The 72,089-nt window shown below is 37.1% G+C and overlaps 2 protein-coding genes across 7 annotated transcripts; one reads left to right on the top strand and one right to left on the bottom strand.

The window, feature by feature from the left end:
• Positions 1–1,081: 1,081 nt before the first annotated feature.
• Positions 1,082–28,433, top strand: vwc2l (von Willebrand factor C domain containing 2 like; the record flags this gene model as incomplete). The annotated part of the gene is made up of 4 exons (XM_081367722.1): positions 1,082–1,113; positions 2,644–3,049; positions 16,228–16,357; positions 28,282–28,433. The coding sequence occupies exons 2-4, from the start codon at positions 2,660–2,662 to the stop codon at positions 28,431–28,433; spliced, it is 672 nt and encodes a 223-aa protein (XP_081223848.1). The 5' UTR covers positions 1,082–1,113; positions 2,644–2,659.
• Positions 28,434–36,848: 8,415 nt separating this feature from the next.
• Positions 36,849–68,863, bottom strand: bard1 (BRCA1 associated RING domain 1). 6 transcript variants are annotated; one of them, XM_081367756.1, is made up of 11 exons: positions 66,931–67,101; positions 63,265–63,413; positions 62,978–63,060; positions 60,875–61,866; positions 59,897–59,977; positions 58,244–58,416; positions 49,539–49,653; positions 49,238–49,373; positions 45,258–45,353; positions 39,547–39,644; positions 36,849–37,358 (listed from the first exon to the last, which is right to left on the bottom strand). In XM_081367756.1, exons 4-11 carry the CDS (start codon positions 61,538–61,540, stop codon positions 37,023–37,025), a joined length of 1,701 nt encoding a protein of 566 aa, XP_081223882.1. In that variant the 5' UTR covers positions 61,541–61,866; positions 62,978–63,060; positions 63,265–63,413; positions 66,931–67,101; the 3' UTR covers positions 36,849–37,022. The 6 variants fall into 6 exon arrangements, with proteins under 6 accessions (XP_081223882.1, XP_081223884.1, XP_081223881.1 ...); XM_081367758.1 differs by lacking the exon at positions 62,978–63,060 and having other exon boundaries at positions 60,875–61,234; positions 61,411–61,866; positions 66,931–67,090; XM_081367755.1 differs by lacking the exons at positions 62,978–63,060; positions 66,931–67,101 and adding an exon at positions 68,803–68,863.
• Positions 68,864–72,089: the final 3,226 nt, after the last annotated feature.

Below are 72,089 nucleotides of genomic sequence, written 5' to 3'. Positions count from 1 at the left end.
TCTGCATTTGAGTTGATGCATTATGAAATATGTGTATAATAGCACAGTAAAAGTTGGTGTCAGCTTTTCATTGTTTACACATATGTTCACAAGGACACAAAATGCACCAATAACAATGCCTGTTTTGCCCACCTTCAGCTCACTATCAAATACAGTAATGCAGTGGCCCCTATGGGTTACCTTCTGCACAACAATTTTGCATATTTCTGTGGATTCAGTTTACAATTTATCAGCGTATGCAATAAAATCTTCAATTGTTGCTTGCTATAAGCTTCACTGTTCATGACCAAACTCGATTTAATGACTTCTTTTCATTTACGAATGAAAACGCTGAGAAGAGTAGCAAAATATGACCAAAGATCCAGAGAGACTGTCCTGTTGCACGTTTCGCAAAATCATGCTTCATGATTAGAGAATTTAGCAAGGAGAAGATTGGAGCAGTGCAGAATCGAGCGCTATCCGTGGTGCTGAACTCTAGATCCGGCACTGTCCGCGGTGCTGAACTCTCTGAGGCGACCTATTGAAGATGAAACGCTCCTCTGTTCTCATTCCTCTCCGCACTCAACTTAGTAGCGCTGTCTCAGACGATGCTTTTCTGTCTGCTCTGGAGGCGCGAGCATCTCCAATGTAGATAAACTTACTTTCGCTCTGGGGAAACGTAATGCTATCGAATCTAATCTCGTTTATTAACTTGACATCAAATTGTTTTCTCGGCGGAGGTGCCGAAGACCAAATGGCGTTATACTGTTCCACCTGCAGTATTTGGGAGTTGATTTAAATGTCGCGGATGACTAGATGATCACGAGAAGGAAGTACATTTGTACATATGTTTTGGATCTTTTTCCCTTCCTTTTCCATATCATGAGAGGTCTCTTAATGATCGGGGAATCATAATTATCATCTGCGTTTCTGGATATGTCATTTCTGAAGTGGACATGATCAGCATTCATTTGTAAATAGCAGAGACATTCGGATTATCTGTTGTCTTGGAGTAAGCACATTTTTGCACCAACCCGAATTGGAATGATTTTTTGGAGTTTATCATCATGAAGGTGCACTTGCTCGTTTGATTACGATTCCAACAAAGTGGAACCAGACATTTCAACGCGGTAAGTCTAGTCCAGCCACTTGGCTAAAGGTGTATTCGTGTTTATTGCAATACTTCAATGCAATATTTAATTAATATTGCATGGCCATGATTATATTACTTTGTCATTACTATATTACTACATTCAAGGCAGACAGTCTCTGCACAGATACATTCGGCATGCATGCCAGAGGCAGTCATTTTATTATAGACTAGACATTGACAATACTAGACTATCTTTCAGTGTAAAAGGGAAACTCTTCCTTTGAAGTGCTTTACTCTGCCAGCTTCTAAGTGCGTGCAAAATCTCGCTATGCTGTGCCGTTTTATGGTTAATTTCTCGTGCTTTCACGAGTGAAGAGGCATTTGGACTGAAGCCCATTACGCACTCGTTAATGACACAGAAACCGTGTCGTTTCTTCAGGGCGCTTGGAGCAGATGAAATTCGGAGCATGGAAATGTACGGACATGGTCAATGCACATCTATCTGCAGTGAGGGATTAGAAGCTGGGGAGCTACCTGTTGTCCCTGAGAAATAGACATCCTGCCTAACTTTGTTGAGCACTGTCTATGATGCCTGTGATTATCTGGGTTTTTGTTTGTGTTGATTTACTTTGCTCTTCGGGGGCTTTTCCCCCGTACACACGTTTTATTTTTGATGCTTCAAAGTAATATTTCCACCACCTCCACCAGAGACAGCATTTAGGAGGAAAACACACCACGTTTATGTGAGCTGACTCTTCATCCATCTATACGTATCTTCGTATGGGAACAAATGACAGATCTTTACCAGAGATTAACCAGTGTGGGAGACCGGGGAGTGCTGTAACACTGGGTGAGTTGTAACACCTTCAGTTTAACAGGGGTGAAACCACTGACATACATGACCCCCATCCTCATGAGGAGACAGTGGAAGTTTTATTTACAGGACAGGCAATTTCACTTTCCTCAAAATAGCTTTTATGTCTGGTTTATAATTTGATTTGCAAATCAGATCAGTCGGAATTTATTTAATTTGATGTAAAACATGTCTTTTCTGATATCTACATGTTTACTTCGTGACTAACGACAAGATTGGGAGGGTTGTAACGCTTCCCAATGTGTGTGTGTGTGTGTATATATGTGTATATATATATATATATATATGATATTTGCAAATAAATTTGACTACCACAACAAATTCATACAAAATAAATTCAGTAGGTGTTGCAACTCATACCAGTATAACAGCACTCTGTACCTGACACTAATTTATACAGTTTAGGTTTAAGTCATATATTTCCAAAACTACTTTGTAGCAGATAAATAGCTACAATAAAAGCATTAAAAAAACCTGATTAAAACATTGTTACAACACTCCCCTTTCATTCGAGGTTACATTTCTCAGTAAACTGTACCATGATCATTGTGACGATCTTTTTATGAGTTAAGATAAAGAAAATGCATGCCCAGTTATCAAGCTACGGGTTGTTGTTTACATTTCTTTCAGTGTCATATTTGCAGCATGGAGACTTACAACTTAAGGGACCTGAGACACTCTCCTTGAATGCGTCAAGACCGCCGCGGCAAAGGATGGGCCCTTTTCTCCCGGCGATTTGCGTCGTGCTGCTCGCCCTGAACGCCGCTGTCTCGCCGGCTTCTGTCGGCCCTGAGGACTATCCCGCCGCGGAAGAGGCCGAGAGAACTGCCAACAATGACATCATTTTCGATGACTACCGAGGGAAAGGCTGCGTGGATGACAGTGGCTTCGTGTACAAGCTCGGGGAACGCTTCTTCCCTGGCCACTCGAACTGCCCGTGCGTGTGCACGGAGGACGGACCTGTCTGTGACCAACCCGAGTGCCCTAAAATTCACCCCAAGTGCACCAAGGTGGAACACAACGGGTGTTGCCCCGAATGCAAGGAGGTCAAAAACTTCTGTGAATACAAAGGGAAGACTTATAAAATCCTGGAGGAGTTCAAGGTAGGATCACGCTGCCTCCCAATTACCAGAATAACTATTGCAAGATTATGAGGTTACTTTATTAATTTAGCATTGCATTGTGTAACCCACAGCCTTTGCATTAATTATTACGTGCGTCTTGCACTACAGCTGAAACTTCAACCACGTACAGTGTAGTATCATGGGGACTTAGTTTAAAAAAGGTCCAGATGGAAAAAAGCCTTTCCATTATTCTTGAATTGTGGGTGGATTGTTCTGTAGAGTTTGAATTGTTTACTCAAGTCTACAAATTTCACATGTCTGGCTCTAAGACAGCATTCATGACAATATGAATCTTGCTTGCTATGTCCTCAAATACAGTATGTTAGTCTGTGTGGGTGGGTCCGTGTATGAGTGCAGTATGAGATATTGTGGGATAGTTTTGTTCTTGTTTTACTCCAGCTCATCATGATAAGTCCTATCCATCACTATCAACTGTAATTTGATTAGAACTGTGCCACAAAAACAATCCACTTGACAGAGCAATCCATTTAAAAGTGGCATGCATTTTCTCTTGACTTTAGATTCTAGTTATTTATATTGATCAGAGGAAGAAAGCAAGCTAATCAATCATACAACAAAGCGCTGAAGCATTCTTAAAAAGACCCATCAGCCATACACAGATACATGTTGTGCTGCATGACGAACCATTCCACTAACTTGAGACTCAGAAGACATAGACTTGACAAATATATGAGGCATTCAGTATGTCATGACCGCTTCATCAGACCTAACATGTTGTTCTAAGCTCTTTGGTGAGGAACAAGAAGTTGCCTCATATTGCCACATCTATTTACCAGATGCATGTACTATATTTCTGTACTACTATATAAAACATAACATTACTAACATCAACAGGGCCCTTGTTTACGTGGACTGATGCATTTCTACATGCAGGGATGCTTTTTTGTTTTTTTTACATACAATGTCAGGAAATTGAAACTTGCAACACCAGGAAAGTGACTGATGAGATCACAACAGATGCCCTTGATCACAGAATTTTTACTTTCATCAACAAAGCTCATTTCCAGGGTTAATATGGTCTGTTTCAGCAACTGCAAACTCTAATACAAGTTTTAGATATCAACAAAGGACAAAGCAATAAATCATCAGACACAAAATTAGTCTTAGGACTTGCAAGTGCACCTCTTAGATTAGAGTTTCCAGCACATGTTAGCACCATTTATGAATTTAATCTCTCTTGAGAACTCTAAATATGTATGTTTAACATGGATTTTAATACACATATTTGATCATTTAACATTTATTTATAATCTAATAACATTCAATATTATAACTTGGATAGTTCTTTGTAATGATTAATCACACTGAGCAAAATCCTATTTCAAAAATGATATTTTAAGATAAACATCATGCATTTATTAAGGAGAAAGAACAGACAGAGCATAAGAAATGTTCTTCGACGTTTCTTATAATTTATACTCCACTGGCCACATTGGTAATTATGCGTTTAATCTTAATTGTGATGCTTTGGATCTTTTTTCGTGGATTTGCACTGCATGTATCCTGAATCTTCTCTCTCCAGAGAACAAGATATCATTAGCATTCATCTCATGCTCACATCTGATTCACTGAGTTTAATCTTGAGATAATGTAAATTCAGGCCTTTTTAGGCAACCTGTCTCCCAACATTAAATGTATTGCAAATAATATTATCTTAGACTATGTTACCAGTAGATAAAAACCAGAACAATGTTTAATATCAGGATTACCGTGGGGTGGAAGGTCTAGTCTCACTCTGGGTGATGAATTTCCCATCCGGCAACATCTGATATATTATCACTCACAGTTCTGTTGTATCAACAAGGGGCTGGCCAGCTTTTGACAAAATCAGCATTTTATTGTAATACCTAGTGTTTTCTTTGAGGTGTCAATCTAAATTCAGTTCCACAAACAGTACCTTGGCCTGTTTCTCTAAACAAAGACTGGGTATTGAGGTTTTGAAGTCAAACTCGTGCCAATCAAATTAAAATCTGTAAAAGCTGGAAAGGTCTAAGAAATCTTTTTGCGGCTAACAAGAAGGTTAAATGACATAAATGGCATTACTAGGGAAAGACTGACAAAGCCAAGCAGTTTCTTTTAATTGGGGTCTCTAAGACTTTTAAATCAAATCCATCTTTGTTAGGCGGCTGATTAGCCCTGTTGTGATGCAAGCATATGGTCCAGCTAGACGTATTTGCCCATGTGAGTCTGTTTGATAAAAAGATCGGGTCCATCACTACAGCGTCTCTCCAACCTTGAGTGGAAGGACCGCTTACAATCTTTTATTACCTTTAAAACCATTTATCGGACTCTATTGATTAACTCCCGTCAGAAGACACCCTGACTGAAAGCCCATAAACAAAGCGATGCAATTCATAATCAGCAGAAATCCATTTTTGACCAGTTTCTGCTCTTAATTTGAGTTGTGCATTAAGCAAACGAGGCACCGTCGCTCAATAGTGTCCAGTGAGATCTCTTTGAATTAAAAAGCAACTACTGAAGTCCAGCTGTGAATGGGAATCAAAGGGCATCACGGCTCTTGATAGCTGATCCAATTAAGAGAAGCCGACAGGGTAACCTTTGGTGTGGGCCACATTGGCATTTCCTCAGCCTTTCTTTAGCGAGGACTGTATTTACTTGTCTCGGCAGGAGTGGGAGGAGCCCCACAGAGATATGAATCTTACACGCGGAGAAGGCTTTTCACTGTAGAATAAGAAAGACCAATCAGTCAGCAGAGGTTTTTGTTGTTTCTAATCACTGCAAATGACAGCTGAGTGACGGATTTTGAACTGAAAGAATCGAAGTGCATCATCAAAGCGATTCACGCTGACCCGTGTGTAACCCAGCTTGACCCGGACAGTTATGGGGTTTATTAAATGTCATGTTTCCCAGGCTGAGGGTGATTAAAAGAGCTATAGGATTTATACCAACTGAGTTGATCACATCATTTCTAAAACATGGCAAAATTGCTCATCCAATACATGTCTTGATTGTTACAATGTTCCAGTTAAAGTTCAGGAAGAGCAAGTTCATACAATTCTGTCAGTCGAAACCCTGAGAGAATAAAGCATAACGGACAATTACTTCACTGCTCTCTTCCTGCACATTTTCTCTCTGTGCTTTGAGGAGGAAGGATGTATTAGGAAGCCTTTTATTTTTATATTTAATATAAAAACACAAGTTTGCAAATACAGTGGCTCCAAAAAGTATTTGGAAATAGATCCTTGGTTTGGATCATTTTAAATAAATAAAAAATGAAATGAAAAAACAAACAAAAAAAAAATACACACAAGCAAATGCATACATGCTCTACTGTAAAAAAATATGGGGTCAGTAAGTCAGTTTTTTTTTTTTTTTTAAGAAATTAATCATTTTAGGATGCACTACATTGATCTAATGTGACAGTAAATACATTTATAATGTTACAGAAGATTTCTATTTCGATTCAAATGCCATTCTTTAGAACTTTCTATTCATCAAAGAAATATTTTCACAAAAAAATCTTAAGCAGCACACTTTATGTATTCTATATTGTTTTCAATATTGATAAGAAATGCATTTGAGCACTAAATAAGCATATTAAAATGATTTCTGAAGGATCATGTGACACTCAACACTGGAGTAAACAGTTTTAAAACATTAAAATAGAAAACAGTTACTTTAAATTGCTAAATTTTACAATGCTAATGCTAATGTTTTTACTGTATTTTTGATCACATGCCTTGGTGCCTTGGTGGACGTTAAAAAAATATTACAGACTTTTAAACGATAGTGGAGAACTGGCCCAGTAGGTTAAGTTGATATAATAATAATTAAAAAAAGAAAATTGTAAAAAAAATTGTTTACAAATATACTACTTGGTTTACTAATGCAAAGAAATTGTCCAAATACATTGTGTGGCCACTTTACACAAGAACAAAATATACTGTACTAGGAGTGTAAGAACATATAAAAACAATATGATTATAACATTAATGCTCAGTTTCACAGACAAGACTTAAGATAGTCCCAGATTAAAAGGCATGTTTGAGCTGTCTTAACTGAAAGCAACTTGACAAATCCTAAAATGTGTCAGTGTCATTGTTTTGTCTCAAAATGCACACCAATAATGTTTTTTCAGGCACATTTATAAAAGCTAATTTAACTAAGGCCTAATCCTGGCTTTATCTAAGCCCTGTCTGTGAAATCAGACCTATATTTGGTGATTTTAGGGGGCAGTGGTTCCTATTCTGCTGTTGTGTTCTATTCACTAAGAGCTCTGAAACTTACCCTCAGTAGGTGTTTCACCTACAGGGTCCCCCAGCAGCCGTGGAAGGGAGCCACTCCACCGCCGCACCCCCAGCCACATCTCAGCTGCAAGCAAGAGACCTGAGCTATATGGTGAGTTCAGATCCCAGGCAGAAAGGCTAGGGCCGGGATGTGAGCTCTGAACGATCCCGTCTGTGTGCCTGGGATCACCAGGAAGGGGAATACCTGTGAGAGGGGGTGAGAAAATTAGGTTTTGAGGGAATGGCCTAAAGATAATGCATGCAAAATAAAATTAGACATATCCTTTCAAAAGCTTATATCTGGGTTCCCTCATTGGATTTTTCTTGCTGAGTCTTCAAGCATTCAGAGAAAAGCATGTTTTGTAAATGAATCAGATAACACTCTCCATTCCTCAAGGTTTGGAATTGTCTTGTCATGAGTATCGCTCAACGCTTCAACAAAAGAACAGTGCGTCCGTTTTGTTCAGCATCTCGAAACAGACGGCTGCGCATTTTTCATGCTGAATATTCAACGAGGAAATGTCAATTTAAATTCCATCAAAACCAAGGCAGTGCCTATCACTGTCAGACTGCAACTTTATTAAAACAGATATGCAGAGAAATCAGTTTAGCGCTTTGAAAAGTTTCAACTATAACGTCTCTCTTTCTCTCTCGCGCGCGCGCGCACACACACACACATACATGCAAAATAAGTTGCCCTCTCATCTGCATATGCTACAGTGAGCAGTAATTAGTGACTGTACTCACTCAAACTCTGACACCTGTGAGAGGAAATAGCTATAAAAAGCACCTGAAATGAATTGCTTAAATTGATTTTCCGATCCAACTGCCTGAGGAACAGCATGGTTTTAATTTAAAACACTGATTAATAGCTAACAAGTAGGCCAGCGGAAACTGGAACTATGAAATGGTTTCAGCAAGTTTAATCTTATAATTCCAAATGCTTCCAGTGGACATTGGTGGTCACCAGCTTCAGTATCTTGATTTTCCCACCATCCTCTCTGTCTTGTATTCCCCGATCCTGGTGTTGTTTTAACATAGCCACATAGGAATGCAACCTTTACAACCCCCCGTGATCTTTAACATATTCTGAAGGCACTTCGCATAAGCCTTTTAGTCACCCTCATGTCTGGAACTACATTTCCCAGAATGCTGTCAGAACGATGTAGCTCAGCATCTATGCTTAAACTCATTAGGATCTGATGACTCAAGCTCTGCATCTGAGCCATCAGTGGCACCATTAGTGAATATAACTGGTTTTAACATATTTTTTTACCACTTTAGAGCCAGCATGCCCACACGATTCAGTGGTGAGTCCCCATTAAGGAAATACTATCATTATTTACTCACCCATATGACCTAGTCCTAATATTACAGGCGTTTCCGAATTCTTTTTAATCACATGAGCCATACAGAAATCAATGTAATCGGACAACAGTATAAAATATCACAGATGCCCTTTTACAAATGTAACCCTTTGCAGTTACAAAATTCTGTTCATACTGTCATCTGCCTTTCAGTAAATGTATTCATAGTATTTATACTACCTGCAGAATGCCAAATATATTGTTCAGCAATCTCTCTTTTCTCCTGCAGTATATATACTTGTATATATATTTATACAGCAGTAGTGAATGCTATAAGATTACATGGGATGCATGACTTCTCATATGTTTTGGACCTTCTCATATAGAAGTGGACCTTCTTCTAGCACTTATACTGTCTCTGGTACAGTTTTTGTCATTAATAATGGATGGCAGTGCTCTTCTTAAGAAAAGCATCATCCCATCATCAGCCACTGATATAGGGGAGCACGGGGCACAACCTAACGCGGGGTTAGTTGTAACACGCTTGTTTTAAATACTTCCGCACATGCTTGGTTGATGAAACTTTGTGTATTTACTAGTTGACATATCAACACTACATAGAAAAAAAAAATCCGCCAAAATTTTTTTTTTTGGAAGATATCCATAGACATTTATTAAACCATAGCAAAAGTAAATTTCTTACTTAAGTTAATTTTTCATCTCTATTTTTTGTGTTTATTTAAAATAAGACAAATCTAATATTATTTTAATCTCCAAGATGTTATTTAACAGTTGAGAGTTATTTAATGCTTTGCTAACTAGCAGAAGACACTAGCAGGGTTTAAATCCCAGTTGTGCAGGCGGGAGCATGTTGTAACACTGCGTTACAGTGTGCCCCTATTAGAAATATGCTATTATATTCTATACTTTTATTAATTTTATTGAGAAAACGTGAGAAAAAGGTGAATAAAGACAGAGTCAATGTTCAGAAATTACTAATTATTTATTTGTTTTGAACTATGTTGTATACCTGTGTTTTCCTGTGTTCGTAGTCAAAACTCAAAAATGAGTTTATATTTAATTATTAAAAATTGCCATTATTTTATATGAAAACGTTTTTTAATTGTATTTTATTTAGAAAATATTTTAGTTTGTTTTGTATATTTTTTTTATTAGATCAGAAAACATTTTAAGCTGTCATATGTCATGTTACAATGTGCCCCACACATGTTACAATGTACCCCACCTATGGGGCATGTTGTCACATTTCACTTCCATTCTTTCGGGGTATATCAAGAAAAAAGTATATACTGTATTAATAAAACAAAAACACATAATTGTACTAGACATGTGGGAAATTAATGTGGGAAAAAATAAATACTCTGAACCATAACTAGATTTACACAAACTGAGAAAGTCAAAAAGCGTTACTTTGTGAGAGCGGGGCACAAAGTAACGCTTTTTGACTTTCTCAGTTTGTGTACATCTACTTATGGTTCAGAGTATTTATTTTTTCCCACATTAATTTTCCACATGTCTAGTACAATTATGTGTTTTTGTATATATATATATATATATATATATATATATATATATATATATATATATATATATATATATATATTCGTATTGAACCGAAACGGTACGGGCGTCACGGTTCGGTGCATAAATTTACACGGAGAATACACGGTATAAAAATAAATAAAACTCGCGGGCCAAATTAATTAATGTAATGCGGAACTACTGTTAGATACGCGGGTTCTTTAGGGACACCTAATCTGTAGCCCCGCCTTAGCTCTGAAGCAAGCTGCGATGTAAAGATTGCAATGCTGGTATATGTTGAATATATGTGTGTGTGTGCGTGTGTGTGAGAGAGAGAGAGAGAGGCGCGGGCACGATCGAAAAGTCGCAGAGTGTTTACTTATATTTGTGTGCGTGCGTGTGTGTGTGAGGCGCGGGCGCGATCGAACAGTGGAAACATAAAAACATACTCCGTTATTTTGTTACAGAACATCATTCAAACTGCAAAGTGTTTTATGTTTCGTGTTTTAATTTTAAGGAAAACAAATATATTAATCTGAAATGAAGCAGGTACACTTACCAAACATATCTCAAGGTCTTCTTGTCTTTTTATTAATTTAATTAAAAACTAATTATATTAGTGCACACCAACTGGTTCTATGCCTTTACTTTATTAATTAAACTTATTTAAAAAATACAAGGCTTAAGTAATTTATTTATTATCCTTTGGTGGTACACCCTGAGACATGCACAAGCCTTCAACATTTTTGCTTTGCTTTTCCCTCCATTGTACCTATAGAAATATATATATATATATATATATATATATATATATATATATGCTGGCTTTGCATGTTAATAAGAGACAAGAGACAAAGTAAATGAAACCACTTTTGGTCACACATCAAAACGAATCGCCAGTTGCCGTGGGAGCAGTGCTATGAACTATGGTCTCTGATGAACGTTTATAGCTTGAATAATTTAAAAGCCCCTGAATGAATGATTGGCTGATCATAGGACAGGCCTACATGCGGACCATGTCGGTCGGGCCTTTCTAAACTAAAAAATCACAATCACAAAAATGAATGCGCTATTTTTGAGAGCCCCCAAAATGCACCTAAGTAACAATAATTCATTTTGAATGAATATATTTACTCTTGACTTTGTTTTTAGAGCATTTCAAACCTTGTTAAAAAAGATCTGCTTAAACCAGCCTGACCTGATTAGGATTAGTAAACCATCTGAACACCATCTTGGCCAGACTGGCTTAAAATCAGAAAACAATATTTTTTTCAGCAGGGAAATTGTGCCCTGAAATTACTCAGTTTTTTTTTTTCTTTCATTTGATTTGCTTACATTTTTGTTGGAACCATGTTGTTGAATAATATCTAATACCATAAGTAGATAATCTTGGAAAGTGTAAAGCCTTTACAATAAGAGTGATACAGGCCTAGTGTCTATTCAGCAGAACATGATATGAACCTCTTATACTGAATGAATGTAATGAATACTTTGTAAGGGTGATTTTTTTTTGTAGTACTGCATGTACACTTTGAATCTCATAATACCCATTTAAGACACTGCTCAAGTGCCCTTTAGCAAAGCAAAATGTTCAAGATCATAGTCTGTTCTTAAGCGCAAATGTTAATCTCAGCATTCTCTACAATAGGCAATGAAAACCACATGCTTGTGCCCACTGCTGCCCATTGTATGCTTTTTTGCCGTGTGTTGGCCCTACGAGGAGTCTGGCACAATAACAAATGATTTGTATGGGCAAGTTCACAAGCCCCTGTCCCACTGGACTGAATGCTGTTATCAATGGAGAACAGAGGATAATTAGTGTACGTGCCACTTACACAGTGTGCAGAGACTAAAGGCCATGACCTCTGCCAGGACAAGGGTTCCAATCTCTGTCTGTCCCCGAAACCTTCAGCCCTGTGTGATCCATGCTAGCATACACACGAGTCAGTGTCACCTCTGTTTAAAATATGAAATTAATTAATGAAACAGGTTGTATCATCCCATAGTTTTCAAAAACGTCCCAGTGCTACAATTTAATACAATGTTAATGTTTTTTAAGCCTGTTATGCTCACTGAATTTATTCTTCATTTCTTCTTGTTATCATGTTGAATACAGTTGTGCTGGAAACCATGATACACCTTTTCAGGATTATTTGATGAATAGAAAGTTCAAAAGATCAACATTTGAAATAGAAATCTTTTGTAACACTTTTAATGTATTTACTGTGACTTTTGATTTAAAAAAAATCTGAAACTGAATGAAAGTTAATTCTGGTAAATTCTTGGTTAGTTTTGTGTCATTTAGAATTAGTTTTTCATCAGAAATGAAAATTCAAATAATGGTGCAGCAATTCCCATGAACAGAAAAAGCAGAAAATGTGTATATTTGTGATAAGAATTCGTGCCATTCCAAAGTAATAAATACTCATTATTTCATATACATATTTCAAAATAAAGTGGAATATACAGAATATACCGCGTTCTTCTCATATTTAGCTAAGATACCTAGTTTGCTTGTTACTAAACATTTAAAACAAACATTTTGATTTAAAAAGATCTGATGGTACTAACCTAACAAATGCTGTCAAATTCAGTCATTATTTCTTCATCAAGCGGTTGCTGAATCAACCCAGTACTTTGGGCTGACTGATGAAAAAAAGAGAGAAAGGGTTTTACAGTTCTGTGTGTAATATACATCAGCAAAGGACTATGGCCTAGGCATTTATATAGAATCCTATATATATCTGACATGTATTTTTAACTGCAGAAACTCAAAATTCAGCTCTCAAAAATAACCCAAAGTGGCTCAAAAAATATTTAGATCTGGTGACTGTGCAGGCCATGAGAGATGTTCAACTTTACATTCATGTTCATAAAACCATTCTGTCACAAGTCTTTCTGTGTGTATTGGTGAAATATCATGCTGATACACAGGGTGCAATGCTTAAACCATTAGGTGCGCATGGTCCTCCAGAATGGTTCGGTAGTCCTTGGCATTGACACAGTATAGTAAATGCCATGATATTGCAGCCCAAACCATCACTCATCCACGCCATGCTTCACTCTGGGCACGCAACAGTTGGGTTAGAAAGCTTCTTTGGGGCTTTTCCACACTATAACTCCCACAGATGTGGGAAAGACAGTGAAGGTGGACTCATCAGAGAACAATACATGTTTCACATTGTCCACAGCCCAAGATTTGCACTGTTGGCATCAATCAAACCGACATTTGGCATTGGCACGAGTGTTTGGCTATAGCAGCCCGACCATGAATATTGACCCTGTGGAGCTCCCGACAAACAGTTTTGGTGGAAACAGGAGAGTCGAGGTGCGCATTTAATTCTGCAGTGAGTTGGGCTGCTGTAGTTTTATGTTTTTTGGATATAATCCTGGTTAGTACTTGGACATACCTTTCAGACAGCTTCTTCTTGCGTCGACAGTTACTACTGTTGGATATGGTTTGTCCTGCGTGGTGGTATAGCTACCGACATTACCCTGGATACAATAGCTCTCGATACACCAAAGACTTGCTGTCCTGGCCACAGATGCACCAGCAAGACGTGCACCAACAATTTGTCCTCTTTTGAACTCTGATATGACTCGCATTGTGTTGTATGTATTGCAATATTTTATGTGAATTTGTGATATTGCTCTGCTAATTCAACCATCACACTCTGCTCTTACTAATGGAATGTCCAATCAGTGAAGATTGCCCACCAGGCCGCACATATATAGGTATGAAACCTCCAACACTAATATAGTGCCAGTGTTTCAGTTTCATTGTCCAACCCCTGTATATATGCTGTTTGCATAAAATTCCAGTCCCCATGTTGCATAATTTCTTGCAAAAAGAAACAATTGCCATAACGATGACAAAGCTGCCTCACAATTGGCCTCTACCTGGGAATCATTCAAATAACTTCCACACTCTCTGGAGAGGAACCCCAGAGATGAGGGTCCATTACTCTAAAGGACTGCTGTGAAAATGAAGACCATTCCAAAATTGCTACTGTGGAAGTTAAAAAAACCACATAAATTAGAATAAGAGTGCAAAATAATATGAGAGTTTGAATGTCCCAGTGGACACTGCTGTTTCAATTATCAGGATGTGGAAGATACATCAAACCACCCAGACACTTCCTTGAAAAGGTCGTACCTCAAAACTCTCTGTGTGAACATAAAGGAGACCTGTGAGAGAAGCCAGAGAGAGCCTATCGATCACTTCGAAGGGGCTACAGAGTTCAAGAGCTGAGAACAGAGTAAAGGTGCACTAGTCAACCAAATCTGCACAATATTGGCCTACATTTTGGCACAAATGGGGAAAATTGGCTTTAAGTGAAAAAAAGATAAATGAAATTTATAAAATTAGTATGTTTATAATTAATTAGTTTATAAAAAATACTGTTGTTAACTCATAATAATGCCAGCACACTTGATTTTGTGATAAGATTTCAGCCCAAATTTTAAGCTATGTGGGAAATGCAATTTTAACACTGCCCACCATCAAACATTACCATAGCAATTGTGAAGTAGCATCATTCGACTTGCCTCAACAGCCAAAATAATGGACTAAAAACATACCTGAACTGTGTGGGAAGCTGGTACACACTCTAAAAGATGGCTCTGTAGAATATTTAAATCTGTCAACTGTTTTTTAATACTGTAATAAAACATAAAACCTGTGGTCGCATTCAAATACTAGGCTACATGTAGAGTTTCTGAAATTATCACAGAAATCCAAATTTCAGTGTAGGACTTTTGGGGTACATGTAATATTCAGCAGTTGGAGGAGTGTTTTTAAAAAATAAAAATAAAAACCCAGACATGCAATGTTGAAACTAATCACCTATTAATTTGGGCTATATTCTCTGACAAGTATGTACGGAATGGTACAGTCTCAACTTGTTGTTCACTGGTTAGATACTGTCTGATGGAATTATTGGTGATACGAGATACGTACATGAGGAAATTCCTCGGTCAGCGCCAGGTCTATCATGCAGTCGTGAATTAGCTGAAGGCAATCGCATAGCTTTATCGCGTCGCGCTCAGTGTGAAAGGGCCTTTACTCTATTTTTTTTTTGTATCAAGTAAAAAAGCATAAGAGTCTTCATAGGGCATGCATAACTGATTTCTTTTAAAAGTAACAAAAAAATCTGTGCAATGGTAGTGTGCAAACAAAGTAGCTAGGAGGTTGGAGGGGTGAGTTGAAAAGGGAGAGGGATGTGTGACACGAAGCAACTTACTGTACTTTCATATACCTTTTTAGGGTGTGTTCACACTTGTAGTTTGGTTCGTTAGGTCCAGAAAAAAAAAACAAGGAAAAAACATTGGTCCTGGTCCGCTTAGCGTTCAGACTGGTATTTTCATCACCGAACCTAAAGATACATAGGGATTCATTCACAACCTGATTGGTTTGCTTTCATGACGTATTGCCTATTTTGAGATGGAACTTACAGAACATGCAAAACAATGGTGTGTTCTGGGCTAAAGGCCTACAGATGATGGTATTTTGATCAGCTGAGAACTTTTTGAAGAGTTTATAAAATGCGTAAAGGAGTCAAAACAGCTGCAGGAATCCCTCCATTACACACACAAACGATCTGCTGTGAGGAGACGAGGTTCTGAGACCTGTGTCGAACTGTGATGGGCAACATCGCGGCCATGATGAGAAAAAACAGGTATGCATGAGCATTCTGTCCTTTTTAGGGTCTCATCTTCCTATTTATGGTTTGTTTACATGTCTTTTGTCCATGTTGTGTTCATATATCATTCGAACCGCAAAAGAGTTTGTTTGGAAGTGGACCGAGGCCCATCTTTTCAGTGGTCTCGGTCCGCTTGTTTGGTGCACACCAGGGTTCAGATGGCAGCTTTCACATTAATTCAAATGAACCGCACTAACATAGCAATCGCAAAAGGGCTCGTTTTAAACCAAACATGCCATAGACTCACAAATAGGGTCAGTTTGGATTTCATGTTGATTTCCACTGTGGTATCTTACTTTAAGAGTCTCTCACAGTATCATATTTCTCTGTCTCTCCAGCCTTCGCCCTGTGAATGGTGTCGCTGCGAGCCAAATAACGAGGTGCACTGTGTGGTCGCTGACTGTGCAGTACCAGAGTGCGTCAACCCAGTGTATGAGCCAGAACAGTGCTGCCCCATCTGTAAAAACGGTAAGAACAGCCTATTTGCTATTATAGGTTTATGGAGAAGATGAAAACACCTGCTAGGTGTACTTTAAAGAATTCCTTAGAGTTCTCTCTCTACTCTTTCCAAAAGGAAAGCAAATTAATCTGCTGACTGGCATGTATCAGATTTCATGAAATAGCCGTTATAGGTGATATAAACAGACAGCTCTATGCACAGGTTGTTTAAAAACCACTCAAACTTTCTATTAGATCTCCGTTTTACCAGCAGGCGAGCTCTGATTACCAATCCTCTGCTCAATTACAGGGGAAATTTGGTTCAGATAAACAGTGTCCCATTGATTAAGACCATGCTAAGAAGGATTAATTGGCCAAAGGGGACTCCTCTATCTCCTGTGACTTGATGCACTATAGTCAGCAAGACCCAATTCTAAAATTACAATTATTGGATTCCAATGGCTCACTGGATGGCCAAGGGCAAGAGATATCCCTGAGTCAGTCCGATACTGTGGCACAAACACAAAATGTAAGCTCAGTGAATCAGTGGGATGGATAAAATGTTGATCGGTACTGTGCTTATAGGCCAGGCAACCTAGAAGCTTGCACGACTGGAATGTTACTGTAGATTAGGCAGCAAAAGGTAAATGCTAACTTTCATTTAAGATTGGGATAATAAATATACAAAATATTACAATTTATAATAAATATAAATAATGTGAATATGGTGCACATGTATTTGTTTAATATGTAAATTATTTAAATCAATTGTAATTAACAAATATTTATATTAAATTAATTATATTAATTATAATTATAAAAATATTAAATTAAATCAGTCAAATTAATAATAATAATAATAATAATAATAATGCATTGAAGTACCAACATACTTGGAATTGTGACTTTTTCCAATGTGATAACATTGTTTTTCTACACTGATAAAATAAAAAAATATATATTATCTTTAAATACTAGTTTTGAAAGAACATCTGCTTTTAGATAAAGCTTTACGGGGGTAAAAATATATGACAGTATCAGACAGCTAACCTTTTTGTTGACGTTATAGATTTTAACAAGCTAAAATGACATCAAGTTTGCAAATTGCAGCCGAGTTGCTGTCTTCAGTTTTAAAGAAATCTTGACGCTCTTTAGAGCGCCTCAGGAGATGTGTTTGAAAATAGATTGGTAAAGAAAAATCATATCTAATCTTCTAAGTGCAACTTTAAAATCTATGAAATTCCCTCCCTTCTGGCACATGTTGACCTAAATTCTCCAGGATCCACATTACAATCAGAAGTGTGGTGTAAGGTATTGTTGCTAAATAGAGACCGGCTGTGACTTTATGCGTTACTAGCGCAGAAAGACAGCCAGAGATACGCACACACAGATACACAAACCTCGCCTACAGCCTGGAAGAGAACTAATCCAGACAGACAGGGCATGGTGACGAGCTTGTGGTGGTGGCATTTTAGGGAGGCTGCGGTCCAAGATCTTTAGAGGGGTCATATCAGGAAGATTCAGATTGTTTCCTTGATACTTTGAGATAAAAGTGTTCAATGTATTATATCAAAAAGCCTTCTGACCCAATACTGCATTTACGTAATGCATTTATCATGCAAAGATGGCATTTACATCAGGGTTGGATATAATGAGTTTAATAAGTGAACTACGAGTACTAAGCAAAGATTATATACAGAATAAAAAAAAGTAAAAAAAAGAGCAAGATTTAACTGATTACCCACAGCCTATGAGAACCATCAAAGAATCAGAATCACCTTTAAAAAGGAGCAACACTTAGAACGCATCTAAAGGCTGCAAAATGGTTACTTGCATTGACTTTGAGTCTAGATGCGGTAGAGTCTGGAGATTCTTGATGATTTCGCTAAGAGTGCGCTGACGCTTGATATCTTCTGGATGGTCTAGGTTGAATCCAACAAAGTTAACTTGAAGGTAATTTGCCGGAAAAATTCAGGAAGTGTGATGTCTCAAAGAGATTGAGCCAAGATGTTTCTAGATAGGGAACTCTTAAAGCAAATCAATCCGTCACACCCATTTTTGGTGAGGTAACCAATCAGAGGTGTGAGTTTTTACCTTATTTGCATGCTTATGGTGGTCTGGAGAATTTGTGTAGTTTTACACCAAAGTATGGTAAAAATAGTATGATGCATTTTATAGTAACATACATTATACACCAATGTTGATATGCTTTAAGACAAACCATTTGCAAATTCATAAGTCAACACCATTGCTGAGTATTTTCTCCTTAAAACTGCAGTGAGCCAAAGACAGTCTCAAAAACACGGTTTGAAATCGCCAGTGTTTCTTACGTCACAAACTACCTTGTAGCCAATCACATCAACGTGCCGGCAGGCTTTAGCATATCACCATTACTATGCCGCGAAGCAGGGGAGTCTCAAGAGAAGGGGTCACCACACCTCTCCTCTCTCCTGTGCTATCTTTGAAGCTTGAGGAGAGCCCCAGACACCGTCTCCGCCAGCATTGTCCAGGGGAGCAGAGGTGATAACGGCCTTTGTAGAGAAGTTGCTTTGTGACTCTTCGGGGCAGGGCCAGTGATTTAGTTTTAACAAAAGGGAGAGGAGGAAGGTTTTTATGATGCCTAAAACCTAGTCTCAGCCTCAGACGTCATGCCCACGGACCATTAGTTGAACGTCTGATGCATATGGCACACAAAATTGGAAACACTAAGACGTCATCTGATTGGTTGAATTCTCCAGGATTTCCGGGAAACTAATGTGTCCCGTTCTTTAAAGATCTGCCGGGAAACAAAGCCACTGTGAAGCCAAACCCCCTCATGAAAGAAGAAAATCTGGTGTGTTTACAACCATGACAATGAGCGCTTATCAGGATCAACTAAACGCTGGATTTTCAAAAGTATGTGAAGTTCAAAGTTCTTGAATGTAGAATGTATATGCATGCCGGTCTTTTATTGTTGGGACATCAACTTTTAATTTTCACCAACCTAAACATGACTCGGAACAAAACAAACTGCGATTGGTTGCTTAACATGTCAGTTAGACTTAGCTCTTTTTGGTTGCAATTTTAGGAGGATGAAAGGCAAAATAATTAGTTCGAGAGACTTTATTTCAGTTCAATCAATTCCAATAGTGTTGGTCAAAGGCTGTTCTAAAAAGCCTGTCATGTAATCTCTCTCAGATTGTTCCACATGGACAAACTGAGACGTTAAATGTCAAGAGACACTTATCCCAGCATTGACAGAGCTGGCAGAGGATCAACAATGACACTGGGAATGCCAAGTCCCAGTCAATCAAAATTCAGACATGACAGCATAAATGTTTTTATAGCACAACTTTAGACTTCCATACACATAAAGCCAGTGTTTGGAATATAACGTGTCCTTTGGGGGAGCCCACTAGTTTGTTTTTGTTTTGTTTGGGGGTTTTTTGGGGTGGGGGGGGGGGGGGGGTCATGCGCTTGTGCGTGCCTCAAAGGAGGACTTACAATGACTTACAAAGATACATAACAGCAACAAGTGTATGCACTACTTGCTTTATGAAAGCTCACTATACAGGATACCTATTATACTTTATCGATACGAATTGATAGGTCAAACAGCTAAGAGCCACCCACAAATAGTCTATAAATAGGCTGTCTTACAGTTCACATGAACAACGGTTAAGGTTAACGGTTACTCGTCAGGCTACAGAAGAATACCATAATTCCTCCATTCAATTAGGCATAAGACATCAAGAGTCACGCAGACCTTTAATAACCCAGCCACAACACATATATGGGAATAACATGCCTTACCTTAACACAGAATCGACCACAGAGGCCTGGGGTCAGCTTCCTTTGCTGTTCGTCCAGAAATCCAAGAAGTGGTGCTATATGCTAACTGCAGCAGAATGGATTTCAAGGACTAGATCAATGGCCTTCAACGTTCATATATTTTTTCTACAAATCTTTGAGTTAACACATGTACTAAACATGAGTGGAATTTGCACCGCAGCGCCACCACACCTTGATGCTCATGACAAGAATAGCATGTATAGTTATCTGTATTGAAGTGAATTAGGTTTAAATCGCCACACATTATAATTCACGATGATCACATTACACAAAACTGAAATTGAACGTCAAAATGACACAGTGTCAATATTTTTTAAGATCCCCAAAATTTCAGAAATTATGTTTCCCCTTATTAAGGGGAGCCGAGCTCCACCTAGCTCCCCTGTAGTTCGCACCCTGCATACAGCTCACATCTGACTCTCTTGCATGTCATGTCAAAATGAAAGATGTGGAAGCCTGGGAAGTTTCACTTCCTTTCTGAACCTCTCTTAACGAACCTCACAGGAATGCAGTACTTTTTTGCTGAAGTAAATATGTACTCAAAAACAGCCTCAAGAAATAGTGATGTGCTTGCTCCTGATTGCTAATTGCCAAATTATGCCTCTAAACCTTGGCACTTGATGCAGCCTTGGATCCAGCCCATGTTAACCAGAACTTTGTCCAGCAATACTTAGCACAGTTTGTGCACTGCTGGAAAGACAACAGGCCATGTTTCTATGTGGGTGAGCCAATCGTGGGCAACCATCTCTCAGTGGCTTCAGTAGTTACCATAGTAATTGCATACTTGTAGGTTGCAAGCTAATCTGAGGGCAATGACGTGGGCATCCACTGCAACAGAGTAACTTCACCTATGATTATAACTATGATCTGAATGTAGAAAGAACATGTGAAGAACAGGGTGAATTTAAAGCTACAAAATTAAATTAAATAAAACAACAAAAAACATACACTGTTTGTCTGTAGTCACATACTATAAGCATGCATTGGACTCATTATTGTGTTTGTAGCAGTTATAATGGTTTACAAATTTCCACTGTGAAACTGTGGAAGCAAAGTGCTCTAGGTTCATTTTATTTTCACAATTTTGCCACTATAAGTTACTAAAAAAAGACAAGGGCTTTGAGATTTTTGACAATTGCAGCTTAAGTGAACCAAAATGACCTTCGAAGTCAGGTACAACCAAGGCCAACTGTCATTTTCACTCAGTTCACTTTTGGGTTTTTTAAAGACAACGCCTGTGTGAAGACCCTTAAGACACTTCACAGGAGACAAAAGTAATCACTTGGTGGTTTTTGCATTCTCTGTACAACATAAGAGCTGAAATGTCAATGTGATTTTATGCCTTCTGTTCTATTTTAGGCTTGATATGTGAGATTGAAGATACACAAGATGTCAAATGTTTATCATATCGTAGTTCAAATTTCAATTACAGTATGTGTCAAAATAAACCAATATGATTTTTTGAATCAAACTGCAACAGAAAGAATATGATTCAGAGATTGCACTTCCTAGGAAGGATAAAATAGAATATAAATATTTGATGAAAAACTTAAACTTTAAAAACTTGTTTTTGTACTAAAGTACTTAAATGACTAAAAACAAAAATTAATAGAAATATTCTAGAAATTATAGAAATAAAAAGCTAAGTAGAATTATTAACTAAAAAACTAATAAAAATGACAAAAGGACATAACATTACTAAAACTTAAATATAAAATGAAAACTAACAATATAATAAACGGTGTTGGAGTAACGCATTACAAGTAATGCGAGTTACGTAATCAGATTACTTTTTTAATGTAACCAGTAAAGTAATACGCTACTTTTAAATTTACAACAAAATATCTGAGTTGTTGTTTTTTCAAATAAATAACTCAAGTTACTTATTTCTTTACATGTTACTTATTTATCTCAAGTAAGACATGTTTTTCTTGTCTGTGAATGGGCACATGCATATTTAATTAATTTTATTATTTTTATTATATTTCATTTTATTATCTTATTTCTATGCGTATGTATGCTTTTTTTCCTGTGAATTTCTTTTATGTAAATCACTTTGTAAACACTGTTTTAAAAAGGTGCTATATAAATCAGCTTTACTGTGTTTTCCCATTTATTTACTCTCCTGTCCCCATGTTGAGAGAAATCAGGAGTAAGATGCAGAAGTGTGTGTACGCTATGTAAACATGATGGTTATTGCAGTATTAGACTAAATGTGAGCCGGCATTTAGTCAATCTCACTTGCACAAAAACAGATTCAGTATTCCTCAAAAATGTATAAAAACAGTGAAACACAAACAGTTTTGTTTTTCATAATTTTCTGCAATCCAGAATGGCACAGCTAAAAGGTTTGTTTGGGCTGCGCCCTCTACTGTACAGGCTTGTTCATTTCACTTCTGGTGTGAAAGGGCCTTTACATTTGCCAAAAATAGAACTTTTATTTTTGTTATTAAAAAACAAACAAGTAAACCCAGCCCAGGTGAGGAAAAAATAATACAAAAGTGACACTGCATTACTTTTCATAAAAATGTCCTGAGGGAATATTTGTTTTAATGACCCTACAAGATCGATTGAATCATCAAAATATGAGGAAAATATTTTGTATATTTTTTAAACATTTTAAATACGAGGGATGAACACAAAATTTGGTGAAGGTATTTTTATGACAAAACTATTTGGCAAAAAAAAAAAAAAGCTACAGGTTTTATTTTACAATGCAAAAAAGAAAATTCATAGGAGTAAAAAAACATTGACCACAACATAATCAGTTATTATTATTAATTATTTTGTTGGTAATCGGATGTCTCCACAATTTTGCGTTTTCACGAATAAAACAATTGACTCCAAGCACAAATACACAATATGCTTTAACAAAAGTTTAATGATTTTTTTAAAAAAGGGTGAGGACGTCAATTTTCCTGGCTGGACATCACTTTTGGCCACTACTGTGATTCAAAATATGAAATATGATAATAGTATATAAATAATACTAAAATACCACAGTATGGGACATAAGCTGTTTTAACTGCCAATTACGAACTAATACAAACTGCATATTATAACCTTATAATGTACAATGTGTGATGATGTAAATTGTAATCAATGGACTTGATCATGATAAAATATAGTCTTAAAACAGATGTCCTGGTCATTAAGGAATGACATCAAGCATGATCCTATCTGTTATCTGTTTGGTTCCTGTCCACCTGGCCAAGGTGTCCTTGCACTAGTGACGCTCTTTTCTATGGGATGATGAATAACTGCTCTTGGCTAGGCTAGTTGTCCCGCATCTCTGTTTCACCCCCCTTGAAAGGCTGCTTTTGTACTTTTGCCAACAGCTCATAATTTTTACTGATGTAAATCAAATATTTGAGTGCATGTAGAACTCCTTCAGGTCTCTTAGGAGCATGCAGAATATTGTAGGCAGTAAAGCAATTTGTGCACCGCTAACCCCGCCACCCTATTGCAAGTCTATTAACATGTCTGTGATGTGGTTAAAAGGCAATCTAGTTGTTTTCTCCCACAGTAAAAGGGAGGTCATGAAGCTTGAACTCTTTTTGAAATGTGTGGCACCACTGACTTTTACTGACATAGAGTGAGGACCATATTTCAGGAAATATTGCCACATCAAACCAGAAGTATTTTTCAAGGACTTGCTTGTCATCCATAATGGCCTTACATATATGCTGAAATGTTACTTCTGTAAATGCTGTTTTTTTTATTGGGCCGAGTATTTTGAAAACACTTCTTAAGAGCTGATGTTTTACTAATTCAGATCTAATTTACAAATAATCATAAATAGCACCACCACAATTTGAAAGAAAATGCTGTCTGGCCCTTATAGATGAAATTGCAGCTGTTTACAAAGAAATGCTCAATGGTGCTCGATTCAAGATCCTCCAGGCACCACAGAGATGTTTTAGAGCAGTGCTTCGTTCAAATTGAGCTGAAAATGTCCACAATGAAGTGTGGGGGGCTTAAACATTCTGTTTCTAGAAGATTTAATATGAAAAATGGCTTTTTTAAATCTTTATCGATGACCAAGATCACAGTCCTTATAATACTATATTCTATCAGTGGCTGGTGCCTGTATAATTTATTTTTTCATAAAGCCATCACACAAATTATGATCACAAATGGTTGAAAATCTAAGCAATTCTTGCTGCTTGCCATTCTCAAGTGAAGGATTTGGACGTTGACTGTTGCTCTTTTATATGTTAATGTCATTAATTGGGCCGCATTTACAAGGCAGAGATCTGAAATGGCACACAATGTCAAGATCATTTAGGGTGTGTTACACTTGTAGTTCGGTTCGTTTGGTCTGGGCAAAAAACATTTAGTCCTAGTCCGCTTAGCATTCACATCGGCATTTTAACACTGAACCTAAAGATAGCGAATCTTAAGGCATAGGGATATGTTCACAACCTGCCTGATTGGCTTTTATTATGTATATTTCACAACGGAACTTACCGAAAATCCGAAACAATGCTGTGTTCTGGGCTAAATGCATTTGTTGAATGTGCTTATCCTACATATGATAGTATTTTGACCAGCTGAGAACTTGTGAAGAGTTTATAAAATGTGTAAAGGAGTCAAATCAGCTGCAGGAATCCCTCCGTCACACACACAAATGAAGATCTGCTGTGAGGAGACACGGTTCTGATTCCTGTACCGAACTGGGATGGGCAACATCGCGACTATGACGAGAAAAAACAGGAATACTTGAGCATTCTGTCCTTATCAGGGTCGCATCTTGACATCATGTCCCGTTTTTGGTTTGTTTGCACGTCTTTGGTCCGTGTTGCATTCATATATTATTTGAACCGCACCAGAGTTCATTTGGAAGCGGACCGAGACCCATCTTTTCAGCGGTCTCGGTCCGCTTGTTTGGTGCGCGCCAGGGTTAGGATGGCAGCGCTCACACTTATTCAAATGAACCACACTAACAGAGCAATTGATTAAATGTAAGATGGTTTCTACAAAACATTTTATAAATGAGGCCCTTGGTCTCTATGAAGCCCCTTCTTCTGAAAGGCACAATGAGCTAGGATTGGTCGGCTGGACCAGTGTGTTGTTATTTTTCAACTGTTTCGAGCGCGATTTGGAAAACGGCCCATGCCATAAACACGAGTTTCAACACTACCAATGCGGCTCAACCAGGCCTCGTCACGCTTTTTTTGCATTTGAAGTGGGAATAATTTAAATGAGGAATATTGTGACTTGTACATTCCCGGAAGAACACTCAAGACTACAATGGCGGCATTTCAGGGAATTCGGAAACAGAGAGAAATATAGGCTGTAGAATAACTCCCTTTGGTGCTTTGTATTTTTGTAGACCTTTTTCATGCTCAAACAGCAACATTACACACTAAAGAAAGTTGTAAAAAAGCGTAAACATAATATACCACTGAATGCAGCATCAGTCCCCCTTGAGGTCACCAAAGGTCAAGTGCTGTAAACAGAGACAGTATATAGAGCTTATTCAGGAATTAATTCTATTGAGCTTTTTGAGCTATTCCACTTTTGATTTGCCATCATTTAGAAATAATCATTGCTAATTTACATGGGTAAATATGGACATAAACGCAAAGATATTTGATAAGCAATTATACCAACCGCTTGGGGTTTAATTCACAGCGGGCCACTAATATTTGCTCATTGGGGAATTGCATATAAAACTCAACTCTTCTTGTAAATGATCATAAAATACCCTTGGAATTGAAAAACAGTGTCTGTGTTATCAGAGTTTTAACATTGCTGTTGACCAAATGAAAATCTGCACTGTTTTATATAATTTCTTATTCAGCTTATGATTCTGACCATCTCACCAAACCAGAGAGCACAAAATAAGTAAAAAGGAGCCGTTCACATGATGCATCCTTGCAGCTTGATTGAGTGCAGGTACGACTTTGGCACACGATCTTAAAAAAAGTGGCACTGAGAGACTAAAGAAACAGTAAGATGGAACAGCCAAAGATGTCCATTTTACACGTTTACATAGCATACGCCAACAATTAAAAATATTAGTATTTAATTTATTCCATTTATCCTTTGGGGGCTTTTCAATGGAAGTTTGTTATCTCACAAACTTTTTTTTTCAGAATTGTGAGATTTAAACTCACAGTTGTGAGTTATAAAGTCAGAATTATGTGATTAAAAACTCGCAATTCCGACTTTTTCTCTAGCAAATCTGACTTTTTCCTCACAACTGCGGGTTTATATCTCGCAATTCTGGCTTGTTTTCTCAGAATTTAGAGATATAAACTCGCAATGAAAATTTTGAATCTGAGGGTGCAAAAAAAAAACGAAATATTGAGAAAATCGCCTTTAAAGTTGTCCACTCAAAAAAATAAATTTACAGGTAGGAAATTTACAAAATATCTTCATGGGTCATGATCTTTATTTAATATCCTAATGATTTTTGACAAAAGAAAAATCGATTATTTTGACCCATACAATGTATTGTTGGCTATTGTCACAAATATACCCGTGCGACTTACGACTGGTTTTGTGGTCCAGGGTCACATATTAAAATATGAATAAATCATAATGCGTATTACAACATGCTTCCAAATAATTTCAGTTATTAATAAATACCAAAATAATACATTAAGAATCCTTTTAAAATTTCAAATTACAAAGACGGATAGCCTCTGGCACAAAAGTAAACTTAGTAATGGTTGGTCATACACTCAATACTTCCGAACGGCCTACCCAAAGGTATTATCTCAAAGTGAGTGTTCAAGGGGTGCGTGTTATCGCCCATAATACTCCAGGCTTTTCTTATCACTTGCTGCTCATAAAACGGAATTAAACTCTGCAGACTAGGGGCACGCCGGTTATTGCGAGTTATAAAGTCCAATTCTGAGTCCAAAACTTTTTTCCTCAGAACTACGCATTTATATCTCACAATTCTGACTTTATAACTTGCTATTGAGAATTTATATCATGCAATTCTGGGAAAAAAAAGTCAAAATTGTGAGATAAAAAGTCACAATTACCTTCTTTTTTTATTCAGTGACAGAAACAATCTTGCATACTTTTTTTTTTTCAGTGAATAGTAAGTGTTTATGTATATAAAAAAAAAAGTTTGTCAAATTTCATTTGGAATAAAGCAATTTTTTTTCAATGCCATTTAAATGCAGTCCTAATGTACACAGAAGCTGCATTTATTTGATCAAAACTACAGTAAAAAAAAATACAGTAATATTGTGAAAAATTATCACAACTTCAAATATTTTTCCTATTTGTATAAATGTAATTTATTCCTGTGATGCGAAGCTGAATTTTCAGTATCATTACTCCAGTCTTCAGTGTCACATGATCCTTCAGAAATCATTCTAATATGCTGATTTAGTACAAAAAAAATAAAAAATCTTATTATCAGTGTTGAAAACAGTTGTGCTGCTTAATATTTTTGTGGAAATGGTGATTCATTTATTTCAAGATTATCTGATGAATAGAAAGTTCAAAAGAGCAGCATTTATTTGAAATATATTTTTCTGTAACAATGTATGTACACTCCAAAAAATGCTTGGTTGTTTCAACCCATGTTTGGGTCAAATATGGACAAACCCAACTGTTGGTTTAAATTAAACAGTTTAAACCTAAGTTAATTTAAACCAACGGTTTGTCCATATTTGACCCAAATATGCGTTGAAACAACCCAGTATTTTTTTTTTTAGTCTGGTTATTTGATTATTATTAATTAGCGTATCATCTAATTCAATATTTTTCGTTTTACTGCATAGCTCTACAATGGTCTTCAAGGCCACAATAGAAGAGAATAATGAGTGGAGCGTGCTCAGATCACACATAGTGCCAGCATGGCTGTTCAGCAGCCCCTGCAGCTTGTGGCGCATTAGAATGCAAAGCATCCCAGTGAGAGGATGTGTGAGGAGGAGAATTAGAGAGAGAAAAAAAGAGAGGAAGAAAGAGGAGCAAAAGAGCTTTAGTGTTACAAAAACAAGCCCATTGGTGCATGCCCGTGAAAAACATCCACACGTCTGTTCCGCTTTCGAAACTCCCGTGAGTCACCCCAGCATTCCCTCCAAAAGAGGCTCCTGTGAGCTCTCGCTCATTCCTCCTTCCTTAAAATCTCCTCCTTTTCCCCCATGTGACAGGTCCAAATTGCTTCGCTGGTACCACAATCATCCCAGCTGGCATTGAAGTGAAGGTGGACGACTGCACCATCTGTCGGTGCCACAGCGGGGACTGGTGGAAGCCTGCGCAGTGCTTGCGGCGGGAGTGCCTCAACGGTCAGCCGTCATCATAGAAACCCTCCGGAGATGAAGAGAGGGACACCGATGCGATGTGCTGTCAGCGGCCCACCTTATGACAGCGAGAGACTGACTGACTGGCAGGAGCACAATTCCTCTGGCAAACTGAGATGGCTGGACAAGCTGAGATACATGGGACATGGACTCGACATAATGTACACTCAAACACACACACACACACACACACACACAAAAAAGTCCTTGGCAGAATCATAACAGTTTGTCTTTCACTGAGAACACATTTTTCTCCTGTGATGAGTTTATACTATGGTGAACCTCATGGAAATATTTCACTCCAAAATCAAAAGAAATAAATTAAGAAATGGTACTTTGCATAAAGAAAATAGTCTATTTTAGGACTTTATGATATTTGCATTTTCCACTTTTATGTTTGAAAAAACATTCAAACCATCTTAAATCGTCACAAATTAAAGTACAACATACTATCATAATATATAAATACTTTATAACAAAGATTAAAAACTTTTATTGCATTACGTTAAGAATTACCGTACAAAACAATTACGAGAATTGCGATTTATGCATTGCCACAAAATGACAATAAGTGCAAAAGTGTTAAAATACCTTAATAGTCCTAAAACAAGCTTGATTTTCTTCGGGCGAAATGCAATTTCTTATTTTGTCCATTAGGTGTGAAATATGATCTGGACATGTTCTTGACAAGTTTCATGAGATTCACCCACTAGTTTTATTAGTTGCTGCTGCTTAAACACAGTGTTTGTATATTTCACGAGACCCTGAGTGCTCAATGAGAACATGTAAACCTAAAATAGCACCTCAGTCCTTTGAAGATAAAGTTGATCATTTTAGTCTGAGCTTACAGTGAGATACAGCATTACATACACAAAACCACACCTCCACTAGTCCTGTACAAGCCTCTGTGTTCCCACATTTGTTGAGTATGAGTAATATTTAGTGGTAGTATTACTAGGGGGTATTAACTAGTTCATTAAGAAACATGATTAATGACAAGTTTGATTTTAATAGTTTAATTAGTGAAACAAGAGGGAATAAGGTAGATCTACTCCACATAATTGGAAAATGGCCCAAGAGAAACAGCTGAGAAGCGAAGATGATTCAGTGATTATTTAGGGAAATTATTTTATTGCTTCATTCATATGAGAAAACTGAAGAATGGAAAAAATATGATAATGGATCCAGCAGTATTGGTTGGAAACAATTTCCATGAATAGGGTACACTCTATACCCTAATGTGCATTAGAGACATAAATATTTATAATACAGAAATGAATACAGCAAGGATGCAACTTTCTATTCATAGAATCAGTTTTCACAAAAACTTTTAAGCAGCACAACTGTTCTCACCATTGATAATAATAATATAATAAATTCTTGAGCCCCAAATCAGCATATTAGAATGATTTCTGAAGGATAGTGTGCCACTGAAGACTGGAGTAATGATGCAGGGAAAAAATCAGCTTTGCATCACAGGAATAAATTACATTTAAAAAAATATTCAAATAGAAAACAGTTATTTTTTATTGTAATAATAATAATTTAGAATATTACTGCATTTTGTTCAATTAAATGCAGCCTTGGTGAGCATAAGAGACCCCACATTTTTTAATGGTATTATATATTTTTATATATATAGGCACATTCCAATCAAACATCATAGAAAATAAATGTTAAATAAAACGGCTCCTCAATATTTAGCTTGACCTCCTCTTTCTGAAGATAAAGCACCTCCTTTCATTCATCATTTGTTAAATAAAACGTAGTTTCAGGCAATATATTGTACCCTATTAATGCAAAGCGTCCTCTAACGTTAAACCGGTGCAACCAACAAATCTCCACCGTAATGCAGTTTTCTCATCTGTTAGCAAAACCCTTGTTTTTCTCTCCCATGCCCAAACAAGCACGCTTTCCTAAAGTCTAGCAGCTTGAACTTGTTATCTAAGCAATTAGCCATCCCACAACAGCCTACTTTAATTTTCCTTAATCAGGCAATATGCAGTGATAAATTACCCGCCTCTGCCCTCTGTGGTGCTGCCCGGCAGACACGCAGCCCAGCATGCAGAGGGCTAAAACAAAGGAAGGAATCTGCATACAGTCTGGCGCTTCAAAGCCACGTTCAAAACCACTTCTTTTGATCTTCCACGCATCCGTAACCTGGGCTCACGGCAATTTCGCTCGCAGCTTAGAAGATGTTGATCAACTGCACTTTGAGAAGCACTTAAACCAATAAGAACCTCTAGACAGACTCTGAGCCGATTTCGGCCCACATTTCCCTGTATCGTAACACATCTGTGCAGAGACCCATTACAGCACAACGTTAGCAACGACCATCATCCGTCGGTTTAACTAACGCATAGCTTATAGACGCCCTTTAAAACAGGCACCCACCTCCAAGATTTCCTTTTTTCTTTCTTTTCGCAATGATGAATACCAGTCATTAATTCAATAGGAACTTCACCAAGCACCTGTGATTTATCATAGGTATTTTTTCCCCCTCCAAGAAAATTCAATGCCTTTAACCTTTTGGACTCGGTTTCTAAGCTCTGATGGATGAGCTACTTAATAACAGATCTGCAGATTTGGTAATGAGACGACAACGAATGCAATAGCGTGACCGCCGAAGTTGCTAAAGATATATATATATATTGTCCTAGATATAAATATATTTATTCGCCCACTGCTTTTTACTTCATCTTTGGGGTCTCTTGTCTCTCTATAGCTCAAGGTAGAAGCCAAGACTTGTCCAATAAATCAGCAAATCATTAGGTCTCAATTGAAATAATGAACCGTAAAAGTCTATAAATGACATATAGCGAATGACAAATGATTATTAAACAGTCCCGAGAGTCTTCTTCACACTGGACATTTATTACAGCTCTGAGCATAAAAAAAAAACAGATGTTGTGTAGCATCATCTAACACAGAGACAGGGTGATACTAAAAGAACAGATGAGTACACAAGCTGTCATGAGCAAGACTGTGAAGCACTAAGCACCAGACATGACCCACAGCTACAAGCAAAGCTCAGGCTTATGCGAGCGGGCGATCTTTTTGTTTCCGTGGCTTCTGTTTTTCTTTTTGTCCTAAGCCTGCCCATCCCAATGGATGCAAGGCGCTTGCCTTTCTAAAATCACAGACTAGAGGAGGATTTCTGAGATAAACCACCCTCTGCTGTAGACTGATACATCTACTGTAGCACCAAAACTAGAACATCAACAAGAGCTTCAAAGCACTGTGGGAAACTCATTCATTTAATTACTACACAATCTCAGATTACGATTTCATGATATATGGCTGTAAAAACTGTCCAGATCACATTTCACCCTAAAGATCAAATATTGCGCAATGAAAATGACTATTTGAGGATCAGTAAGGATCGGTTTTCATTGTGAAATTTTTTTAACATGCACCAAATTCTCTGTAACCAATCTGGACGTATTGGTTTTGAAGTTTTTTGTTTGTTTGTTTTTTTGTATGTACCTGGAATATGAGTCGACTAGAATAAAAAAAAAAAAAAAAAAAAGATTTGGTGTACAAGTCACATTTTATTACTACATTCAGAAATAATGTAAAATATTGGTAAATAAAACTTTTACGAACACTATAAACCCGTATTTTAGTTCCCATCACAAAATCTCACAACAAATCCTTTAAAATTAATGGTAATTTACATTCCATTATTCTCATTGTTGAGAATATGTAATACTACTATTAATTCGGCCATTAAGTATAAATATTGAAAGTAAATATATTTTGTTAAAATCACTATAATTTGGTAATAAGAATTTAGGGAAGGGATTTGCTTAACTGACACAATAATATTGTATAAAATGACAATACAACAAATCTTAATGGTGCTAAAAATTAGATTTGATGTTTGTGTAAAATCTTTCTCTTTATTTTGTTGGTGAAATATGACCTGGACGTGTTCTTTACACAATTTTTGTGAGAGTCACCATAATATAATCAAAGTCTCAGCAGCTACTGAAACAAAATGTGTCCTGGAATTGTTGTACAGGATAAAACTCAGTGTTTCTTTTTTATATATATTAACCCGAAATGTTCATTAAACTGGACAGCGTTCATTGTTTTGGCAGCATATCGCACATCATGGGACTTGATGATGAGAGGTATCAGTGAAACTGTCATTTATTGATTATTAATTGACTGAAAGTCAGCTGTGGCACTTAAAACTCCCACCTGTCCTCATGTATGATTTTTTTCCCCTTACTGTTCTCTTTTGACAATCACATGGAATTCACAATTCACCCTAATGACGTGGAATACATCTCATTTGTACTTTTTCACAGCGTCTTTTTTCCTGATTCATAACAAGCTACAGCAATCCACTGAAGAAAGGACCGGCTTCATCTGTGAAGAAATTGTGTTCTGCATCATGCTTCTAGAAAGACCTGATTCTTTGTGCACATGGCCTTCAATGTCTGTCAATGTCTCTACAATTCACTGTCAGTTTTGTAAAGGTGAACCATTGCTCTTTTTTTGAGACACTGACTAACTGTAGCTGGAAGCTTTGAAAGATTGTTCTTTTTTCTAAACAAAACTGTTATATGAACTTGTGCCTGAAAACAAACAAACTGCATCTCTAATGAAAGAGAGGAAAAAAATACTGTTAAACAATCAGCTTTTCTTACTGACGGCACTGAGGGTCATAACGCTTAGAGAGACCGTTCAACCAAAAAAAAAAGACAATTCTGTCATCATTTACTCACCCTCATGTTGTTGTAAAGTCATATGACTTTGAAGAATTGTATTCATTTTCAAATTGCGCATTTCCACGCAATTGCTATGAATGAGGAGCTGAAGCTTTCAAGCTTCAAAAGAACCCCCAACTAAACCAACCAAAATATGTACGAGAGGTTTCAAGAGAGAAGTAATGTCTGATTTGCGAACAAATTATTGGTTGGTCACGTTGACAATCTTTCTGATTGATAAATTCACAAATCAGACAAATCTCTAGTCAGACTCACCATCTCAAAGGGAAATATAATAAGTGAATAAAAACAGAAGAAACAGTTGTAAACAAGACGAGGGTGAGTAAATGACAGGATTTTTTTTTCTGAGAAATATTCATTTAAAATTCATTTTACTCAATGATTATGTATCATTTAACAGTGCTATTATTTAAGATTAAGAATTATTAATAATATTACTCATTATTTTAATGGGACAGTACAAAGCCCAGGTGCCCTTCCCAATGTATAAACATGTAAATATCTCAAAGCGTTTAATGTGTATTCTGAATTCAGAGTTAGAAAGAGGATTAAAACCGTGTATTATTTATGAAGACAAAACTATTTTGTTAAATAGACTGAAAAAAAAGTGTTATTCAGTAAAAAAAAGAAAGCCGGTGTATGGATTTTTTTCTTCCCATCTTTTGTAAGCATATACAACCAGCTCATCTCCAACCAGATGCACAGGGCATCGCCGACACTGCAGACATGAGCAGTTCCTAAATGCTGACAGGGCAGTATTTTATAACCAGCCATTCATTTACAGTGTGGAAACCTCACATTCCCTCTGTCACAGGGAGTCGGGCACATGCTCACTTTATTCTGCTACTGCTAAGAAAACAGACGCCACACTGAGGTCAGAGAGCAGGAAAGAGAGGAACTCGAACTATTACTGTAACTCCACCACAGGTTTACTCATCCATCATTGTCTAGGAAAGCATTTAAGTGCTGATACAACAGGAAGAAGGGGCACAAAGAATTGCTAGAACCCCCTAAAAGCTTTTGAAGAAGTACAACTTTCATCATCAGTAGCCAGAACTGAATTTGCTTCCAATCCTGACGGACCAACATACATTAACATTCATGGAAAGCACTATTCACACACCATTTGTTCTCTAAACGATGTTTTGAGTTAAGTGTTATTTATACAGGACGTCTGTGAGTTTTACATAAGCTCATGTGCCCACAAGATCATATATAATTAAGGGAAGAAATTAATTAAGGTGAGGAACTTACCGGATGCTTCTACTACTGAGGATCAGACACTCTTTGTTGATTTCATTTTCTTACATCAGATGGGGTATCAGCAGGCAGCACTTGAACCACCAACTGGCAAACAGCCTCAATAATGCAAAGGTTAGCTCCTGGTCTCTGCTTTGACGAAGGAAAAGTTTCCAACACAACGTAAATTTCACACTTCTCACGCAGACATCACACGTCATCAGCGCGTTTCATGCTACGCAGAGGTAGACAGACCTCAGACACCGAACACTGCAAGCGAAACAGCAGCCACCTTTTACAGTTCATTACAGGTCATTATTATTGTAACGGTATGTGCTTTGAGACATGAGGTAGTTTAACGCCGTCTATCGTGACGCTTTTGTTTGCTCCCTGCTGTACGCGTTCATGTGTTTCGAAGGCGCCGTGGTTTTGGAGACGCTCTGAAGGGAGGGTGGGATCACATGCTTTCAAAGCTAGCTCGCTATTGCTAGCCTCTCTGAAAATTAACTACCCTACCTTTAAAATTCCATAATACTACATTTGTCTAAATAAATTAAAATACTGAAATCAATCGTTTAAAAAAGTAAAATAAATTTAGGCAAAACTAATATTTTTTTTATACTGTAGAAATGGACATTCATTTCAAGAGTTTCTAAAGATTATTAAAGTTAAATATTAAATTTAAGGCAGGGCCAAGGCAATGTGAAAATATGGACATGCACAACCGAGTATACGTAGAATGTTAAGAATATACAGCATTTAAAAAATGGATTTCTCTTTATTTTTCTGTTTTATTTAAAAACTAGCTGATATCAGATATAGTGCATAAATATCCCAGTATAATACTGTAACTACAGTATTGTGATAATACATTATCTGCATCATTTGTCAGAGGCACTGCTATTTTAGTATAATTAAGATACCGTTCCATTTTCATTAAAATTTTTGTTAAAGATTTGGCGATTTTGTTGTGTTTTTGTCATTTTTACTAGTGTTAAATCAAGTTTAACTATAAGAAAATTAAAATTAAAGTTTTTTTTATATATTATTATTATTTTCCAAGTTTTGTGTTATGGTTTTAGTTTTATTTGTATAATAATCCTGGTCAGAGGATGCATGAGCTAGTAAAAAAAAAAAAAAAAAACCTGTTGGTAACTTATTTAAATATGAATACAAGGTTATGCAAGATAAATACACGTTTGAATCAGATGAGAACGAACCTCAAAAAGAAAAACTAGGCTTTTCTGAAGACTAGAGTTGAGACATTCTCTAACTGAAATCCAGTTAAGAATCATTAAATTCATATAGTGAAGAAAGCTTGTTTTGCAGCAGAACTTCCCAAACATACAAAGGCAATCATTCTTCAGTAGTTCTGAGATTTATAACAGCCAGTTATTTATCAGTATCTGCTGGGTACTATAAGTCTAGGAGATAATTATAAAGTTAGATCTTTAACCGTTCCCTTTAATATAAAGTCTGGCTAAAAAGATTATCTAGGATGAAGATAAAAGCCAGTGTTCATATTAAAGACATCTTCAGATATACTGTAAAACAAAAGCAACATAAGATCCAGCATTGCAAAAAAACAATGCATAATGAGTAACTTTGCCCTCAGGATTGTATCTGTCTGCATACATTGCTCTGTAAAAGTGCATTTGAAAGCTCTTGACTCTTAGAAGTGAGATGATAAAGTTTGCAAAGTCAGGTGTTTAGAGTTAAGGGTGCATGTTTCCCTCTACCCACAGGACCCTCAATACCCTCCAATTAATCACCCCACGAAACCCTGTCCACACCACTAATTGCCTCCCTCCACGTCCCTGCAGGACGAGGGCGAAGCAATTTAATGCAGCTCACAGCAATCAATAGCAATTAGGAGCATCCCTGACTAATCCCATTGAAAGCCGCGTCTTGGGAGATGGCCAAAGAGGACCAGAAATCTTTCATTTTTAACCCTTGCAGAAACAAGAAGCAAAGAAAACAAAAAACTTGCTTGTTTGAAAGCCCCAAAGGTTTGAGAATTAATTGCCCTTTTTCTCTTCATTCATCTCTATGAGTATTTTTTTTTCCCATCTAATCTAAATGCCACCTCATCATCTGTATAGTCACAGAAAGCCAGAATCCCATTATCTGTCCTGGTCTATATGAATATCATTTGGGTTTTTTAAACAAAAGCCATCTAAGCAATTAGCATAGCATTTTAAAGTCTGATGAAGATGTAAGTTTTGTCTGGGGGAATAATAAAACAAAATCCCATGAGATCTCTGAACGGTTGGCACGAAAGCTTCTCCAAATAGGTCGTATCCCAACAATGGCAAACATTTAAAAAAAATTCTAGCTTTCGGGTGGCATAATTTGACCGAGAAAAAAAGAACAAGCACAATAGCTTCTAAAAAGCGTGCAAATACATTCTGGAGAGATTTGCCACGTGACTTGAATCTTCAGGGGATAGTCAGATCCTTTATTTTGCCTCGCATACAAAGGCTTGATGAAAACAGAGCAATTATGATGTCTCTATCTTCAGATACCAATAAAAACTAATTTCTTTTATACAGATAATAGGTTTTATTGGATGTCATGAAGTTGAAACACAGTTATACAGCAAGGATATGTTGTCTAGGGCTCCGGCACAGGCAGGAGCTGGAAGGCAGCTATGCAGTCCAGAAGCCATGTGGATGGAGCCGACCACACCTTACCTATCCGGACCTTCTGGGGTTTGTAGGAGTTCTGAGGATCATATAAGATATACTGGGTGCAGAGAATCTGGTCTGAACCCGGCTGAGCATGGTAGGCCGCAGCGCTCAGGGTTTGCGTGACATCACTGTCATGCTTGGGCTGGCGATTCAGAAGCTGACCTCCTCCAGCTTTCACTAACTGAAGGAGCTCATGTTTAGGCGGTTTGAGGAAGGAGCCTAGCATGTAGAAGAAGCAGCCATCAAAGAGTGGAGGCAGCTAAAGATGTAGGAGAAAAGGAGAACAATTTAGTACATAAAGCATCAATAAAAAAACCTTAGTAATACTTTAAGACATCCTAAAATGGCCTGCATTGTAATTATTGGCATTTTGTTGAGCCTTTGACATTTTGATAGTGGAAGTGACAGGAAATTATTGGAAAAAAGAGGGAGAAAGCTGACTGGGTCAAAAAACACGCCAGATTTGAACCCACAATTCCCACGAGCAACAAAGCTCAATGTCTCTGAAGTGTGCGAACTGCCAAGTCACAATTCAGACAGAAATATTTGCATTTTTAAAGGGGATGCATGAACACTGGTCTTCATTTTTGACCAATACATTTCCAAGACTTTTCCAGTCCTGATCAGAATTTTTAAAACTTTTAATAGAATAGCTGATTAAAATTTTGATTCAAATTTCGGGGAATTTTATACAAATTTCCCTGATTATTCCATGGCCACAGAAACCTTTGAAATAGAGCACTTCACAACTAAAAGGGTAACTAACTACCTGCCACAAAGAGATAAAAACAGGTGTAAAAAAAAAAAGTGCTACATTATGGTTCAGTGAAAGTCTGAGCCACTTTCTCTGCCATTAATGAAAGTATCTGGCAGGTCATCTGGGGTTAAGTGACAGGCTTCTGCTCTGGTATGGTCTGGATGGTTCTGTGACAATGCCAGCTCAGGGGAGCTGTAAGATGCCTGTAAGATGTGGGTCACTGCCACACACTTGTTGAGAGGTCAACATGCTTGTCTCCTGTCATTACAGTTGCACGATAACCAGGACACACTTGCAATTTCACAGAAAAAAAACTGCACAATTCATCAAATGGAAAACATTCTTTCCATTTGCTTTTTTTTAAAGAAATGAATCATTTTATACAGCAAGGATGAATTAAATTGATCAAAAGTGACACAAAAGACTTCTACACTTAAAAAAAAAAAAAATATATATATATATATATATATATATATATATATATATATATATATACTTGAAATAAATGTATATTTGAAAAAACTTTCTAAAACAACTGTGTCATGGTTTCCACAAACCTGCCAAATCAGCAATTTAGAATGATTTCTGAAGGACCATGTGACACTGAAATTCAGTTTTACCATCACATGGATAAATTACATACTATAACTGGTTCAAATAGAATGTGAGAATTTCTCATATAGAATCTGTATTTTTCAAATAAATGTTAAAATCTAGTGCTTGGTAAACATTCATAAAATCCCAAACTTTTGGTTTGCAGTGTATGTATTATGATATTATATACTACACATTATATTTTCATAAATATATTATATTTTCATATATAATATTGATATATATATATATATATATATATATATATATATATATATATATACCAATTTACAGTAATAAACTTCCATAATTACCCACATATTTGTACCAAAATATTCAATACCTTCTGTGATCATATTCGAGTGATGATGCAAAATCATCAAATCAGAGTTTGAATCTGAATTTAGAGCAGCATTTTTGCTACTGAAGTTTGAATCAGAAGCGCAATTAAAACACCTTAATACGAACGTAATAAATCGCAAGTAATTAGACAAGGAATGCTTCCACAGCTGGCCTTCAGAAACCATCATGGACAAATAGAATGTAAAGCCATTTTGATGTTTACAAATGTTGCTTAATTTTACATAACCATCAAAATAATCAAGAATGTACTGTGAAAATATCACCTCGTCCTACCACGCATCCAAAACCCTGCATTTTTTTATGTTAAATGACTGCAAAGATGCTCCTATTAAACTGCGTCACGAGTCTTCTTAGCCATCGGAGCAGAACAGCAAGCTTGGCTTCTTTGCTGCATTGCATTTAAGCAGTACACAGTGGCCTAGGGAGATCGCCGGTGCCCTATATTGTCTCACAATGCACAGTCCTCTCAGAAAGTCACAAGTGTGCTGACTCCCTTTGAATTCCCTGTCCTCGAGGAAGTGTGTGGCTTTCTAAACAAGCCACAATCCATAGCACAGTCAGTAATAAAAGCCAAGCCAGCCTGAGGAGAACAGATCAACATGGCAGATTGACAATGAGAGACCATTAAAGAACAGGACCAGGAGAGGGTTTCACTCAGCCATTATTCCTCCTCTCTGGAGAGGAAAATGTGTCGATAACTGTTAGACCCTTCACATGTCGGCCTGTCACTCACCAGGCTGCCTCTGTTCGCACGGGCACGCAGGGGGCCGTCACCTGCCTCGTACTCGCTCTCCCCGACCCAGCTGCCTGCCTGAAGGCTACAACACACCCCTAGAAAAGAGAGCGAAACACAACAGATCAACTTAGCAGCAATACATCAGCATTTTAAAAGGATAGTTGACCAACAATGAAAATTCTATCATTATTTACTCACCCTCATTGTCATTTTCTTTTGTGGAATATATAATGAGTTATTTTGAAATAAAAAATCCTCACACAAAGATATTGTATGGCTACATAATGCTTAAAATATAGTGGCTAATACATTTATTATATTTCTTTTACTGTGTTTTTTGTCTGTTTTGAAGAATGACAGTCAAATGGAAAAAAGCTGCTCCCTTTTTTGTTTGACGGGGGAAGAAAAAAAGCACAAGGGCAAGAAAATAAAGACAGATTTTTCATTTTCGGGTGAACTTCTAAGTGTCAAAGTTTCAAGGCAAATATGTACAACAGCAGTGATGCAACGTGCACTTAAATTCTGCAAGTCTTATGCTGTATTTTACAACTTTTACTTGGGAAAAGTAACAGAGCAGGACAAGATCTTCAGGGCAGGAGACGCACAGCTAGAGGGGATGATCTCTCATTTTCTCTCTGATTCATTTCTGTCAGGTAAAATTCTTCACAAAACGTCTTCAGCACAATATACTACAAGTGATCTCTCGGCTGCACAAGGCTGTCCAAAAAAAAAAAAAAACAGCTTCTGCTTCACACATATATAAAAAACAAATCCTCCATCACAAGCCTTTTTCGCCTGCTGAACTTGTTTACAACTATTTGATAGCGTTCTGCTCAGTTTGCCCTAGTTGTACGTCTGGCTGAAATGGCTCTTTCTTGACTGAAGAGCTCTAGTCTAGAGTAACAGGCAGCTATTGTCTGTTGTTCCAATAAGAATGACAGAAAAAGGACAAGGGGAATAAATGAGCACCTTGTAGAGCATCTAAAAATATTTATGAAGCAGTTTAAGAGAAGAGCAAAGACGCTAGCTCGATAACTCATTGGCTTCTCTAACTGAAAGGCTGTCTTTTATGCCTTTATATTGAAACAGGGTTATAAGAGTTTGCCATTTGCCTTTATTTGAATAATATTTATAAATATACTGTGTGTGTGTATTCATATATATTAATATGTATATAAAATTAAAAATAAGCTGTATTTTAAACAAATTAAAATGTATATTAAAAATTATATATGCACACATACACATTTAAAAGATCAGTAAGATTTATTTTTTAAATGTATTTTAACAGTAAAGAAGACATTTATAATGTTACAAAATGTTAATAATGTTTCTGTTTCAGATAAATGCTGTTCTTTTGTACTTTCTATTCATTAAAGACAACAACAATAAGTGGCCAAATCTCCACACCACTAACTGACAAACACATATTAACAGCAAACACACACACTCTCCCCATCCTTTTCTCTGCTCTCGGGGGAAGTCGTCTCCAAACTCATCCTTTCCAATCACCCTACTTTCTGTCTGCTTGATCCTATCCCCACTCATCTCCTTCAAGCCATTTCTCCTTCTGTTGTACCAGCACTTCACACTGGTACCTTTCCCACAACATTTAAGCAGGCTCAGATAACCCCACTGCTTAACCCCTAAACAGGCAACAGGATACATATTCTTTAATCTCTTGTAGGATGCATGAGAAAGAATTTTTCATCCAGTTCTGTTATCATTATCATAGATGAGTCTGTTTGTAGTACGTGGGTCACATGACTTGGTTCATTTTTTGGATCATCTTGTTCCAGGACCGGGGCCCTATAGGGAAGATCCTTATAGGCCCCCTGTACACAGTCCCCCTTCTCAATCTATGTATTTTTTTTGAGTTAAACAATTGTGCAAAATGTTAATATTCACAGATAACACTGACATTATTAAGCTCAGTTAACTCCATCTTTGCATTTTTACTACAGGGTTTCACATGGCTAATTGTATTGTAGAACAGGGGTGATCAACCCTGCAGGACAGTGGACCTCAAGGGCTAGAGTTGCCCTGAGCTTGAAGACAAAGCAATTCAGCTCAGTAAAAATACAAGAAATGTGTATGCCTTAATTTTAGGACACTTAGAAATATCATACATGCAATATATTTAGCATATTACATTTTTTTTGCAACAAATAAATCATAGAAATATTGATGACTGACTTTTTTTATACCATAATAGGCCAATGTAACCTAGGAGATACAACTCATAAAATCCAAACTACATCAAAAATTAAAAAAATTCCTTTGGATATGTTTTACTTAAGTTCAGATGATAAAGTGACATTACTTTTTGTTGATCATTTTCCACTCTTGCCTGTTTAAGGGTTAAGAAACCCACTCTAAATCCAGCACTTTTAGAAAACTACAGACCAATATGCCTTCTTCCATTCATTGCTAAGACAATTGAGCAAGTCGCGTTCAAGCAAGTCTCTACCTTTCTCACACAGAACTAACTCCTGGACAACAACCAGTCTGGTTTCAAAAGTGGCCACTCAACCGAGACTGCCTTGCTCTCGGTTACTGAAGCTCTGCGACTGGCAAAAGCAGCTTCCAAATCATTAGTACTCATCTTGCTGGATCTGTCTGCTTCTTTTGACATGGTTAACCACCAGATCCTCCTGTCAACCCTCATGACGATGGGAATCTCACTCCAGTGGTTCAAGTCTTACCTCTCAAGTAGGTCCTTCAGGTTGTCTTTGAAGGGTGAGTGGTCCAAGTTGCATCTAGCAAGTTGGTCCAGTGCTTGGACCACTTCTCTTCTCCATCTATATCTACCAATTGTTTTCTTGTTTTATAAATAAATTGGTTTAATGTTTGAAGAACTTGTTGTTTGCCTCTTTTATGTTGTGGTACATGAGACAGCCGTAACAGACATCACTAGGATCTGTCATTCAGAAACCTGGCTTTTCCTATGCTAAGGACATACAACTCTACCGTTCATTTCAGCAAGATGATCCGATGGTAGCTGCCCGCATCTCAGTCTGCATGGCAGACATTTCTTGCTGAATGACGGACCACCACCTTCAACTCACCCTTGCAAAGACAGAACAGCATGTGATCTCAGCCATCCCAACACTTCATTACAACTTCTCCATTCAGCTAGGTTCGTCAATCCCTTCCAGGACAAGCCTGGAGCCTCGGAATTGTAAAATTATTTATAGAATTTTTTAACATTATTAACATAAAATAAGCATGACCTTAAGTTTCCTTTTCAACCCTTTTCATTTTAATTCAGTTTATCAAAATGTTGTTCATTAAATATTTTCATACTATTTTAGTACACAATAATACTAATATAGAATAATAAAAATAAAAAATAAAAAAAACGCAATACCAAGTGGAAACGGGCCAGGAACGAAAATCAAATTGGAGGGGTAACCAACCATTTTTGTCCACATCCCACTATAGTCTCTTATCGTAATGGAATAACCCATTTTAGATTAAAACTTTGCATTCCGTTGTGGAAGTGTGCCACTGAGCCATTAGCAGGATTAGTATTCCTGCATCCAAAGAGTCAATGTGTATCGCTATCTCTATAACCAGCCAAGCCCATAGTCTCAAAACACCTATAGGAACGAGTGCAGGCACACTCAGAAACCTCCATAGTAATCATAAGCTGTAATTGCACTTCCTCTGCCTCTTTAATTATGGTGTTCATTTCCCGGGTCCCTGTGAGGGCGGTGGCGGTGAGAATGTTACATCCCAGGGTTAATCCGACTCTCTCTCTGGACGATAGGGCCAGGTTGTTAGCCGAGCACCAAGAGCCATTAGCATATTAGCTAATTAGATTCACAATGATGGGAGACATCGAAGCTCAGCATGCGTGTGTGCGGTGGGTGGCTGTGGATCATGGCGCTGGCAGCTCACACACTCATGGGCACTGAACCGTGATACAGTGAGCCATGGAGACCCATACAGAAAAGCTCAGGCAGAACATCAAGAGCTCATACAGTGTGGCACAGACAGAGAGCTAAACTGAATGATGTACACTCACTCATTCCTCCATTTAAGACATTAATTAATGTCGTACAAAAATCGCATTGCGATGTCATTTATGGCGATATAATAAAAATGCAACATCTCATGGTTCTGCTGCAAAGATTGAAGGGTAAAAAAACAAAGTCTCCAATTTCAAGGAGCTATATGTAGAATTCAGAAACCCTTGTTATTAAATCCTTGTTATTAGCGACACCGGTGGCCGTTAAATGAATTGCAACCAGCAACTTATTGCTGATGCTTGCACTCCAGCACATGTAATATACAAGAGAACTCAATGCCTGACATACTCAAGGTGAAGTTCTTTTCAGTGCAAAGTTGAAAATATTGTAATATTTATATTAATAATAATAATTATATTAAACTATTATATGAAAACATTGATTAAACAACAGTATTATTTAAATTAATACTGAATTATATAATAATATAATGATTATTATTATTTGAAAGTATTGTTATGCAAAATGGAACAAATAAGCTTTTTTCTGTAATGCATTACCATTATTATTCTTATTCAGATTTGTATTCTTATCACTTCAGTAATGTTATAATTAATATATTATGAATAGTTATGAAATGATAATAGCAATACAATTATATGAAAATATTGTTATATAAAAAAGCTTTTCCATTCTTACAACATTTCCATTCTTATTCTAAATATGATTCTTATTATATCACTACTATTAAATATTATAAGTAATATTTATAATTAATAATAATGATAATAAAGCTTTAGAGTTTTAGTGTGTAGCTGACAATAGTTTTTACATATGTAATGCATTCAGTCATGTCCCTTTCGTTAACCCAGTCTTACCTTATTAGAGATTTGCATAATAACTAGAGCATTTGCTTTGAAATGCTTTAAATTAGGTGAATGTGAAAAAGTGAATCTGGAGCACTTGAAACACACTATAGATTTAAATCATGATACATCAAGCATTTCTAATATCCAGCAAGTAACATTTCCACCACAAGGCTTTTACAAATGTTCGTATCTATAGGGAGAACTGATAGATAATGCCGTAAAACTGCCCTCAAAAGGTGTTGTCTATTGTGGGCTGGATATTAAAAATGGATAGCAAATATGTTAACAATAACCAAAATCAAAAAATAGATAGCTTGGAGAACAAACACCTCACCAGCAATGATCCCTCTAGGCAGCATGCAAGAACGGCCGTGCACTACTGATGTTGCTCACACATAGAGCGAAATGAATTCAGCACAGAAGGCAGACTCAAAAAAGGAAGGGATTACTTGAATCAGAACTAAATGAATGGGCATGGCTTCAACCTATTCAACCCAGTCTATTGATTTTCACTATTAAACTGAAGATGTGAGAAATCGTATGGAAATATCCATCGCTGATTAATTCACGAGAAAAGGACCACATGCTAAATTTATAGCTGCATTAAATGGAATAGAAAACCATTTCCAAACATATGGTTTGTCCAATCGAAATAGACTTTGCTCATCAAGAACAACACGGAGTAAATGCTCACCAAAACGCATGTTTGCAAATCTGGACGTTAGCAGGCGCAAGTAACCCTATTACTTTGGGGACTGTATTATAAGTTATATTAGAGACATTTGAATAGTACTAATATTCATACAAACTTATACTGAGCATAAACTATCTTATCTAAAGCTTTGACTCGTTATTGTGCACTTACAGCTGAAACGGAGCATCCAGCAGCCGTTGAGGACTCCCTGCAGTGTGGTCAGGGTAGAGGGCATGATGGGAACATCTGGTACAACCACATGGGTGACTGGAGAGACATTTAATCAAAGAGTGAAGCAATTAATCACAAGAAATAAACAAAAATATGACTAGCAATATGGTAATATATTACATCTGTATTCATTTCTATTGAGAACTAAGCATTGTAATCATTAAATATTCACTGGTTATGTCTAAAGCTCACTTGAATTCATTCATGATCATCAGATGTGGCATTATGATTATTTGAAAAGCAGTGTGAAATTAAAATACTGCCAGTTAAGTTGTTGATTAACCAGGTAGTTGTCTTTGTTACTCTCAGTGTTATTTTAGTAGTATCTATTATATATACACTATTATAGTATTCATATTTTGAAATAGCTTTTATTTTTAAAGTTTCAGTTTTTAGTAATTTTATGTGCCGTTATCATTTGTATTAGTTTTTTATTTCCATTTATCTTCAATTTATTTATTTCAGTTTTAGTACTTCAACTCAAACTTATTTCTGTTACACACAAATTTTTTTTATTGTTGTTCATGCTGCCTTAAAAAAAGTTCAATCAAAGGGAAACGGTGATTAAAATTTCAATGCTTTTGCGTTCTCTAGCAAATGTTTTGCTTCCCGAGAAACTTTTGAGTTCTTTGTGAACGAACGCAAAGTTTCTCAAGGGAACGGAAAAGTTTTGCAAGGGAAAGCAAAAGCATTGGCATCTCCCATCTCATATTTTTTATTCCATCACCATGTTCCTTTAAGGGCTTCGTAAATATTTTAATTTTGAGTTTTATTTAACTTACCAAACTGTTTTTCATATAGTTATAGTTTTAACACTGCACATAATATATGTATCAGATTCAGAATCAGATTGTTTTATTTAGTGCCATGTCAGCATTCAAAGCTATTTTCATGGCAAAAATTCAATTACAAAAATACAAATATCATATAAATACAATAAAAACCAAACAAACAAAAACAGCAAGTCATATTATACAAGAGTTTTTTAAATGAACATATGATAAAAAAAAATCCAAAACCTTTTCATGCATAATCTTACTAAATAAGTCCTTAAGTGAGGCAACTTCATAAAAGAGCATTCTACTTGTATTAAAGGGGTGGTTCAGGATTTTCGACATCGGACCTCATTTTCAAGTGAGCCTGGTTGTTATTCATCAGTGGAGTCAGTTTTCAAAAAAATACACTTGCGTGATTTGTTATGTGGACTGGCTCTCTCGGTTTCCTAGGTAACCAAATATAACTCCGCCGCTTCTGTAGACTGCTTATACAGGGAACAAAGTATAACTAATGCAATGTGATGAAAGGGTAGTTTGATTTATAACATTATTCTCTCAACAGACATTTACATCGATAGTCTGGCGTTATAATTTAATGGCTTTTGGTGTGCTGTGGACTGGGTAAAACTGTTTAATGGCAGGCTAACGTGCACCGTTGACTCGCGCTAGCCTAGCATAGGCGAACCATCCTAAAGTAAGGACTGGATGATTTTTTTTGAAAACTGTCTCCACTGATGAATAACAACCAGGCTCACTTGAAAATGAGGTCCGATGTCAAAAATCCTGAACCACCCCTTTAAGTCCAGGACAATCTAATAAAATATGTTTAACAGATAGGGGAATCTTACAAAACACTCATAAAGTTAATAGATGTATCAGAAAAACAAAGACACTACATAGAAGCACCTAATATAGAAGTAGTATGCTACACTTCGCCAAGCCCTAGGGATCATTTTAATTCTAGAAAACGCAAAGCTCCCCTCTTTGTTGTGTGACAAACGCACAGCCTACATTCTTCGAGAAAATTGCATTTTGCCCTTGTTCAGCTATGTTGTGCAGCCTATGAGAAACCACTTCAATTACTTTAATTCTACTCTGTTTCAACTTTGATTGCTTAGAAGATGAGACACTGCACATTGTTTGTCTGTTGGTGTGATTTCTGGAGGAGTCGAAAGACTCTGCGAGAGCTACATTTGTCACTGAAAGTGCTGGTTTTATAATGTATGATTTCATAATATCTCTCTTATGCTCCAGCTGGATGCTTTGTAATGCTCTTCTATGTGATGGAAGAAAGGCAAAGAAAGAAGAGACACTTCATTTCACTGCTCAGAAAATGTTTCATTGTTGTCGTCTCCAAGGGCTGAGCCGTCCACGAGGTGTTAGAATAGTTCTATCCTCAGCAGACACAAAAAAAATATTAAGACCTGATGTGCAATTAAATTTAAAATGTATTCTGATTAAATGCCACATATTTCATGATAATATGTATTAAATGATTATATGAAGCAAAATTAGCATGTCAAAAAATCTGTTTCGATGATTTTTTTAGCTCATAAACTATCCTACACCATTGGTAATATAAACACTCACATGCTGTATGCATATGTAAATAAGCTTATTCTGCCACAATGTTAATTTGATTGGTCCATTGTTTTAACAGATATTAGACTATGCTGGACTTGAAATAACATTTTCAACTTCACAAAATGTATTAAAAGCTATTTTACAAAGGCTTTGAATGTGGTTCTTCCAATCAGAATTCAGTCAAAACTATCAATAATAATTTTGCTGTTTTGAGTATTTTGTTTGCAACTGATGTTAAATAATATGAAGCTGTTTTGTCTTCGTGTGTTATTTTGTTTTCATAAGTAAAGACATGAATTAGACATGTATAGATTTTTTATGAAAGACACAAATACTTTTATTCAGCAAGGATGCAATGAATTGGTCAAAAATGACAGTAAATACATTTTTAAGGTTACAAAATATTTATATCTCAAATAAATGTTTTTTTTTTACTTTCTTTTTATCACGGTTTCCACAAAAATTAAGCAGAACAACTTTTCAACATGAATAATAATGTAATAAGAAGTGTTTCTTGAGCAGCAAATCAGCATATTACAATGATTTCATCATGTGACACTGAAGACTGGAGCAATGATGCAGAAAATGCAGCTTTTCCATCACAGAAATTAAATTGTAATATAAATTAAAACAGTAATATTGTGAAATATTATTACAATTTAAAGCAGCACTAGGTAAGAATTCCGTTTTGGTCAAACAACGACCCCTAGAGTCGCTGTGGACTACTTGTATTTAACGTTACTGTCGTAAATACCACTCACGGCCTGATCCCCTTCCCCCTGTATACCGGTCCCAGTTCAGTCGGATGGAAGCTGTAACGAGTGGAAATAAGGTGTGGCCCCTTTAAGAGCTGCGCGCGCCCTGTTGAACTGTCGCAGTCTGTATTGTATGTGCGCCTCGAACTGTTTGATGCTCATTCTTGTGTTTGATGCTCATTTGATTGGGGAATAAACACAACGCGTTACAAATCGTCGGACATCGAACACGCACAGCTAGCCTCCGAAGATGTCTACTAATCCATCAACAAGAACACCAGGTGCTTTTTAGCTCACACTAACGAGTGAAAGCTTGTCCGAGTGATATACAATATAAGCAATATAACGTTACTTACAAGTCCAACAGCATGTGAGGACGTGTTGAGGGAAGTGAGGTAGCCTATGCCGTAAAGCAGTCGAATTTTGTAGTTCTTTTTGTTCTCGGGTTACTACCCGAAACCCGAAGTTTAAAAGTACGATTAAAAACGATACAGACCCCTTCAGGCTATGGCAGACGTGTCATTCAACCTATTGTAAGTCGATGTACCATCACAAGAGTCTTGGAAATATATTATGAAGGTTGAAAAGTTACCTAGTGCTGCTTTAAATAACTGTTTTGACTGCATAATTATTTTATCAAATAATTGCAGCCATGGGGAGCATAAAGACAGCATTAAAAATGTTTTACCAAACCCAAACTTTTGAACAGTAGAGTATACCATTACCCTCCCTGATATAAAATAACTCATACTATGATACACCGGCGCCCACTCATTCCTTTACACAAAACTCGAAGGAGATGTACCTGCACTTGAAAAGGACATCACTTGTTTTCCTCCAAGGAGTTGAGCGGCTTTGGCGAGCTGCTTCTGCTGAGTCTGCGTCAGCTGACTGCCAATCAGAACCACTGGACCCGTCTCCCGCACACGTCTCCCTGCAGCCTGCAAGAATACAAATAAACTATACCACACACTTCATTTGCATTTATGCTCTTGATAGATGCAGTCTAAAAGCAACATACAAGATAAAGTACAAAATACCAGCAATTCTGGTCTGTTTGTTTTCAGTGTGTCTATTTGTTTGTGCGGAGGGTTCGGGTCGCGTACCTTGAGGCTGGCGCGGGGCCTCAGGGTGGTTGTTAAAGCTTCCGGGGCCATTCTTAGGACCTCCTGCATTTCTGGAGTCAGTGCATAATCCACCGGCCGCAGGCCAAGCATATTTCTGGGAAACACAGACATATGTATAGTTTATGCAAAGTACACTTTATTGAAAAGAAAACATGTTCAAGGACATACTGTGTATCCTCTAGATGTTTTTCTGTTAAGCCTGCTAATGCATTATGCACACAGAAAAGTTGGTGTTTCAACCAACCTGAAATAAATAAGCCTCACAAAATGGTGCACTTTGTGGATTTGTTTTGTGAACTTCAAAAAACTGCACAAATAAAAGATGTCCCTTTTGTCATTTTGTGACTTAAAAAGGAGCTCACAAAATACCCCCTTTGTGCCTGTGATGGCCTACGATGCGGCCACACAAAAGGACGGTAACTGAAAACACACATGCATACATGCGTCCTTCCTCGGTGGTTTACTTATTATTTTTAGTATTTCATGATTAAATATTTGTCAGATACCTTGGTTACAGATCACACTAGATACATATTTCATAATAATGACAGACACAGATTTGGTTCATTTTCACGGTTTTATTCTCAATTTGTTTCATGTCATAAATTACTAGTTTGGGTGCACACTTTCTAGTTATTATTGGTATATTGTTAACGTTTATTTCTTTTGAGTTTAAGTTGCTTACGTGGGAAGAGCGGAGGTTTGGCGCTGTCTGGGACGCTGCGCTTTTGTTCTGTTGGGCTAATCCATGCTGCCAATTAGCTGGGGTGGGGGTGCATAATTGATTAATTGTATGTTTGTTTGTTTATTATAATTCTATTTATATTTTGTTGACTATAATTATTTGGGTAATTACTTTGTTTATGACCCATTTCTTGATATTTCTTAAGTTAATTACTTTATTGTAATTGTGTTAAGTGATGTTTGTGGTGTTCACTGTGTATGTGTTATGGACTAGTCCTTTGTGTATTTAAGTTCCCCATGTGCGTCATTTGAGAGGTCATGTTGTTTTGTTATTTTGGTTTGATTACTGTTAAGTTTGGTTCTGTGCAGTTGACCCTTTTTATGGGCCCAGACCTGACTTTATTATGACCGCCGCTAGCGTAGCTAGCGAAAGCGGTCATATAGGGATTGTCAAAGTTTTTTTTTTTTTTTCCCGTCACCTTACTGAATTTTTCGTCAACGATACCAGGGACACCGAAGCACCGGGGAACATGAAATTTGGTGGGCATGTAGCCCCACTAGACTTCTAAGGAAAAATTTCGTTTGGTCCCCGGGGGCCACTCCCCCCCGCGCTGGGCCCCCCCAAACCCAAAAAAATGCAGTTTTTCCTAAATAACTACCTGAACCGTGGCACCGAGGATGAAGAAATTTTTATGGTATGTTGGTCTACTAGAGTTTTACGGAAAAATTTCGTTTGGTCCCCGGGGGCCACTCCCCCCCCCCGCGCTGGGGCCCCCGTAAATTTTTCGTCAACGATACCAGGGACACCGAAGCACCGGGGAACATGAAATTTGGTGGGCATGTAGCCCCACTAGACTTCTACAGAAAAATTTCGTTTGGTCCCCGGGGGCCACTCCCCCCCCGCGCTGGGCCCCCCCAAAACCAAAAAAATGCAGTTTTTCCTAAATAACTACCTGAACCGTGGCACCGAGGATGAAGACATTTTTATGGTATGTTGGTCTACTAGACTTTTACGGAAAAATTTCGTTTGGTCCCCGGGGGCCATTTCCCCCCCTGCGCTGGGGCCCCCGTAAATTTTTCGTCAACGATACCAGGGACACCGAAGCACCGGGGAACATGAAATTTGGTGGGCATGTAGCCCCACTAGACTTCTACGGAAAAATTTCGTTTGGTCCCCGGGGACCACTCCCCCCCCCACGCTGGGCCTTCCCAAACCCAAAAAAATGCAGTTTTTCCTAAATAACTACCTGAACCGTGGCACCGAGGATGAAGAAATTTTTATGGTATGTTGCTCTTAAGGGCCCACATCAGCCTAGCCCATAATCACTCATTTATGATTTGCGCCCCTCCCATAAAAAATGAAAATGCAATATTATTCTGCTTTAATCGCCCCTATCTTCAGTGGAGATGTTCAGAACTGCACCATATTTCATGTGTATGATTAACTTGACATCCTCTGGGGGTATCCTCTGCTAAGTTTTGTAGAATTTCATCCATGGGGGGGTATAAAATAAATTCATTTATGTGCACATTTAGTGACTGTACACTCATCGGCCTGTAGATGGTGCTGTTGAGCGAAGGGTTGCTGGTTTAGGATGATACTGTCACACACACACATGCAGGAATACAAACGCAAGCATGCACACACACTGACATCCACACGCACAGACACACACCCATACACACACATACAAATCCACAAGCACAGACACACACACACAAACACACACGCGCACACATGTACGCACACATACATACACGCACAGACACACACACGCACAGACACACACACACACACACACACACACACACACACACACAGACACACACACACAGACACAGACACAGACACAGACACAGACACAGACACAGACACAGACACACACATACACAAACACACACACATACACACACACACACACACACACACACACACAGACAGACATGCACATACTATTACTTTTTTTAGGTATATACATAAACACGCAATACAGCCAAATTACTCCACGTCATTTATTTTTGTGGAAAGCCAGTGCAGGCCTGAGCGGCGGTCATATTTTGTACCGCGATGCGGTACATCTAGTTTTGTACAGTTTTCAAATTATTTAATTTGTAATTTTGTATTTAATAGTTTTCTTTATTTTGAAATACTGCATTCTTTGCCCTTGACTGCTTGGTCCCTTACAGTGCCATTTCACCAAAAGTCAATGAAATGTCGACCCAGGACGAGCTATAGGACTGGGAAGCTTTAGGAGTGTTGATGCACTCGATCTACGCCATCTATGTTTTGATCATAGTTCTGAATCCGATCTGGATGTAGTCTTTGACAAAAACACAATTTTCTCAGCTTTTTGCTCAAAATGTTGCTTTTTTATGATATTTACTCACATTCAAGTCAAGTGTTGATAAAAAAGTTTTTGTTTATTTGTTTAAATGGAGAGGCTCTGTTCTTTCTTTTGATATATTGCATGTTCAGATATTCACACAATTGGCAACTTTTGTGAAAAAAAAAAAAAAAAAAAAAAAACTAACGAGGAAAGACTTGATTGGCTAAAAATCAGCCAGAGACATTACTTGTAATTTTGATGGAATGTTCTTCTTGAAGAACTTTTGTATTTATAATAGTGCAAGTAAACAAAATCTTTAATTTTTAGAATTGCTATGAATCTCCCAAGTAATGAAATCAAGATGATTTTCCCGCACACTGCTGTAGCTGGCAAAATTCCTAATATTCGTTTATTATAAATCATGAAAAAGAAGCGTTTCTGTTTAAATAAATGGGATTTTGTATGCTACAGCTATTCATGGGACTTTTTCCCGTTCTGTAGTTATCTGTGTCCGGCGTACCTGTTTGCAACCATCAAGATTTATTAATATAAAGCATAATTCTAGTAAAAAAAATAAAAATAAATAAATAAAAAAAAAACTTTTATTCACCAAGGAAGCATTAAATTGATCAAAAGCGACAGTAAAGATGCTTGTTATTTAAAGAAATTCTGCTACAACCAGGTGCTGTTCTTTTGATTTCCATTCATCAAAGAATCCTTGTTTCCACAAAAATATTAAGCAGCACAACTGTTTTCAATAATAATAATTATTAATTTGTATTAATAATAAAATTATTTAATTATTAATAATTAAATAATTATTGATAATAATAAGAAGAAGAAGAAGAAGAAATGTTTCTTGAGCATCAAATCAGCATACTAGAATGAATTCTGAAGGAGTTAGTATCTTATGACACTGAAAATTGAATTAATGGATGCTGAAAATTAAAATATTACCTGATATATTCAAATAGAAAAAGGTTATTTTAAATTGTAATATTTCACAATGTTATTTTTAACCATTTATGATCAAAGAAATGCAACCCTGGGGAACATAAGAGGCGTTATTTATTTACTATAATTATGTCAAAGCAAGTTAAAGTGTGTCACAAATGTGTACGCTATTATAACCCATATGGTCTTGCTGACTAGTGCCCGCCAGGTCTGCACTGTCTTATGCCAAAGCGTAGGACATTTGAGGGTGGCATTAGGGACAGGGCCTCAAAATACTCAAGCGTTTGCAGATTATGACCTCGTTTAAACAGTGCAACTCACTTAGTATGCAAAACGGATGATCAGATGAGCGAGACGTTAAGGCCTAGGACAAACCCGAAAAGGATCTGTTTGGCAAGCAGTATGCGACGGCCCCTCGTCGGATCATTTGTCCCTGTTGGCTGTTAGGGAAAGAGAGGTGGAAATGAAAGAAAGTCGAGAGGGATGTATGTTGAGATTAAGCTTTAGCACAGATAACACCTGGGGGGCAATTAAGAGGTCCACTGGTCCATAAAATTTCATTTGGATTCATGAGCCGCCCCACACCCCCCAAACAAGCCCACAGTCTCTTCACGCTCCCATTGGATGTAAATGATTTTGTTTAGGTCGGCGCACAGCTTCTAATCTCAAAAAGTGAAAATCCAATAATGCCAAAGTGTCTCATTCGCAGACGTCACATACACGCGTGTGTGTGTGTGTGTGTGTGTGTGTGTTACCCATACTAATAAAGGGGAGGTGTGCATTCATCACCTCCAGCAAAATAAGACACTCCATGTGGTTAAAGAGTGATATTAGTAAGCTAAAACCTCTCAGCAACTGCATCTATCTCGCAGTTGACAAATCAGACACAGATGCCAATGGTAAAAGGGACCAATGAATCACAGATCGAATGTGATGTGAAAATTAGTCCTCGGAGGTGCTCCAGCTGTTCCTGTCCACATAACCGAAGCAATCAAGAATGGTGGCGCTAAGCACTAGAGCTAACCAGATCTCGTTCGCTCCTTTGCTCGAATCAGATCAACAAAACAAATCAAGCTTATGCAAGCCCAATCAATCTAAATTTTCCTACTAGTACACAGCTGTTGTGTTCCAAAGCCTAGTGAGCTGCCTTACTAAGTGTCATGGAATCTTAATTATGCTGCCTCCTAAAACACCTAAGACCAGAATGCCCTGCACCAAGCTGAACAAATATAAAAGATTAGAGGTTGACCTTTTTCAATGGTGTTGCAGATACCAACAAATAGGCGAGCAGGCATTACAATTTTAAAATGGTCAAATATTGGCTGCCTCATCTTTTAACAAAAGTTGTTGCGAACTCTCTATTACACTGTGCCTTGTTTACAAATCAATCTGCAGTCAAATTCTCCGAACACACATATCATCGTCTGAAGCGATCTGGGACGCCATTAAAATAAACCATCCACTTGTTTCCGTCTGTACTGAAAGACTCAAGTGCACGGAATATGTTAGAAACTGAAAATGAATCTGTATCTAGAGCTGGACCATTAATTGTTAAAAAGATCTTGATCGCATTCCTATGACAATGATTCACCTGTGTCTATTAAAGGTACAATATGTAAGAATTTTGTATCAAAATATCCAAAAAAACACTTGCTAAGTGTTATTTATTTATTTTAATTATGTACTTACATCATCCTAAATGTTTCCAAGAATTTGTAAATTCAGAGAAATTCACCATTTTAAATAGTGCCCATCCCTTGTCGCCTGTCAATGACGCAATATCCGCGTTATCCCTGGTTTCCACCCATACTGCCATAGTAACCATGGTGACAGATGTGGACAACTGCTTTGATAACATTATAACTTTCAACACACTCAAATGCCTTTTAGTATGATAGTGTAATGTTAGACCAAATGAAACAGCTCTGTGTTACTTCACAAGTTTAATTCGTCAAATAAATGGACCTGTTTAGCACTTGCGGGTAGTTCGATAGAATGAAATGTCCTCATTCCTTTATATAGGCTACGCAGGACTTACGTGTGGCTGATATCGGTCTCTTATTAGCGATCGCGCCCTGCTTCATAACACAATCATATTAAAAAACATGAATGTTTTCACTCATCCATAAAAATTATTAGATCAATCAGCATGATGGCAAGTTCCATGATTCCGCTTATCACTGCATCATCAATCTACGCCTTTGTTATTGTAAAAGGTTAGCGACCCCTGGCGGCGAAAAAAAAAAACATTGTAGCTTTAAACCTGACAAAATTACATTGCCATTGCCCCAGAGAAAGCAGTTATCATGTATAGGTATCAAACAGCTTCACAAACAGACTTTTGAACATCACAGTATGGTTTTTACAATAATTCAAATGATCACAGAAGTACTGGGAAAAAAGTTTATAGTTCAGATATAAACACTGATGTCTATGGTAGCGATCAAAATAGAGCAAATCACCTTCTGAAAATAACTTGACGTTTCAAATAAAGATTGCATCAATTACATCGCTACACCAGTAGGTGGTGGCAAGTGACTTAAGTTTATTTGTCATTGAATCATTCATGCAAGAGATCTGTTCAAAAACGCTGATTCATTCAGTAATTAAACAAGTGAAGTATTTATGAGTGAGTCACTGAATTATTCATTCAAACCTTTTAAAGGTATAAAAATATTTGTATAAAAATAATAAAAATAAAGGTTTTGATTAACTGTTGTTGTTTCCAGCAGCCGGAAATTTGACAGTCAAAAATAGTTGATCTCCGAATGTGAATGACCTGACTCTGAATTTTAGTATCGTTTCTTATGAGGATCCTTTTTCAAATACAAGGTCAATATTGATTTGATTTTCACTAATGGCAAAACAACAAATTATCCGTGAATTTATATGGAACTAAGCTTTAGGAGCTTTCTCTACGGAATCACTACAGTACACCTATAATACACGTTTATGTATGTATTCTGTATTATGTACTGCGTCAGTGATTATAATGGGTTGTTTTTGCTTTTGACGAGACGCGAACATCCAGTGTTGGCAAATATCAGCCGTTAAGCGACGGAATGCCAGTAGGCGGGGCCAATGGTGCGCTGATGTATAACTATTCGTTAATGTCTTGCTCTGCAGGCAGTCATATGCAAATGTATTTGCCCACGTGACGTCACAGTTCCCACAATATCCAAACGAGACGTGTTTGGAGCTTGATTAAATAAATGCTTTGTTTAGAATGTGGACAACGATTAGAGCTATGAAACTATGAATTTTGCATGTCATGACCCCTTTAAAATAGAAAACAGTTATTTTAAATTGATATATATATATATATATATATATATATATATATATATATATATATATATATATATATATATATATATATATATGCGCAGTGGTGTTCTGAAATGAGACAATGTATATATGTTGTGAATATAAACAAAGTGCTGTTTGTGTGATGTTCTGCGAGTAGCTGTCTATGCAGAACATTCCAAATCAGTCACATATGAGGTCCTGTGACAGTTAGGTGCTGCTTATGTAGCCAGCAGACAACTCGCTAAGTTTTAGAACAGAACTGCCGGCTCTGTCTTGCTTGTACTTGCTACCTGCATGGTCCCCCAAGAAGTGTCTTTTCTGTTCTGAAACGCATTAAAGATTACTGCTGGTACAGCAGGGATGTGCCATTCAATTCATACAACACATTACAGCGGAGGCTCTGCCCACAGCAGTTCCCCCCATAGCCCCACTGCTCCGATTCCAGACCGCAAGGAGTGAAAGTGATTGATTACGTCTGACAGGAGTGGATTGCTTCTGTGCAGTGCTTCTATGACAGAGCTGATGCTTCACTTCACCATTGACTAACGAAGCATAAATCTGCTGATGCTTTATGCTCTCCCAATGTACAGCACAGCACTAGTCAATCAATGTACAAAGGGCAGACAGACAAAAAGAGACGCAGAGACGTATGAAGAGAACTCTCGGGATGAGTATTCGTGCATCTGGGTTTGCTGCCAATCTTGGGGAAATAGAGTTCATTAAGATAAAGGGCATGTGGGAAGAAGATCCCGAACATCTCTACACCAGGTATACACAACGGCGCAGTCACAAGATATGAGCAAGATATGAGATATGAACATGTAAAGTTGCAACGGTAGAAGTGTCAACTTGAAGAGATTTTGCAACATCTTTTGTATTACTGACTCGGTCAAATACAGATATATTGACTTCTTCACAACTATTAATTTAATAGCATTAGTTGTATTGTTTTGATTACAGTTTGATGCAAGATGTGTATTTATGTTACGACAAATCCTATATGTTTTGTTTATTTTAAAAATTAAAAGAAATTAATCAAAAATTAAATATCAAATGAGATGAAGTTATTTTAATATGTAAAAAAATTATTTCACTGGAGTTTCCAAAAAACAGTCCTTACAGTCCAGACTTTTGACCGGTAGTGTGCACATGTAGTTTCACTGCTTAATTTTTTGGCTATATATGGAAACTGTCTTTTATTCAGCAAGAAAACTAAGACATTTATAATGTTAAAAAATATTTATATTTCAAGAAAATGCTGCTCTTTTGTTTTTTTTCTATTTATTATAAAGAAGTATCATCCACACATACCATACATACCCCCCAATTGAGTAAATTCAACCAAAGCTAAGCTTCTGTTGACTGCTTCAGTTTTTAATCAGTTGAGAGAATGAGAAGTCAAGTACTCACACAACACTTTGGGACGCGCCTTGTTCAATCAAGAGCTTGACCACCGCTATGTGGCCGTTCCTGATGGCATCATGCAGTGGAGAGTCGTTCTGATAACCTGGTGTGTTCAACAGCGCCCCCTGCTGAAGCAGTTCCTCCACCACTCCCAGATGACCGAGATTACAGGCCTCATGCTGCAAAAACAGAACACAATGATCATACATAATTTCCTTAGTAAAACAATGTTCTATCATATTATGAAGGATTATAAGAGTGAGAGCATTATTATAATAATCTTGACCCAATAGTTCCCCAGAATCAACATTTTGGCAAAGGTCTTTAAGCCGGACCTGTGGAATTTATGACTGGGGAAAATGCAGTTATATATTTGCAGAGATTTTTCTTTAAGAAACTTAGAACATGTTGTGGTTCATTATTCCAGTTTTGAAAGGTTTTTCATAGAAAATGTATGCTTCAGCTGTCAAGAATCCTTTCCCCAATTCTCAGTAGCCTACTGTGAAAGAAATAACAATATATTATTTAAACTGTAAAATATATTTGTAAAGTACAATTTCAAATATATGTGACCAGATCTAAGGGTCACACTTTTTTACTCCAGTGAATATTTCTCAGGGTATGTTTACTTTTTAAAAGTACATTTCTGTGGAGTCACAAACCATGGAGTCTTGGCTACAAAAAAAGCTACAGTACAAACATTTCCAACAGTGTTGCTCAGGAAAGAAAGATACAGTTCACTGAAAACTGTCTATATGGGGTAAGCATTGTCTATAACACTATATGGAGTAAGTTTGCCCAATGGAACCTGCCAATAAGCATGAGCATAATTTAAACAGCAAAACAACTATGAAAAACAAAACATTTCATAAAAAGATAAAAATATCAAACCATTGTTTTGGCCAACAAAAACATTTTTACATTATAAAACTATTTAAATGAACAATCCTTATTGTTATTATAAAGATGGAAACTTGCCCCAATCTGACATATGTAAAATTAAATAAATACATAAATAATAATAATAATAATAATAATAAAATCCGCTGTATATTGTGGCATCGTGAGAGGTAGGGTATCACCAAAGTGTGGGTTGCTTCACAAATAGAGTCCAGGCAGAGATCAAGTCTGGTTGCTTTTTAATAATCAACTCAAAACTCCAAAACGTTTTAACCAAAACACTCTTCCAGCTTCTCTTTATGCTCTCTAACAAAAAACAGCCAGTCTCTCTGTTCTCAGCGCATTAACAGCTTTTCTCCTTCACTCGCAACAGCTGTGTCACCACCGCTGAGGAAAATGGTAACTGTAGCACAGGACCAGGCGGCCATCTTGGTTTGTAGTCCCCATGCTGCAACTACCTAGATGGCACATACCTTGCCTCTATGACATACCCTCTCACGATGCCACATACTAATATACTGTATATATACACAGCATAAAACATTTCAAAGACTACCACAAACATGGAAAGGCAATGGTGAAATCCACATTATCTATTAAGACAGTTGAGCGAACATGCAGCGTTCTGCTAGGATAACATACATTACTGTACAAACAAGGAACAGCTTTTCAACCATTTTCAGCCCAGACAACCTCGAACAAGAGACAAGGCCGTGTAAAAATTTTATACTGAATTGTGTGCGAGTTCTCTTCGCTCACCAGTGGTGTCCAGCCTGCGTTGTCCTTCAGGTTGGGGTCAGCTCCCTGAGCAAGGAGCTTACGGACCTCCTCCACATCACCCTGTACAGAAGACCAGGATCAAAAGATCAGTGGTAGATATTGATCAACCAGACTCAAACACTGACCTAGCATCCATCATTAAGTAGCCAAAGTGACTCGCAGCTGGAATACTAACAAAGAACAATCTCAGATACAAGCAAACAAGTGCGGTAATAAATAGTGGATTTAAACTGCTGGTTCTGTGAAGCAAAAATTGGTGACATGGACAGGAGGGGGGAAATACAAAACCGAAATAATAAAATGCAGCTATATAATTGTGCATAGTTAGAATAAAAAGAAATAGGCTTACCATATATTTTGGAATTAGTGGCTTTTTGTATAATTTGAAACATCCTGCAACTTATATAATGCAATTAACGCCAAGCATGCAGACAAAATACTCTTTAACAAAGCATTAACTATGTATTTTGAATTTGGTGAATGACTATGTTGGTCAACACAGTCATATAGAAATTATTCATCTCTTGGCTTTCAGCTTTTATCTCTCCTCAAATTCATTATTTAGTTTGTGCGAGTGTTTTTTATAGGGCATTTCCCACATGCCAGTAATTTAGTTGCACCATTAATTCATTTAGTCTTGGTGTTTATAATAAATATTCTTTATAATGAATGCCAATGTAATTTAGGTTTACTTTATACTTATATTTTGCAATCTTGTTCTATATACTATTAAGCATTTTTGTGGAGTGAGTGGAAATAAAACACGTTTTTAGTGCTTATAATGTTTATAAACTATTTTACATTATTTCTGAATGCAATAACAAAATGCTTACACCAATGCAACTTTTGTGGTAACAAAAGGGATGCTCATTATTCAAATTATGCCTAATACTTATAAGCCAATAAACAAAAAGTGGTAAATGGCATATAGTAAATGGCAGAATGTAAATGGCAAACCTTTATGGCAGCTAAGTGCAGTGGCGTCTCTCCATTGTGGTTCCTCTTCATGAAAGAGGGACTTGTCTGATTTCGTCTCACACTGGGAGACTTCCTCCTGAGGTCAGGGGTAGATGGTGTGATTGGCTTCACATTCGGCTTCTCATTGGACTGTCTGGATGTCCTCTGAGAGGAGTCTTCAGTTCCTTCTTTAGATAACCTATTCTTCCGTCCTAAATTTCTGGGTTGTTTTGGCGTACTCTGCAGACCATAACTGTCCTGATTCTCTCTTGTTCTCTTACCAGTTCCAGGAAGGGAAGGCTGAGGAGGCCCCGGAGCATTTTCATTTGATTCTGGTGGGATATCAGTGGCAGGCACAACCTGTTGATCATGATATGATGAACTCAAAGTTGCACAGTATTGCTTTTCAAGGTTTTCAGTTTCCATATTGCTTAATATGCTTTTTTGGGGACTGGGAATTTGATTCTCTCCTTGGTGAGGAGCCTTATGAGTCTCCTCAGGCTGGCTGCAAGGGAAAAGGAAAGAAACTCTCTTACCGGACCTCCTGTATTCATCTCCAGAGCTCACTTTCTCATGCTCTTCATCCTTCTTGTCTATAGCAGCTTGTTTTCCAATGGCCCAATGCTGATTGATAGCTTCTAGCTTCAGCCTCTTACATTCCTGCATAGTCTGAGTCCGTGTTGTGGGTCTTTGACCACCGCTGGCTTGTCTGTAGACTTGGCTCCTTTTCTTTGTTTTCTTATTTGCCTTCCCCCGTGGAGGAGAGGATGAGCCAGATTCCTGGGAGGAAGAGGTGAAGTTGAAGACAGACAGGTCCTTAGGTTCGGACAAAGTGGCTTCCGTTCCCTGGAATCCATTTGACTTGTTTGATCCAGCGGGTTTCTCGACACAGCAGCGTATTTTGCGACTTTTTGGGCTAAACCATATCTTGACATTTTTCTTATTCTTAGGGACAGAGCTCTCTTCTGACTGTACGGCATCAGTGGCCGTGGCTAAACAAAGAGAATAAAAGAAATTATTTAAAAAATAGTAATCTCAAGAAGTCAAATGTTGAGCACATTAAAGTATTATTTCAAAGGACACAATGAGAGGTTTCCTACACATTTTCCATTTAAAAATCCATACTTTTACTTTTAAAAACTCCTTCCAAATTATATTTAACTTAAATGGTTCATTCAGCATTATTTTCAGTATTTAGTACAATCATCTGTAAATATGTTTTCTCAAAGTGATAACATGCACTTACATGATGAGAGGAAAATTAAAACACTTTCTAACCTGCAAATCTGCACAATGAAAATGTGCACCTTGAATTCATTCAGTCATTTTCTGACAACCACTAAATAATCACTGAACTTATGCCATGAAAACACTCTGCTTGTATGATACATTTATTTTTAGAAACTCTTAACTTTATTATATTATATTTTACAAAACTGAATAGGGGCAATAGTCTGGAAACACAGATACTTTTTCATACTTATCCAGACCTGGAAATTGCTCAAATAAAATTCCATACTTTTCCATATCCTGCAGTGACTTGAATACACCTATTTAACAATAAATATAGATGAAGTAATAATAATAACAATAATATTATTAATAATAATAATATTATTTGTTTGTTTTTTACTTGATGGCTATATCAAGTATTTAAATCTTGTTGTTGTCGTTTATCTATCTATCTATCTATCTATCTATCTATCTATCTATCTATCTATCTATCTGTATTATATTATATTAGTATATTTTTTATTTTACTTCCAAAGATTTCTCTCTTTAATCATCCAAGACTTCCTTATTTGTCATTGACCCTTAAGCTTCAAAAAAGAAACCTTTGAAAGAACAGTGAGCTTTGACATTATTTTAAATAGTAGCTAAATGTCCCCAGCTTGAATTAACCTCAGAATGCTGGCAGAACTAAAGCAGAGTGTGGTGTGTAAAGATGTAATGAGCACATTTATCCAGTGGTTTTATACACTTCTCCTGCCTAACTGTTGTATTTGATGCTACAGCAGCACCAGCATGAGAGATTCAGCGTGACCTCTCCACCAACTCAATCTCCTCTGCAGCGTTAAACTCCCTGACCCCTGGGGCACAGACCTGTCTGTCAGACAGCACATCTCTCTGCCATCGGCAACATCAACCCGAGCTTCAACTCAGCTCAGAGGAAACCGCCAGAGCTACTATGGAAAATTACATTGCATAATTATAGTCATTACCAAGCTCAAAGTTCAGTTGGGGATTTGAGTGTAAAAAAAAAAAAAAAAAGGAACATCAATTTAAGAAATCCATAGTGTTCAGTACATTACATTCAGGGATGTAATTATATACATGTATTATGGTTATAATTGGGTGCTTGATGTCATGATGTGAAGGTCTTGTCTTACTTGAGGACTCTGGTGGCTTCAGGAGGGACTCCAGCTTGCAGAATAACTCTGTTATATTACTGAACTGTTTGTTGATTTGAAAGTCTTTCACCCAAGCAGGACCTTGGCACACAGCGCAACCATCACCAGCACGAGGTCCTGCACAACACCTATAGGACAGACCACATGCATACTTTATTATTCTGTATACTTATCAGGGCTGGGTGATATAGTGAAAAAACAAACAAATATATAGATATAGATATAGAGCTGGTCATAATTAATTGCCCCCTTGGTAAATATGATCAAAGATGCTGTAAAAAATAAATCTGCATTGTTTATCCTTTTGACATTTTTTTTTTTTAAATTCAAATATCGAACCTTTTATTGAAGTAAAAGAATTGAAAGTGGGGGGGAAATCACATTATGAAATAAATGTTTTTCTCCAAAACACATTGGGAACAAGTATTTGCCCCCTTTTCTTAAAATTTTTTGCAACCTCCTTTTTCCAAGATAACAACTCTGAGTCTTCTCCTATAATGCCTGATGAGTTTGGAGAACAGCTGACAAGAGATCAGAGACCATTCCTCCATACAGGATCTCTCCAGATCCTTCAGATTCCCAGATCCATGTTGGCGCCTCTTCTCTTCAGTTCAGCCCATTAATTTTCTATTGGGTTCAGGTCAGGGACTGGGATGGCCATTGCAGATGCTTGGTTTTGTGCTCAGTGACCCATTTTTGTTTTGATTTTGATGCGCCAAACCCACAGGGATAAAAAAAGTACCCCATGTGTAAAATGAAATACTCTGCTGGATCTTTAATGTTGTGGGCCTAATTTTCTGCCAGAGGTCCTGGACATCTTGTTCAGATACATGGCATCATGGATTCGATCAAATACCAACAGATAAAAAAAATCAAAACCTGACAACCTCTGCTGGATATCTTATAATGGGCCATGTTTGGATCTTCCAACAGGACACTGATCCAAAAACTAACATCAAAATCAAAACAAAAATGGGTCACTGAGCACAAAACCAAGCATCTGCGATGGCCATCCCAGTCCCTGACCTGATGAGTAGAGTGAACTGAAGAGAAGAAGCGCCAACATGGATCTGGGAATCTGAAGGATCTGGAGAGATTCTGTATGGAGGAATGGTCTCTGATCTCTTGTCAGGTGTTCTCCAAACTCATCAGGCATTATAGGAGAAGACTCAGAGCTGTTATCTTGGAAAAAGGAGGATGCAAAACGTATTTAATAAAAGGGGGCAAATAATTGTTCCCAACATGTTTTGGAGGAAAACATTTATTTCATAATGCGATTTGTGTGTGTATACATGTATACTATTATATTTGATCAAAAATACTGTAAAAACAATTGTGAAATTAAAATAATTGTTTTCTTTAAAATTCTCTAATATGTAGTTTCTGTGATAGCCATTACGCCAGCCTTCAATGTCTCAATTCTTAATAATGACTCTTATTATTATTGTTGAAAACCGCTTTTGCTGCATTTTTTGGAAACCATGATACATTTTTCTCAAGATATTTTGATGAAAGTTCAGAGAATGGCAAGTGGAAATCTTTTGAAACCTTATAAAAGGCTTTCATGTCCATTTCGATCAATTTAATCTGTCCTTGCTGAATAAAAGCATACACTTCTTTTAAAAACATTACAAAATCGGAATTTTTCCAAACTTTTGACCGGTAGTAGCCGATATATAAATCAAAATATATGGCTAAGGAGAAGGATCTGAGAACATTTGGAATAATCAACACATTATATTTTAAAAGTGATACTTCTGTTAACCAAGGTAACTTTTAACTGATTAAAAACACCATTACTAAAGGTGTTATTACTGTTTAAAGTAATATATTTCAATCTTAATCTGTGACGAAAATATGTGCAGCCAATACTTCAGTCTAAAACAACATTACCCTATTCTTAAGAAATCACAGTAATGTGTTTATAATGTGTTCATTTAGTACTAAAGAATCCTTTCTTATTATCTTAGCGCAGTTAAAAAGGTTGTCCTACTTAATGAAGTGTAGAAACAGCACTTCAGCGGCTTTGTTTTGAGTATTGAGCACACTTGCATTCCTAAACTCTAGCTTCAAAAAGGGATGTAAAGAAACAGCTTTCTCAAGAAAATCATCAGTTTGTTGTTCATCTGAGAGATAAAGGCCGTCACATGTGCTACTGCCTCGAAAGAAGAAAGTAAACTGCGATGAACCAGGACAGAGAGTGAAGTGGACAGGCCGAATGCACAACACTACAGAAGGCAAGCACTTCAGAGTCTCTAGCTTGAGAAGCAGACGCTCAGCTGGCAGCTTCAATAAACAGTGTACACCAAACACCAGTTTCATCTGCAACACTGAGGAGAAGACGGAGAGACGCTGGCCTTTTAAGAAGACTTTCAAAGATAAAACCACGTCTGAAACTGCCAAATGTTAAGAAAAGGGTAGGATGACAAAAATAACACATGAACTCAATGGTAAATGGTTAGAAAACAGTATTATGGGAAGGTGAAAGTAAGTTTGAGATGTTGAAGGCCCATCCATAACAATAGGTAAAACCACAGATGTGCAGCAATATATTGTTGAGCTTCACAAAATAGAAAGTGGCTGTGCACACACACACAGAGAGAGAGAGAGAGAGAGAGAGAGAGAGAGAGAGAGAGAGAGAGAGAGAGAGAGAGAGAGAGAGAGAGAGAGAGAGAGAGAGAGAGAGAGAGAGAGAGAGAGAGAGAGAGAGAGAGAGAAATTCATGTATGTAATCAATCATATAACGTTACCTATATGTGTGTAACTGTCATTAAAGAACTCCGGTCAATTTTAACATTGAGCTCATTTTTTTGTACATTTGGAGTGCTGTCAATACAGAGAACAACGACAAAAATCGATGCCAGCGCAAATACCTGTGTTTACATACTGTTTTCGGTTGAAGCCCAAAGTAGTCGATTGCCGAGTTCACGCGCATAGATTTAGTTACCTATGATCACGCGCGTGAACTCGGCAATCGACTACTTTGGGCTTCAACCGAAAACAGTATGTAAACACAGGTATTTGCGCTGGCTTAAATAACATCATTTTTATTAATATCTTTCACATCTACTGCAGTCAGATTCACTCGCGTTCACTCTGAAGGAATCACTCACATGACCTGTGCACTTGTAATGACACATCAAGGATGTTAAGAGGCTAAAAGCAGGTTTAAAACTTGCCCCATTGAAGTCAACAGGGTGCAAATTTTAAAAAGAGGATAACTCGGTGTAGGCAACACCGATTTTTGTCGTTGTTCTCTGTATTGACAGCACTCCAAATGTACAAAAAATGAGCTCAATGTTAAAATTGACCGGAGTTCTCCTTTACGTATGTTTATTTGATAGAGAAATATTCATGACATATAAGCCTGATAAAGCTGCAACCCATAAATAAGAGCAGATTCGGATTACGCACGATGCGAATCAATACATGGCAATAATTTACTAATTTACTAAACCAGCAAAGTAGATCATTGTTGAGTGAGTCCAAGTCTTACCGTCTCCCTCCTGAGAGATGAGCTGTAAAATCATGTTAAAATGACTTTGATTGGACAGAAACGAAGTTGTTGGCCTGTTAACAGGACCAGGATAAGTTACCCGAGCTGCTTTCAGTTTCATTATGAAACTAAAGCACAGTACAGCCTACCATTTAGAAGTTTTCGGAACTGTGACACTGCCTCTTTAGTCCTGGTAAATGTCACAGGTCTTGACAGGGTGATATTTCCTGATCCATAATAACCAAGAAAGAGACCGATCTCAATATTTCTATAAACAGACGTGTTTTGGTTTTTGCAGGTGGCGCCAACAGCGGGGAAGCGAAGGGGAGGAGCTCAGATGAGCGAACTTACACTCTGATTGGTCAACTGGGCTTCTTCTTCTTATTTGAGATTTTATTTGCGGTTGACAAACAACAGAATTGTGTATTACCGCCACCGACTGCTATGGAGTGTGGATCAAAATGACATTTTTATATCCTCTCCCACAAATTAGTTATTCTAAGATACTGAAAAATAGAACTATAACATTCATTTCCCGGGTTATTTTGTAAAATATATATTTCGCATTACAATCCCTCTTTCAGGCTCGTATTTCTGACAGTATAGCATGTTCCACAGTTTCTTCTTGCCCACAAAATTCACAACTTCCGGTATCATGTTTACCCATTTTATAAAGTGTACTGTTTAGTCTTGTATGTCCAAATCTCATCCTTGATATTATTATCTCATCTCTCCTTGAGTTTTTTTCCTGCCCTTCTCATCTCTCCCGCTTTCCTTTGAATTCTTTAAAACCATCAACCTTTCTTCGCCATATCCCATTGTTTTTGCCACCTTACCTTCAACCTTTCCTTAATAATAGTCTTTAATTAATTAGTTCTTATACTAACGCTTATGTTAATGTCGTTGTTTTTTTATGGCTTCTTTTACTGCCTTATCTGCCATTTCATTTCTTTGGATACCAATATGTGCGGGTACCAGGCACGGATTAACGCACGGGCCTACTGGGCACTTGCCCAGGGCACTGGGCCAGCAGGGGGCCCTGTCAAATATACTGTGTCTATTCTTTTCAAATAATTATTTTCATTTTAATTTTATTTTCAGTAAAATTGTGTTAAATTGAAGAATAATGTGATTTTTTTCTTTTGCAGTTGCAAAGTATTAACCAGTAAATAAATCAAATAAATAATTTTAATGTATTGCTGCGCTGTTGAGAGGGACATCTAGAGGCGACTGAAAAGCATTGCGTAATATAAAAGTCACGCATAAAAGACGGTTACTCAAAAAACAAAAACAAAAATGAGTTTAAAACCACAACCAAGTGTATGGGATCAAATTCCCGCCAAATATATAGCGGTCGCGTATAAAAAAATAATAAGCGTGAATCAAAAATTTAAAAACACATGTAAAAATATACTGCACAAACTGAAAAAAAGAATGCAAAATGATCAGAATAGCAAACAACGTGGTCACGGATCAAACTATAATAAGCGTGAATAAAGAAATAACAAGCATGAATAAAAACTTTAAACACATTAAAAGTTATTTTGCACAAAACTTAAACTTATGGTCATGCTTTGTTAAAAAGTATGGTTTTATTACTGTGTACTTTGTGCTTTGGCATTTTCTGCTCATATTTTACTCTTTTGTACGCTTGTGATGTTTTTCTCTTCGCTCTTCTTTCTATGTTCTGCGCTTGCTCTTCCAAATGTTGCAGTTCGAGTTTCATGTAAATTAGGGCGGGCTTAAGCGTCACGATTGGTCCACTAGTTAAATTGACAGATACTCCTCTAGCCAATCAATCGAAGAGGGGAGTTGACGTCACACCAATGCGACTCGTGGCTACTGATGCTTACTTGTTATACAGGGGAAGACGACCATCAACAGGACACCTTTAAACTGCATGTGTGCCTGCAACTCAAACTGTTGCCGGTATACGTATACCTGGCAATATGGTATAGTTAAATTCGTCATCCTAACAACGACCTGTTACAGTTATGCCTGTCTGATGATCCATCATTCACCTCTAATGCACTTGCCCTGGCACCGCGAGCGTCGATCTTCTCCGAGCAGCCACCACCACCTACTGGCCGTTTTACTTTAATATTTAATCAATAACAAGGATGTGTAATGTCGGTCCTGGGTGCAGAGTTTAGCTCCTCCAACCCTAATCAAACACACCTGAACCAGCTAATCATCGTCTTTAGGATATTTAAGACAGGTGAGGTTTTTAATCGGAGTTGACGCTAAACTCTGCAGGACAGCTGCGGCACTCTAGAAACAGCGTTACCTATCGCTGATGGAGATGTTACTGTATTCAAATTTTAAGCTATATTTAAAACATTAATTCTAAAGTAATATGCAATTATGTAGCTATGTAAGTAAACACAGTAAGTTTGTAATAAATCACTGTATTAAATTCAACTGGTTTCTCTATCTTCTCTGTAACACAATCATTTTCAATAATCTTGTCAAATTTGGCGAGGTTAATAAAAAAAGGTAGGCAATGCGTAGCGGCGACAGGTCAAAGTCCTAAAGTCTTCAGACAATGGCCGTTTTTAACTTAGTTTTTGCAACGAATTGTAGTGTTTCATAATTGCAGGATGTTTTACTTACAGCAGCCTTAGCATATTGACATCATGAGCCAAGTAATATTGTTTAACACCAATTACCAGTGTGCACATTAACATTCTCATGTATCTCAAAAAAAATGAATATAATTATTTATGTCCAGAGTTCAGATAGCTTTACTGCTTGAAAGTCTTTGTAAAGTTAAATTGAACTGCCGTCTTCCCTTGTAAGTGTAGCACTCCTGAAAAGGAGTATAATGATTAAAGAAAAATGAAATAAAAGAGAGTGCAGCAGTGCTTCTTTGTTGTTATATTTACTCAGAATGAAGTGCTTCACGGGCGCGCACCACCCACTGAAGTGTGCGGTGACCACTGTCTATGGCGGTGACCTATTTTTTTACAGTCTATGGCGGTGACGCAATCACGCTGGTATGCCAAGCGAAAATAATTAATTTAATCAAAGCACAAATAAGAAATTGAACAGTATGTAAAAGTATTAGAAAAATAACATTTTAGTATATTATAATGGAATTGAAGAAATTGTACAAACATAAACAGCTTGTACCACGAGTCGCATTGGTGTGACGTCAACTCCCCTCTTCGATTGATTGGCTAGAGGAGTATCTGTCAATCTAGAACTAGTGGACCAATGGTGACGCTTAAGCCCGCCCTAATTTACATGAAACTCGAACTGCAACATTTGGAAGAGCAAGCGCAGAACATAGAAAGAAGAGCGAAGAGAAAAACATCACAAGCGTACAAAAGAGTAAAATATGAGCAGAAAATGCAAGAAAGCACAAAGTACACAGTAATAAAACCATACTTTTTAACAAAGCATGACCATAAGTTTAAGTTTTGTGCAAAATAACTTTTAATGTGTTTAAAGTTTTTATTCATGCTTGTTATTTCTTTATTCACGCTTATTATATTTTGATCCGTGACCACGTTGTTTGCCATTCTGATCATTTTGCATTCTTTTTTTCAGTTTGTGCAATATATGTTTACATGTGTTTTTAAATTTTTGATTCACGCTTATAATTATTTTATACGCGACCGCTATATATTTGGCGGGAATTTGATCCCATACTAGTGGATCAATGAAAAGAGAGCACAAAAATGACAAAGAAGCAAGAGAAGCTCAATTACTACAAAAGCTTTTTTAACAAAATGTCAATCTTCATCTTTATAACAGACGATAAAATACAATAGCCTACAGCAATCTTCAAGATACAGTAAATCTTCAAATGTGTAACGGATTGTCACCTTAAAAAGTGTTTTGGGGTGGAACAAGCAATGCTATATAGGATCTTAATTTAATCTTTGTTTTATTATTTTAGTTCATTAACTAATTGTTAACTCAACTAATTTAACGTAAAGACCTGGATACTAGAATTAGCCTACTAATTAAATAAATGTCAGCTAGCCTAAATGCATTGATTAGAATTGCCATTGACAAAAGTTTTTTCTAGTCGACTAGTAGTCATTCATTTAAGCAATTAGTCGACTAATCTCACGTTAATATTAATTTCTGCTTAAATACTGAGTGCATGGAGGCATATAGTATTCCGCGCTTAAGCGCATGCATAAATATTGCTGCAAAGCACCGGCAAAAGCAGGCTAATGATAATATGTCTGAAGAAAAAATTGTTTAATAATAAAATATATATAGGCTATTTCTAAATCAGTGTCGACTGCAAACATATCTATATCTCCGCTGTAAAGTGGATGCACCTTTAGAGAGAAATGCACCTTTCATATCATAGCAGCCTAATCAGCCGGTATTTGCTTTCGATTCGAATTTTTTCTATTAAAAGTGGACATTTCAAGCTTTATATAAAAATATTCATCATGTCTGTGAGGCTATACACTGTGTTTAGCAGTGAAAAGCAGGAAAATGCAAGTGTTCGCGCCAACGCCTGCAATGCAGTGCGCGCTGCATACTCCGCACAAACACTTTGGATATTATCTAGGTTAAAGTTAGAGCGAGCGGCCATGCCAGACGGATAAGTCCTTTTCATGTTTAACAAATCAAATCATGCATTTTCTACCTACCGCGAGTAAGCGCTGCACCATTTTGAAAAAGGTAAAAGCATAACGAGCGTAACGAGAGAGGGGCCCCACTCAAGGCCGTAACCAGGGTTTGAAAATTAGTGAGGTCTGGGGTGAGGTGCAGGGCCGGATTAAGAATTCAGAGGCCCCTGGGCACAATGTCTTGTAGGCCCCCCCCTAAGGCAGGCCAAATGTATAGTTTGTCCATGTACATTTTAGGACATTAAAAGGAACTTTGTTGTACTATGCTGGAGTAAAGTTAATAAATTATCGTTCTTTCCCATAGGATTTTTAAAACTATGTTGGGTAAACCTCTGTCCCTCTAGGGGGGTTCGGGGACATGCTCCCCCGCAAGAAAATTTTGTACATTTTAAAGTTAAATGCATCAGTCTGGTGCACTTTGAGAGCTCAAAATTAAGAGCTTCAACGGGCTTCAACCATAGACTGTAAAAAAAAATTGCTTCAACCCATGAACTGTGCACAAAGAAAAAGCATTGACTTGTACCTGGACATTAAAGAGGGCTCAAACATATTTTTTAGTTATGATATAGAGTCTCAGTCTACATTAAATTATCACTGGTGTTTTAGGACGCCAAACAATTAGTATAATAATATAATAATGATTTATATAATTATTCCTATGACATAAAATAGCCTATAAACGTACTGTATTAAATGAAAATGAATATTTC

The sequence above is a fragment of the Scardinius erythrophthalmus genome (assembly GCF_964197995.2).
Source record: "Scardinius erythrophthalmus genome assembly, chromosome: 6".
Taxonomy (NCBI): domain Eukaryota; kingdom Metazoa; phylum Chordata; class Actinopteri; order Cypriniformes; family Leuciscidae; genus Scardinius; species Scardinius erythrophthalmus.
Note: the sequence above shows the minus strand (reverse complement) of the source record. Positions and strands in the feature narration are given on the sequence as shown.

Coding starts and splice junctions, on each gene's coding strand:
- bard1 (XM_081367755.1), bottom strand. CDS start 61,540: ATGCAGGAATGTAAGAGGCTGAAGCTAGAAGCTATCAATCAGCATTGG. Junction 59,978..60,874: donor TGCACTTAGCTGCCATAAAG/GTTTGCCATTTA, acceptor TCTTCTGTACAG/GGTGATGTGGAGGAGGTCCG. Junction 49,374..49,538: donor GGCCCCGCGCCAGCCTCAAG/GTACGCGACCCG, acceptor GTATTCTTGCAG/GCTGCAGGGAGACGTGTGCG.